Here is a 72,089-nt window from a genome sequence, read left to right on the forward strand (position 1 = left end):
CCAATACGGATTGATATCTCGGTTTGTACAATAAAGACTGCACAAATTACCGTACAAGTGTGATTCTTTGCACAAGAATACTGAGCCACCAACAATTTCATTAATCTAATACGAACTCAACACGCCTATTCACAGACCCATCACTGACTGCATGACAATATCACATAATATTAGAGATGTTTCTTTTGGATTATTTGCATTTAATGGGTTAAAACCAAGGCATAGGGTTGTGTCTAGATCCCTGGTGAATTAATGAACATATTGTGCACATTTGAATTTTCCATGCTAGTTGTAAATAGTAGCACCCACCTGATACCTCAGGAAGCTAAGCAGTGTCTACAAATAGGAAGTAGTCTGTATAGGCCAATCAATTCCAGTGGCCCATATGGGCTCTGACAGTGATATGACATGTACTCTGTACTGATCATGCAAGCTGATTGCAGGCACATCAGATGTACCATGGGCACGTATGTTTGCTTTCATCATCCCAGATAGGTGGTGCTGTTGTGCAACAGGGGAAAAACATTTGACATATTTCAAATATGTCTAGTCGGCCGTATTCACACAAACAGTAGCGGAAAGTATATTGCACAAATCCAGAAACAGTCCAACTCAAGATCACAACACGACCGTCCAACCAGTGTCACATTAAATGTACGTGTGATGCAGTAAAGACTCATCAATATAAGAGTAATAAAATGACAATACACATATAAAATATAAGGATGTACTGAAGTAATGTAGTAGACTTAAAACCCAAACGAACAGAAAAAGGGCATAGAATACAGCACAGGCCCCTGGAAATAATATATCACTTCTTTTTCCATGTCTCAGGTTGAGATATATTGGGTTTGCACACAAGAACACCAAATCTATTTATAACCCTGATGTTAAAAAGCAATACCTTTCAGTGCTCTAACACCGACATGCTGAGGACTAAGGCTGAGCTTTTAAGCCCAAGGGGGAGTCTTGCTGCATCCAGACGCAGAGAACTCGGCTGCGAAGCATATTTTTGGATTTCTTTATTCTTTATTATCTGTTCCTCAGCAATACAGGGCCTCTGTTCAATGGAAATAAAGACAGAAGGAGTAGAAACATGAAACCAAAGGATGTAGTCCTGGTTTCTTTCTTCTCCTTTGTGCTTCTTTTTTGGAAATAATTATTAATCACAATCACAACATGACAATTATACATTAAGTGTCACAGAAAGGTGATGATATATCAGCATGATGTTATACTATAAGGAAATCTAATGATAGTCATACTATACTGCTGATAGTACTGACAATGATGTCACAAAATATATTATTTCCAGGTCTAGTACTTGATCATTTCTATTTCATTCATGTGCAAATCTTTAATAGGCATTAACAATGTGGGAACCGTACATTTTGATTTATGTGTCATGACTGAAGAAGAAGAAGCCTTTATTTGTCACATGTACACAAGCACAGTGAAATTCATCTTCTGCATTTGACCCATCATAAGAAGTGAACACACACACATGCATACCCAGAGCAGCTATGCTACAGCACCCAGGGTTAGATACCTTGCTCAAGGGCACTTCAGCCACGATACAGAGGAAGAAGAAAGTGCTATTCATGCATGCAACTTCCCTTAACATTTTTCCTGCTGGTCCCAGGAATTGAACCAGTAACCGTTTGGGCCCAAGGCTGCTTCTCTAACCTTCAGGCCATGGCTACGCCCATGAAACAGTTCTCAGCACTGATATCACGTAAATGAAAAATATCAGGGCCAGTCAAATGACTGAAAATGAAAATGCAACATACTGTAAATTCGAAGACAAATGTTCAATTTGTAGTGGCAAAAGGACAAACGTAGGCCTACCGCTGCTCAAGTGTTTTCAGTAGCCCCTTCTACTGCTACCTTAAAAATGACACACTTCTGTAACACTGATTTCAACTTTAAAAAAAAAAAAAAAATCTTCATTTTCCCCACCCTCATATTTTTGTTTCTATACTTATTGAAATGAAATAACTAAATGAAAGCAGACTAGCATTTTCAGAGCTCCTTCTTTGTCAGTTAACAATTGCCCTGAGTGGACGAATACAATTCACAATTTTGTAATGGAAGATTTTCCATAAAGCCATGCAAAACCCACTTCTGTCAAATTACAGTCCCAAATTTCAGCTCTGCATGCTGTTCACAGAAAAGACCCTGACTGTGTGTACACGCACAAATGTTTGACGTTTTGTTTTCATTTTCCCAAATCAGGTCTGACTCTTATAACGGCTCAGGGTATGCGCTTGCAAAAAAAAAAAAAAATTCCTTTCTCTGGAATCTCAATTCCTGTCAGTGAAACTGGCCTTGCAGTGTTTGGTCTGTAACATTCAGGCCTTGAGAATAATAAAATGAACTGATGGAGCAGAGCACAGGATGAACAGAACACCCTGACATGTATTGAGTCTAACAGAACTCACTGTCATTACATTACACACAAAAAAAGGGTGAAAATGGATGATGGTGGAGAGAGAGAGAGAGACCTAAATGAGTAAGAACGAGAAGGAAAACTTGAGAGAAGAAAGAACAGGGAAAGAAAATGAAAGACATGCTAACTATTTATTAATTATCCTCGCAATGCCTGAAAACTTGAAAATCTTCTGCCGAGAAATAAAAGGAAAAGTGAATTATTTTTTTTGGAAGGAAGTGCAGTTCTTTATGTTCCTTTCCTCTCTAAAACCTAACCTGGATCAGGAGTGACTGATTGTGAGGAGCGTCTGACTTGCCAGTTCACTCGTATGAACACCTGCAGCTGCTGCAGCTGCAAGGAACACTCAGGGAAAAAAAATGGAGGAATAAACCTCAGTTAATTTGCTTTGATATGGAAGGAGATTGGGTTACACTGCATTCCTCAGGACTGAAATTGCACCCCCTTTGTTTTAGTCTATCCTAATTATCCTTTTGCCCACCTCTCTGTTTTCAGCACTAGTGCCCCCTGGTGGCTTCTGTTATTAACCCTCTGTTCTGATTTTTTTTATTTTTTATTGGGGGTGGGGTGTTGTTTTGAGTGGAATGATGCTAAAATTGTTTATCCAACACAAAGCTATGGACTTGTCTCAGTGTATGTCATTAATATTATGCAATTTATGCGGAGGTCGTCTCGGCCTAAGAACAGCAACATGAAATAAAAATGACTGGTGTTTGGAAATATATACTGTATATATTAAAAAGGCAATTTCATTTTAGTCACGGTTACTTTTTCTACATCACTTATTTACAAAGAAACAGAGATACATCTGCAATCAGGAGAATTCACAAGCAAGAGAAAGACTTTTGGGTCTCGTTTTCCATCAATATTGAGATAATGAGTCTTTCTATAATACATAAAAAATACATTCTGCAATTGTAAAATACTTTGAACTTGAGGGTTAAAGGGATACGTGGAGGAGTGTGTGTGCGTGTGAGAGAGAGAGAGAGAGAGAGAGAGAGAGAGACTGAACATTGAGCAGATGGTACAGTGGTTAGTACAGGTGCTTCTTGGAAAGAAACACACACAAATATGTAGCCAGAGTTCAAGCACAGGTCAAACATCTCATTGGAATATTTTGTACAAAAAACAACAACAGCAAAAAGAAAAGCAGAAAAAGGAACATAATGTATGATTGGGTGAAACTAATGTGTTATTATGAGGGACTGCAGCTGAGAATGAAAAGGAGCTTAGCAAGATATTTCAGATGTTTAGTCATAATCTGGTGTCAACGCATTCCAGTGCCATGCCAAAATATCCTACTGACTTCCTGAGCTAAGTTGTCATGTGAATGCATTCTTAATGGGGATTATGTGTAATAATATCACATGTAATAAAATAATCACATTTTCAAGTCCAAGAGGGGGGCGGCACGGTGGTGTAGTGGTTAACGCTGTTGCTTCACAGCAAGAAGGTCCTGGGTTCGAGCCCCGTGGCGGGCGAGGGCCTTTTTGTGTGGAGTTTGCATGTTCTCCCCGTGTCCGCGTGGGTTTCCTCCGGGTGCTCCAGTTTCCCCCACAGTCCAAAGACATGCAGGTTAGGTTAACTGGTGACTCTAAATTGAGCGTAGGTGTGAATGTGAGTGTGGGTGGTTGTCTGTGTCTATGTGTCAGCCCTGTGATGACCTGGCGACTTGTCCAGGGTGTACCCCGCCTTTCGCCCGTAGTCAGCTGGGATAGGCTCCAGTTTGCCTGCGACCCTGTAGAAGGATAAAGCAGCTAGAGATAATGAGATAAGATGAGAAGTCCAAGAGAAAATGCTAATTGCTATCTCTCTGTTTGTTTCTTTGTTTTTTCGAAAGAGGAGCAAGAGGACATCGTCAAAAGAGAAACATGTGGTCATGGGAAGACACGAACACACACTTGGTATATCATAATTTAATTCAAAAATCAGTTTTTATACCAAAGGAAATACATTTACACATACCGTTTTCACACCTCACGCATACATTTAGGGGACCAAGCACTGCTCAGAACCCTCTCATTAATTTAGCTTTTATTTGTTTGTTTGCATTTTCAAGTGTCTATTTTTTTTCCCAATTTCAAATTTCTTATTTTGCAAATGAAAAAACTTAATATCTTTAGTTTGACACAGAAACATGGTAAAAATGAAAATTATCATTTTCCCCTTCTCCAAAATGTAGTCAATCAACTAAAACGTGTTCGATGTCTGAAGATCATGTCTTTATTTTTTCCCAATATAATGTCCAGGGGGCGGCATGGTGGTGTAGTGGTTAGCACTGTTGCCTCACAGCAAGAAGGTCCGGGTTCGAGCCCCGTGGCTGGCGAGGGCCTTTCTGTGTGGAGTTTGCATGTTCTCCCCGTGTCCGCGTGGGTTTCCTCCGGGTGCTCCAGTTTCCCCCACAGTCCAAAGACATGCAGGTTAGGTTAACTGGTGACTCTAAATTGACCGTAGGTGTGAATGTGAGTGTGAATGGTTGTCTGTGTCTATGTGTCAGCCCTGTGATGACCTGGCAACTTGTCCAGGGTGTACCCCGCCTTTCGCCCATAGTCAGCTTGGATAGGCTCCAGCTTGCCTGGGACCCTGTAGAACAGGATAAAGTGGCTACAGATAATGAGATGAGATGAGATAATCTCCAGGGTAATGGAAGTAACAAGTAAGAAAAACTTATAAACTCCAGATTAGCCGGGTTTCCATTAACCTGCTTAATGTGCACTTTGAAATTGAACTAAAAAAGAGTGAATTTCAAAAAAATATTGCAAAAATGTTTATACACTCAAATGAGGCGGCTTTTCAGATGATTTGACCAAAGCAATCAATCCATCCATCCATCCATCCATCCATTATCTGTAGCCGCTTATCCTGTTCTACAGGGTCGCACGCAAGCTGGAGCCTATCCCAGCTGACTACGGGCGAAAGGCGGGGTACACCCTGGACAAGTCACCAGGTTATCGCAGGGCTGACACATAGACACAGACAACCATTCACACTCACATTCACATCTACGGTCAGTTTAGAGCCACCAATTAACCTAACCTGCATGTCTTTGGACTGTGGGGGAAACCGGAGCACCCGGAGGAAACCCACGCAGACACGGGGAGAACATGCAAACTCCACACAGAAAGGCCCTCGCCAGCCACGAACCCGGACCTTCTTGCTGTGAGGCAACAGTGCTAACCACTACACCACCATGCTGCCCTTGACCAAAGCAATATTTCACAAAATTGAAAAGGAAACACTTTTTTCACATTTGATTAAACACTACCACGGCTATTGTGGTGGATGCAATTGAAATCCTGTCTCAAATATCAGTTCTTGAAGATCTGAATGACTATCACAAGAGGAGAAAACGCAGCTTTAATGGCACAACATCACTCGGTAGAAAAACAGATCATTCACAATTGTGTTTTGTTGAAATTGCTTTTATTTTCACAATCTATCTGGCATATCACTACAGTGACAAGGCCACTCTGACAGCTTCAGTCATCAAAGTCTCTCGGGAAGAATTACAGTAGTGGTTTCCTGTTGCCTTCTACTGGATTATTATAGAGGTTTTCTCCTCTCATTCACACACACACCTATGGACAATTTAAAGTAGCCAGTTAACCTAAGCATATGTCTTTGGACTGTGGGGGAAACCAGACCACCCAGATGAAATCCACACAGACGCAGGGAGAACATGCAAACTGCACACAGAAAGGCCCCCGTTGGCCACTGGGCTCAAACCCCAAACCGTCTTGCCGTGAGACGACAATGCTAACCAACTGCACCACCGTACTGCCATTTTCACAACAGAACAGTAAAAGTATCCAAGTTCAAGGTTTTTAATTTGTCATTTCAACTATATAGAGTTGGTACAGTACACAGTTAAAATGAAACAGCATTTCTCCAGGACCATGATGCTACATTAAACATCACAGTTTAACGTGCACCAAGTGCACCGAGTGCAAATATTGCAGACAATAAACTACACACAATATAAAGTGCAAACATCGACAACATAAAGTACAGACAACAAGGATAGTGCAAAAACGACAACTAGCGCAAACAGACAGTACATTGCCAACCAGTACGTGTTACTGTTAATGTGCAGAAAGTTGAGTGTGCGTTTTGAGGTAGTATATGTAAAAAGAAATAAATAGATGTGAACATTGTGTACGTGAGAAGTGTTATAAACATTGTAAAAAAGTGATAGTGCATTACTGTTTATTGTACAAAGACTGCAGTTGGAGTGGTGTGATCAACAGTCCATCAGTCCAGGTTCTCAAAGTTGAGGAGTCTGATGGCATGTAGAAAGAAACTGTTACAAAGCCTGGCTGTGAAGGCTTGGATGCTTTGACACCTTTTTCCAGATGGCAGGAGGGTGAAGAGATTGTGTGAGAGGTGCGTGGGGTCATCCACCGCAATGGAAACCTGGTTACGGTCATTGTGCAAACTGTATAGTTAAATTTCACACTCATCTGTAAAACTATGCTAACTGGTAAGTAGTCTATGTAAACCAGCTTTGTATACGTGGTTTCTGACACTACCACACAACCATGACAGAAGGATGTGGCATTGTTAGAAGTAGCTGGGCTCCTGAGTGGCCTCCTAATGTTGCATAAGTTTGAAAAGATGAGGTCGGCTTTACCCTTCCTGGTTGGAGGCTGTCGTTTGAGAGTTGGTGGGTAGCTGGTGGGTAGGAATTGGCCATATTAGCCAGATCCCTGATCAAATTGGGGAAAAATCCACCCCCCCCCAAAAAAAACACAAAAAACCCAGACATAGTAGCCGACATCTTGCCAATATCAGACTTAAGTAAGAGGTGGGGCAAAAAGATTGACAACGGAGTCATACACTATGTAAGAAAAATTAATGAGGCAAACTTGACACAGGTGGCACTGTGGTGTAGTGGTTAGCGCTGTCGCCTCACAGCAAGAAGGTCCGGGTTTGAGCCCCGTGGCCAGCGAGGGCCTTTCTGTGCGGAGTTTGCATGTTCTCCCCGTGTCCGTGTGGGTTTCCTCCGGGTGCTCCGGTTTCCCCCACAGTCCAAAGACATGCAGATTAGGTTAACTGGTGACTCTAAATTGACCGTTGGTGTGAATATGAGTGTGAATGGTTGTCTGTATATATGTGTCAGCCCTGTGATGACCTGGCGACTTGTCCAGGGTGTACCCCGCCTTTCACCCGTAGTCAGCTGGGAGAGGCTCCAGCTTGCCTGCGACCCTGTAGAACAGGATAAAGCGGCTAGAGATAATGAGATGAGATGTTAGGGGAGACCTGTATACCGACAGTTGCGGTCAGAAGTTTACATACAGTGATATGAATGTCATCTTGGATATGAATGTCATGGCAATATTTGGGCTTTCAGTAATTTCTTTGAACTGTTCTTTTTCTGCGGCAGAATGATTGTACAGCATACATCTTTAATTAAAAAAAGCACTAGCATTTGGTGCACAAGTTTTAATTTTCTTTGGGTTTTCTGAAATAAACACAGGATCAAAATTATACACACAGAGTCAAAATTATACATACAGCACACCTAATATTTGGGTGAAAGGTCTCTTCGCAAGATTCACCTTGACTAAACATTTTTGTTTGCTATAAACAAGCTTCTGGCAGGATTCATGACTCTTCATGGTAGAATTGGTAGAGTTCAATTACTTTTTTTTTCTTGGCATGGACTCGACTTATAAGCACGGGCCATATATTTTTAATAGGGTTGAAGTCAGGATTTGTTTTAAGCTTAATGTTAGCCTGCTTTATCCTTCACAACCAGCTCTGATGCGTGTTTGGGTTCATTGTCCTGTTGTAACTCCCAAGTCGTGCTCAAGTTTCTGATGGTTTATGCTGAAGAATTCTGAGGTCGTCCTCCTTCCTCATTATTCCATCCACTTTGTGCAATGAACCAGTTCTACTGGCAGCAAAACATCCCCAGAGCATGATGATCCTACCACCACCACCAGCTGGTACAGTGTCTCTCTGTACATGGTGGTTATAGTGGCCAAACAACTCAATCTTTGTCTCATCTGACCATACAGTTATCCTCCAGAAGGCTTTTTCTTTGTGCGTGTGGTCAGCTTCAAACTTTAGTTAAGCTTGAAGGTGTCAATTTTGGAGCAGGGGGTTATTTCTTGGATAGCAGCCTCTTAGTCCATAGTGATCTGAACTGCAGACAGTGATCCATCAGCTTCCAGTTCATGGCAGGGCTGTGCCATGGTGATTCCCAGGTTGTTCCTGACCATCCAAACCAATTTCCTTTCAGCTGAGGGTGACAGTTTGGGTTTTCTTGAAGCAAAGTGGCTTGGCAAAGTGACTACACCTCACAATAACTTGCATACAATTGTTTGAACTGATCTTGGGATTTGCAGTTGTTTAGAAATGGCTCTAAGAGACATTCCAGAGTTGTGTATATCTGCGATCCTCTTTCTCAGATCTGCACTGGGCTCCTTGGACTTTCCCATTTTACTGTGTGTTGGTCAATCCAATGAGTGCTGTAAACAAACCTTTTTTATGAAGGCACAGGGAAGCTACCAGCTGTAGTCAATCATGAACACTAACAGGAAGTTAAGAGACCTTGGCCTTGGCAAGATAAAATACATTTTGGAAGTTTCAGCACCTCTGTATTAAAAATCTAAGTGAGCTTGTGTAAATTGTATGGTGTATGTATAATTTTGACCCTGTGTTGGTTTCAGAAAACCCAAAGAAAATTAAAACTTGTGCACCAAATTCTAGTGTTTTTTTTTAATTAAAGATGGATGCTGTACAATCATTCTGCCACAGGAAAAGAACAGTTCAAAGAAATTTCTGAGAGTCCAAATATTGCCATGACATTCATATCCAAGATGACATTCATGTCACTGTATCTAAACTTCTGACCAAAACTGTAGGTACCTCGGTAAGTTTAATTCATGGGTAAGGTTCATTTATAAACAGTGACAATGTTTTAAATTGAAACATGTGCACATGTTCACCACATAATTTCAGCACCTGAAGCATTTTACCTGTAAAACCAGAATCTCTCCAATGACCTGCTGCTTTCAGATAGAGGGGGAAGGAAAAAAAAACAGAGAGAAATGTTTTTGGAAAGTGCCGCTCTCTGGATTTGGATAGAAGAATGGCACGTCTACACATGTTCACCTGCATCGCTCACTCTGCTTGAGGAAGTGAATCAAAAGTGCTCATCTTGGCCTCAAAGATACAGCTTAATTTCCTCCAACCTTTGAGGAAATGAAGCTGACACCCTCTCCCTCTGTGCCTCTTTATATAGCTATAATATCTCCCAAAATGCATAACCATAACTGCTTACTGTAACTGTATTTAAAGCAACAGGATGTCTGATTTTTGAATTTCCCTTCTTCACAGTGTGGATAAAACTGAAGGCAAAAAATGTTCCAAACCACGCTCAATAGTAAAGACATCACTGATATACTGGCATACAACTTAGTTTGGTAGTATGCAGTTTGGGATGAAGCCCAAAGCAGAAGAGATCATTATATGTGCCACTGTTATAGAGGTCTTCCAAGTATTACAGAACACACAAACATGAGCCCATTAGCTGTCTAATATGTTCTGTTTTGCGCTTTATTGTGATCCCTTAGCAGTGTTTCTGAATCAGTGATGCAACTGGCCAGTTCAAGTTTGTGAAATCAGAACACACTACAAACACAATAGGAAGAGAGCTAGCTTATGTGCTAGCTTGACACTTATGAGCTTGTTATGATCTATCAAGTCTATAGAGTGAGTGGAGTGGCAAAAAGATAATTTAAGTATAAAGGCTTCTCAGTTATATTATGATACCGACGGCTCTGTTAAGTAGTACCATAATTTTCGGAGTGGGTCATTACTTGTACTACTGATGTGATGTATAAAATTTCCAGCCAATTTGAACAGCTCTTACTGAGAGTTGTTTTCTCCCTTTAACTCAATAATGCATTTTTTTTAAATTTCCATTTTTAAGCAGGGCGGCACGGTGACGTAGTGGTTAGCACTGTCGCCTCACAGCAAGAAGGTTCTGGGTTCGAGCCCAGTGGCCGACAGGGGCCTTTCTGTGTGGGTTTGCTCCGGTTTCCCCCACAATCCAAAGACATGCAGATTAGGCTAATTGGTGGCTCGAAATTGACCGTGAGTGTGAATTGTTGTTTGTCTCTATGTGTCAGCCCTGTGATGACCTGGCAACTTGTCCAGGATGTATCCTGCCTCTCACCCATAGTCAGCTGGGATAGGCTCCAGCTTGCCTGCAACCCTGTAGAACAGGATAAAGCGGCTAGAGATAATGAGAATGAGATGAGATGAGGATAAATAGAAAACATACAAAACTGCTCTAATTTAAATTTCACACAAATTCGAATGAGCAAGAGTAATGTCGTTGAATTTTTTTTTAAAATTAAGCTGCAAAAGAAAGAATAACTTCACTACACACCTTCACTTCAGCCTTTCCAACTATTCATCTCATTTAATCTCATCTCATTATCTGTAGCTGCTTTATCCTGTTCTACAGGGTCGCAGGCAAGCTGGAGCCTATCCCAGCTGACTACGGGCGAAAGGCAGGGTACACCCTGGACAAGTCGCCAGGTCATCACAGGGCTGACACATAGACACACACAACCATTCACACTCACATTCACACCTACGGTCAATTTAGAGTCACCAGTTAACCTAACCTGCATGTCTTTGGACTGTGGGGGAAACCGGAGCACCCGGAGGAAACCCATGCGGACACGGGGAGAACATGCAAACTCCACACAGAAAGGCCCTCGCCGGCCACGGGGCTCGAACCCGGACCTCCTTGCTGTGAGGTGACAGCACTAACCACCACACCACTGTGCCGCCCTATTCATATCAACTGAGTTAAAAAAATGCAAAAAGAAAAAAGAAAAAAAAAATGCAATTGTGAGGCCATATTGGAAATTACACAAACATACAAATCTACAAATAGCATATATGCATTCATTTCATGTACATATTTATCTGACAATGAGTGACCTTTTAATATGCTTCAGCAATATTCTAACATTTTCTCATATGAATTAAAGACAGATGAAATGTTAAAAAATATTGCACATACATCTTAAATATTAAAAATCAGGAATAAATTGGAGATACTTGCCACTCTTGGAGTAGGACTTCTCTCAAGTTGTGACAAATCGTGAGATATTGTGTTTAAGTCCATCCACTGATCTGTTTATATGGTGTTTGAAATCTGAACCGATAAACATTGATGCCAGGAGGAGAAATTTTGAAATAAATTGTGACATAGTAAACATGTTCCATTTTCTACATAAATGCATGTTTCATGGATATTGAATATCACTACAGAAAATGTCAGTGAATAAATAAATAAATTCAAATACAAAGTAGAAGGGCACTTGGTAGAATGCGTACTTCTGCCAAGCCGCATACAGTTAGGTCCATATATATTTGGACACTGACACAAATTTTGTTTTTTACCTGTTTACTAAAACATATTCAAGTTATAGTTATGTAATGGACATGGACATAAAGTCCAGACTTTCAGCTTTCATTTGAGGGTATCCACATTGAAATTGGATGAAGGGTTTAGGAGTTTCAGCTCCTTAACATGTGCCACCCTGTTTTTAAAGGGACCAAAAGTAATTGGACAATTGACTCAAAGGCTATTTAATGGGCAGGTGTGGGAAATTCCTTCGTTATGTCATTCTCAATTAAGCAGATAAAAGGCCTGGAGTTGATTTGAGGTGTGGTGCTTGCATTTGGAAGATTTTGCTGTGAAGAAAACATGCAGTCAAAGGAGCTCTCCATGCAGGTGAAACAAGCCATCCTTAAGCTGCGAAAACAGAAAAAACCCATCCGAGAAATTGCTACAATATTAGGAGTGGCAAAATCTACAGTTTGGTACATCCTGAGAAAGAAAGAAAGCACTGGTGAACTCATCAATGCAAAAAGACCTGGACACTCACAGAAGACAACAGTAGTGAATGATAGCAGAATAATTTCCATGGTGAAGAGAAACCCCTTCACAACAGCCAACCAAGTGAACAACACTCTCCAGGAGGTAGACGTAACAATATCCAAATCTACCATAAAGAGAAGACTGCATGAAAGTAAATACATAGGGTTCACTGCACGGTGCAAGCCACTCATAAGCCTCAAGAATAAAAAGGCTAGATTGGACTTTGCTAAAAAACATCTAAAAAAGCCAGCACAGTTCTGGAAGAACATTCTTTGGACAGATGAAACTAAGATGAACCTCTACAAGAATGATGGAAAGAAAAAAGTATGGCGAAGGCGTGGTACAGCTCATGATCCAAAGCATACCACATCATCTGTAAAACATGGCGGAGGCAGTGTGATGGCTTGGGCATGCATGGCTGCCAGTGGCACTGGGTCACTAGTGTTTATTGATGATGTGACACAGGACAGAAGCAGCCGGATGAATTCTGAGGTATTCAGAGACGTACTGTGTGCTCAAATCCAGCCAAACTGATTGGTCAGCGTTTCATAATACAGATGGACAATGACCCAAAACATAAAGCCAAAGCAACCCAAGAGTTTATTAAAGCAAATAAGTGGAATATTCTTGAATGGCCAAGTCAGTCACCTGATCTCAACCCAATTGAGCATGCATTTCACTTGTTAAAGACTAAACTTCAGACAGAAAGGCCCACAAACAAACAGCAACTGAAAACCGCTACAGTAAAGGCCTGGCAGAGCATTAAAAAGGAGGAAACACAGCATCTGGTGATGTCCATGAGTTCAAGACTTCAGGCAGCCATTGCCAACAAAGGGTTTTCAACCAAGTATTAGAAATGAACATTTCATTTACAATTATTTAATTTGTCCAATTACTTTTGAGCCCCTGAAATGAAGGGATTGTGTTTTAAAAAAATGCTTTAGTTCCTCACATTTTTATGCAATCATTTTGTTCAACCCACTGAATTAAAGCTGAAAGTCTGAACTTCAACTGCATCTGAATTGTTTTGTTCACAATTCATTGTGGTAATGTACAGAACCAAAATTAGAAAAATGCTGACTCTGTCCAAATATTTATGGACCTAACTGTATTTGGATTTGCATCAAAATCCAATCAATTTTTCCTAGGCCAATGGCTCACCTTTCCTCAAACTTGTATCAAAATCTGTTGACTACTTTTTGAGTTACACTGGGAACAAGCAAACAAAAAAAAGGCAAAAAACATAACCTCCTTCAACAAAGTCAGGATTACATGACTGGCATTTAATCCAGGGAATCAAACTGGCAACCTTTTGGTCCCAAAGCTGCTTCTCTAACCATTAGGCCATGGATTCCCCCTACATTACAATTACAATTGTCATTATAATTGTCATATTAATTGGAGCATAGTTTTACACCGGATGCCTGACCTTGGCGAAGTTAATAAATTACAGATATTCTCATGTTGCATAATGAAAAACCATAACCTTGTTCCTATCAACTGATGGCTCAGTATCAAGTAAGTACTTTACTGTCCATTGTGGGTTGTGAATTGCATGTACTGAATGTTATGCTATTGTAACACATTATACTGTATATGGTTGATTGATTGAGTCTCTTGATTGAGTAACGCCATGAACAAATCAGGAAAAGGAATTAAATGCCAAATATGCCTTAACTATTCATTCAACACTCACTCATTTACTTCTTACAGCTTGTCCCACTTATGTGTATGGGGTCGCTGCCATATCATATTAATTGGAGAATAGTTTTACACCGGATGCCCTTCTGGGCTTGGGAACCAACCAACCAACCCACCCACCCACTCACTCACCCACCCACCCACTCACTCACTCACTCACTCACTCAGACAGTTTAGAGTATCCAGTTAGCCTAACTGCATGTCTTTGGACTGTGGGGGAAACTGGAGCACCCAGAAGAAACACACAGACACGGGGAGAACATACAAACTCCACACAGAAAGGCCCCCGTTGGTCACTGTGCTTGAACCCAGAACCTTCTTGTTGTGAGGCAACAGTGCTAATCACTACACCAGTAAAGACACTATACAAATTAAACTTAAAGGAGAACTGAAGGAAAATTTGTTATTATCAAAATTCTATTTATCTAATTTTATTAAATAGAGGAATGCATTTTTGATAGCTATTTTGTCACTGCTATAGCAAGTTATGAGTCCATATATCAAAGCAATAGCCTTAAACGAGATGCGTTGAGACCTGTGCGAGACATCGTAGGACGGAAGTAAAACGTACAGTGGAAATCAAAGTGACCAACATCCGCCAACATTGTCAAAAGACACGCGCGTCCTCTTTCGAAGGCTGATGTAATCAAGCTGGAAGTTTTGCTTGTTTTGATAGCAATCAGGAACGTTTGAAAAAAAGTAGGCAGTAATTGTCATTTAAACTCGTTTTTGTGTAATATTTCATTTGGAAAACAGTTTTCAAAATGGCTTCACTGACACCTGGCTGACACTTCACGTTTCGAAGTCTCGCACAAGTCTTGTGAAGATCGCGCGGATAAGCGACGCCTCCCGTGGACCAAATGAACTAAATTCAACATGGCTAAAAACCGAATAGGCCGATAAGTATAATATTTAATTGCAATTAGTTGCCAATACGAGTCACAATATAAGGTTACTAAAACCGAAAATGTAATTGAATAACATGTTAATTAAGAAATAAAGCAAGTTTAAAAATGACTTCAGTTCCCCTTTACGTTTATCTCAGGCAGCACAGTGGTGCAGTGATTTAATAGAGGGGACTGAATGTAGTGTAGACTTCATGCTTTAACACAATACAGTATGATGTTGATTCTTCAGGCAACAATTTGACATTGAACAATACCACTTAATCTGCTACGATATGGTCCGACATGATGCAATTTCAATTCAACATTTAACCAAACCACTGAATCTGCCATGATATAATAAGACATGATTTCTATTAGGGTGGCACGGTGGTGCAGTGGTTAGCGCTGTCGCCTCACAGCAAGAAGGTCCTGGGTTCGAGCCCCGGGGCCGGCGAGGGCCTTTCTGTGTGCGGAGTTTGCATGTTCTCCCCGTGTCCGCGTGGGTTTCCTCCGGGTGCTCCGGTTTCCCCCACAGTCCAAAGACATGCAGGTTAGGTTAACTGGTGACTCTAAATTGACCGTAGGTGTGAATGTGAGTGTGAATGGTTGTCTGTGTCTATGTGTCAGCCCTGTGATGACCTGGCGACTTGTCCAGGGTGTACCCCGCCTTTCGCCCGTAGTCAGCTGGGATAGGCTCCAGCTTGCCTGCGACCCTGTAGAAGGATAAAGCGGCTAGAGATAATGAGATGAGATGAGATGAGATGATTTCTATTAATAAGGCAACGATTCAGTATTTGACGATAACAATGAACTTGCTATGGCGCAACATGATTTAATTCGGTTCTGGTATTTCCAATGAACTTTGACCAAGTTTGCTGAAAGACTGAGATTGTTTTGGAAATGCACACAAAAATTGTACTAACACCAATGGTGTATATGATGATAGGCCTACTTTTTGGATACAAATGAGATGGAAGCCACTGTAGGATACTTTAAAATATTCACAGAAGTTCATGTACACACACACACACACACACACACACAATCAAAACACATAGACATATGGAGACATACAGTACATTCACACCCACATACACATGCAAGCCTGCACAAGAATTCACACACTTTAAAGACACACAAGTCCACACTTCTTGCGACAGTCCAGGTGTACCTCACACACACACACACACACACACACACACACACACACACACGAAAGGGAAGAGAAAGTTACTAATAGAAACACAGAGAAAGAGACAGTGCGAAAAGGCAATTTAATCAATCACTGAATGACAGACTTCAACAAGTGTGTATACTTGTTCCATGTTTCCACGGTGAAAAATACAGAACGATGACTTTTGAAGTCCAGCTGAGAGAAAACGACACACACACACATAGCCTCAAACAGCAAAGCGTTCCCACATCAGTCGTTCGGTGCCTGGCACGCCTGCCAAAAATATCTTCAAATCGCTCGTAATCAAAACAAACTGTTCCGCTTAATGTGCACCGCAAACAAACATACTGACTTAATTAAAAAAGACAGAGCTTCGACGTTTACATCAAAGAGAGACCTCCTTGTGAGAGAGTGTGTGTGTGCATGTGCGTGTGTGTGTGTCCTGTATGCTTTTAATTCCTATACTGCAGTGAGGAATTCTTTGGTTCATTTGCTCCAGGCTGTATCTCCCAGATGTTGTGATCCTGACAAATAGGCAGTCCATTAGCAACACATCAAGATGACAACAGGAGAAAGACACTTCCGTGCAGCTTCCTAGCAAAAACACAAAGTATATATCTATGTGTTTGAGAGAGTGAGAAGGGAGAAAAAAACCCTCTCTTTCAAACTCTTTCAAGCTACATCTTAAGTTGACGTTTCAACAAACCACAGTGGCTCCAAGTAATAAAAACTTGGCAAGGAAAAACCTCAGAATGTTATTCAGGGCACCTTTGATGGCGACCTAGTACTTTCCACAACCAGTAGCAACTTTTTTTCATCTCTTTTAAACATTATTTAAAACTGAAACCAATCCATTTTTGCTGTTTGAGAAATCCTTGTACTAAAATAGATCTCTTTGATTCCATTTTAGTATTGTGATGCCATAGATTTCATTCAAATCCTAACACATCTTTATCCTTTCAGGTAACGGATATACAGTACTGTGCAAAAGTCTTAGGCACATGGAAAGAAATGCTGTAGACCAAAAATGGCTTAAAAATAATGAAAGGAAATGTTTCAATGTTAAAAAAAAAATACTACAATGGTGCTAGAAAGTTTGTGAACCCTTTAGAATTTTCTATATTTCTGAATAAATATGACCTAAAACATCATCAGATTTTCACACAAGTCCTAAAAGTAGATAAAGAGAACCCAGTTAAACAAATGAGACAAAAATATTATACTTGGTCATTTATTTATTGAGGAAAATGATCCAATATTACATATTTGTGAGTGGCAAAAGTATGTGAACCTCTAGGATTAGTAGTTCATTTGAAGGTGAAATTACTGTAGAGTCAGGTGTTTTCAATCAATGGGATGACAATCAGGTGTGAGTGGGCACCCTGTTTTATTTAAAGAACAGAGATCTATCAAAGTCTGATCTTCACAACACATGTTTGTGGAAGTGTATCATGGCACGAACAAAGGAGATTTCTGAGGACCTCAGAAAAAGCGTTGTTGATGCTCATCAGGTGGGAAAAGGTTACAAAACCATCTCGAAAGAGTTTGGACTCCACCAATCCACAGTCAGACAGATTGTGTACAAATGGAGGAAATTCAAGACCATTGTTACCCTCCCCAGGAGTGGTCGACCAACAAAGATCACTCCAAGAGCAAGGCGTGTAATAGTCGGCGAGGTCACAAAGGACCCCAGGATAACTTCTAAGCAACTGAAGGCCTCTCTCACATTGGCTAATGTTAATGTTCATGAGTCTGCCATCAGGAGAACACTGAATAGCAATGGTGTGCATGGCAGGGTTGCAAGGAGAAAACCACTGCTCTTCAAAAAGAACATTGCTGCTTGTTTGCAGTTTGCTAAAGATCACGTGGATAAGCCAGAAGGCTATTGGAAAAATGTTTTGTGGATGGATGAGAGCAAAATAGAACTTTTTGGTTTAAATAAGAAGCATTATGTTTGGAGAAAGGAAAACATTGCAGTCCAGCACAAGAACCTTATCCCATCTGTGAAACATGGTGGTGGTAGTATCATGGTTTGGGCCTGTTTTGCTGCATCTGGGCCAGAACAGCTTGCCATCATTGATGGAACAATGGATTCTGAATTATACCAGTGAATTCTAAAGGAAAATGTCAGGACATCTGTCCATGAACTGAATCTCAAGAGAAGGTGGGTCATGCAGCAAGACAACGACCCTAAGCAAACAAGTCGTTCTACCAAAGAATGGTTAAAGAAGAATAAAGTTAATGTTTTGGAATGGCCAAGTCAAAATCCTGACCTTAATCCAATTGAAATTATGTGGAAGGACCTGAAGCAAGCAGTTCATGTGAGGAAACCCACTAACATCCCAAACTTGAAGCTGTTCTGCATGTAGGAATGGGCTAAAATTCCTCCAAGCCGGTGTGCAGAACTGATCAACAGTTACCGGAAATATTTAGTTGCAGTTATTGCTGCACAAGGGGGTCACACCAGATACTGAAAGCAAAGGTTCACATACTTTTGCCACTCATAGATATGTAATATTGGATCATTTTTCTCAATAAATAAATGACCGAGTATAATATTTTTGTCTCATTTGTTTAACTGGGTTCTTTTTATCTACTTTTAGGACTTGTGTGAAAATCTGATGATGTTTTAGGTCATATTTATGCAGAAATATAGAAAATTCTAAAGGGTTCACAAACTTTCAAGCATCACTGTATAAACAGTAATCAGTAAGCCATAATAAATGAAACAAAGTCAATATTTAGTGTAAGACGACCCTTTGCTTTAAAAAAAAATAGTAGTCTCAGGTACAATGAGTGCAATTTTATAATGAAATGAGCTGTAGGTTTTACTGAGCATCTTGCAGAACCAGCCACAGTTCTTCTGGACACTTTGACTGTCACACTCGCTTCTTCATTTTACACCAAAACCCAGTAGCCTTCATTATTATGACTTGATAATGTAGAAGTCATAAAATAGAAATCTATAACAAAGTTTGTATGAAAAAAATATGGTGCCTAAGACTTTTCAATAAATAATACCCCATTTAAAAAAAATTATATATATATATATATATATATATATATATATATATATATATATATATATATATATAAACACTACCGTTCAAAAGTTTGGGGTCACCCAGACAATTTTTGTATTTTCCATGAAAAGTCACACTTTTATTTACCACCATAAGTTGTAAAATGAATAGAAAATATAGTCAAGACATTTTTCTGGCCATTTTGAGCATTTAATCGACCCCACAAATGTGATGCTCCAGAAACTCAATCTGCTCAAAGGAAGGTCAGTTTTATAGCTTCTCTAAAGAGCTAAACTGTTTTCAGCTGTGCTAACATTATTGTACAAGGGTTTTCTAATCATCCATTAGCCTTCTGAGGCAATGAGCAAACACATTGTACCATTAGAACACCGGAGTGATAGTTGCTGGAAATGGGCCTCTATACACCTATGGAGATATTGCACCAAAAACCAGACATTTGCAGCTAGAATAGTCATTTACCACATTAGCAATGTATAGAGTGTATTTCTGATTAGTTTAAAGTGATCTTCATTGAAAAGAACAGTGCTTTTCTTTCAAAAATAAGGAAATTTCAAAGTGACCCCAAACTTTTGAACAGTAATGTGTGTGTGTGTGTGTATGTATATATATATATATATATATATATATATATATATATATATATATATATATATATATATATATATATATATATATATATATATATATATATATATATATAGGGCGGCACGGTGGTGTAGTGGTTAGCGCTGTCGCCTCACAGCAAGAAGGTCCTGGGTTCGAGCCCCGGGGCCGGCGAGGGCCTTTCTGTGCGGAGTTTGCATGTTCTCCCCGTGTCCGCGTGGGTTTCCTCCGGGTGCTCCGGTTTCCCCCACAGTCCAAAGACATGCAGGTTAGGTTAACTGGTGACTCTAAATTGACCGTAGGTGTGAATGGTTGTCTGTGTCTATGTGTCAGCCCTGTGATGACCTGGCGACTTGTCCAGGGTGTACCCCGCCTTTCGCCCATAGTCAGCTGGGATAGGCTCCAGCTTGCCTGCGACCCTGTAGAAGGATAAAGCGGCTAGAGATAATGAGATGAGATGATATATATATATATATATATACACAGTTAGGTCCATAAATATTTGGACAGAGGCATTCTAATTTTGGTTCTGTACATTACCACAATAAATTGTGAACAAAACAATTCAGATGCAGTTGAAGTTCAGGCTTTCAGCTTTAATTCAGTGGGTTGAACAAAATGATTGCATAAAAATGTGAGGAACTAAAGCATTTTTTTAAACACAATCCCTTCATTTCAGGGGCTCAAAAGTAATTGGACAAATTAAATAATTGTAAATAAAATGTTCATTTCTAATACTTGGTTGAAAACCCTTTGTTGGCAATGACTGCCTGAAGTCTTGAACTCATGGACATCACCAGATGCTGTGTTTCCTCCTTTTTAATGCTCTGTCAGGCCTTTACTGCAGCGGTTTTCAGTTGCTGTTTGTTTGTGGGCCTTTCTGTCTGAAGTTTAGTCTTTAACAAGTGAAATGCATGCTCAATTGGGTTGAGATCAGGTGACTGACTTGGCCATTCAAGAATATTCCACTTCTTTGCTTTAATAAAATCCTGGGTTGCTTTGGCTTTATGTTTTGGGTCATTGTCCATCTGTATTATGAAACGCCAACCAATCAGTTTGGCTGGATTTGGCTGGATTTGAGCACACAGTACGTCTCTGAATACCTCAGAATTCATCCAGCTGCTTCTGTCCTGTGTCACATCATCAATAAACACTAGTGACCCAGTGCCACTGGCAGCCATGCATGCCCAAGCCATCACACTGTCTCCGCCGTGTTTTACAGATGATGTGGTACGCTTTGGATTGTGAGCTGTACCACACCTTCGCCATACTTTTTTCTTTCCATCGTTCTGGTAGAGGTTGATCTTGGTTTCATCTGTCCAAAGAATGTTCTTCCAGAACTGTGCTGGCTTTTTTAGATGTTTTTTAGTAAAGTCCAATCTAGCCTTTTTATTCTTGAGGCTTATGAGTGGCTTGCACCGTGCAGTGAACCCTCTGTATTTACTTTCATGCAGTCTTCTCTTTATGGTAGATTTGGATATTGATATGCCTACCTCCTGGAGAGTGTTGTTCACTTGGTTGGCTGTTGTGAAGGGGTTTCTCTTCACCATGGAAATTATTCTGCGATCATCCACTACTGTTGTCTTCTGTGAGTGTCCAGGTCTTTTTGCATTGATGAGTTCACCAGTGCTTTCTTTCTTTCTTTCTTTCTTTCTTTCTCAGGATGTACCAAACTGTAGATTTTGCCACTCCTAATATTGTAGCAATTTCTCGGATGGGTTTTTTCTGTTTTCGCAGCTTAAGGATGGCTTGTTTCACCTGCATGGAGAGCTCCTTTGACCGCATGTTTTCTTCACAGCAAAATCTTCCAAATGCAAGCACCACACCTCAAATCAACTCCTGGCCTTTTATCTGCTTAATTGAGAATGGCATAATGAAGGAATTTCCCACACCTGCCCATGAAATAGCCTTTGAGTCAATTGTCCAATTACTTTTGGTCCCTTTAAAAACAGGTTGGCACATGTTATGGAGTTGAAAGTCCTAAACCCTTCATCCAGTTTTAATGTGGATACCCTCAAATGAAAGCTGAAAGTCTGGACTTTATGTCCATGTCCATTATATAACTATAACTTGAATATGTTTCAGTAAACAGGTAAAAAAAACAAAATTTGTGTCTGTGTCCAAATATATATGGACCTAACTGTGTGTGTGTGTATATATATATATATATATATATATATTATTCATGAAATTAATTTGGGCGGCACGGTGGTGTAGTGGTTAGCGCTGTTGCCTCACAGCAAGAAGGTCCTGGGTTCGAGCCCCGGGGCCGGCGAGGGCCTTTCTGTGCGGAGTTTGCATGTTCTCCCCGTGTCCGCGTGGGTTTCCTCCGGGTGCTCCGGTTTCCCCCACAGTCCAAAGACATGCAGGTTAGGTTAACTGGTGACTCTAAATTGACCGTAGGTGTGAATGTGAGTGTGAATGGTTGTCTGTGTCTATGTGTCAGCCCTGTGATGACCTGGCGACTTGTCCAGGGTGTACCCCGCCTTTCGCCCATAGTCAGCTGGGATAGGCTCCAGCTTGCCTGCGACCCTGTAGAAGGATAAAGCGGCTAGAGATAATGAGATGAGATGAGATGAAATTAATTTACCATTACTTGAAGCTGATTTGAGAAATGCAATTTGATCAAGAAATACTAACGGCATGTTCATGTGATTCTTTTTGGACCTTTACTGACATCACTATAAAATCAATATGTTTCATAATGTTCATATATTTCATAAAATAGTGGAATACCCCCACCCCACACCCCATTTATAGGACTGATGTGTTTAGGTGGAGACTCAGACAAACAAATGACTGAATAAACAAATACATTCACAATTATACACTCACTGGCCACTTTAATAGGAACTTGTTCTTGATTCTGTTCTTGGCTGGCAGGAGTTTAACCCAGTGTGGTCTTCTGCTCTTGCATGCTGAGATGCTTTTCTGCTCACCACAGTTGTAAGGAGTTGCTATGAGTTACTATATCCTTCTGGCAACCCCCCCCCCCCGAACCAATCTGACCATTTTCCTCTGACCTCTCTTATCAACAAGACGTTTCCACCCCCAGAACTGTCACTCACTCAGTGTTTTTTGTTTTTCACACCATTCTGTCTGTATAAACTCTAGAGACTGTTGTGTGTGAAAACACCAGGAGATCAGCCATTTCTGAAATACTCCAACCAGTCCATCTGGCTCAAACCAACACCCATGCCACAGTGAAAGTCACACTTTGAGATCACAATTTTTCCCATTTTGATGTTTGAAGTAAACATTATCTGAAGCTCTTGATTTGTATCTGCATGATTTTATGCATTGTGCTGCTGTCAAGGGATTGGCTGATTAGAGAACTGCATAAAACAGTAGGTGTATGGGTGTACCTAATAAAGTGGCCGGTGAGTATGAATATATGCTCTCTAGCATATATAAAACTTCTATCCTTATGGGGTAAAATGCATATAGAATAAAAAGTACAAGTCCTAATATTAATCCCTGAGGGACACATAGATGGTGGAAGTAGGGTTGCAGGGGTGGTAGCAACCCCCTCCCCAAGACAGCTCCCATAATCAACAGCTTCCCTTTACTGCACCAAGCTGTTTTTTTTAAATAACAATTGGTGCTTTGGTGTTTACAATTAGTGTTTAGTAACAACATAAAGAATATGCTTTCGTAGCCTCGTGATGTGATTGCCAAAAATGATAAACCTTATGTAGATGCATTGGATGGATGAGACCAAAATAGAACTTTTTGGTTTAAATGAGAAGTGTTATGTTTGGAGAAAGGAAAACACTGCATTCCAGCACAAGAACCTTATCCCATCTGTGAAACATGGTGGTGGTAGTATCATGGCTTGGGCCTGTTTTGCTGCATCTGGGCCAGGACGGCTTGCCATCAGGGCCGTCGTAAGGGGTTGGTGAAATGAGCGGTCACCCATGGCCTCGCACTCTGATGGGCCTCCTGCCTGACCAATGAGATTGCAGATTTTGATTATCTATAGTTATTTAATGCGGTCCTTTGTAGGCTATAACATGTCTCTAAAATAAAACGACTGCATTTCATTTCAGTATGCATAAACATTGTTTCTTAGATTAAAAAATAAAGTAAATAAAAATATTCCTTAAATCTTGTTTCATGACGTCGTTACGTAGGCCTACGCTTGTAGCGGGAAATTCAGCCGCCAGAACAGAGTGAAAATGTCGGCAGCAGCCCGTAAGCGTGACTGCTTTCGTAAATTTCAGTCAGGTGCTGAGAAACAAAAGAAACTAAAAAAGAAAGAGCCTCTACTAATTAATTCCGACAGTAAGTGTAAAATAGGTTATCCTGAAAAGGGCCTCACATCTGTCAAGTTTGCTCAGGGCCCCGCCCTCCTCTTGTGACAGCGCTGCTTGCCATCATTGATGTCAATGACCAATCCCTTGACAGTGTTAGAACGTTTGATATGCGTGCATGCACATGTTGACCTGCTTAGCTAACAAGTGGGGTCAAATTAGGCTCGTGGCTTGAACTACAACGTCACAAAAGTGTATATTTGATTACTTTTCAAAACCGTTACCACCCTCTGAGTCATCTAAGCACCCGAGAGAGAGTGAGAGAGAGTGACAGAGAGCAGCCCACACTACTCTTCTTTCTACTACTCTTCCTTCACCAGATCCTGAGACTACTCAAAAGGCAGGTGCACTGTTTTTCAGACCACCAGAGAGTTATACATTTCCAACTGGAAATTCACTAGGGAGATTCTCACTCAATCCTGCATGGCCGCCTGGTTCCAAGAGTGGTAGTGGCTAGAATACATTGCAGACACTGACAGCAGTGTGTGCCTTGTGTGCAGGTCAGTGGTGGAATGTAATTTACTCAAGTACTCTACTTAAAGTACAAATTTGAGGTTTTTGTACTTTACTTGCGTGTTTCTATTTTATGCAACTTTATACTTCTACTCCATGAGGCTATACCACAAAGCCAAATATTCCACTATGTTTGTCCAACAGTTTTAGCTCCTAGTTAGTTTTCAGATTAGTTTTTTTTACCAGCTGGAAAATTCATCATCATCACAAAGATGAAAACAGGGTCATGTTTCTGAGCTCAACAAAAGCTGACATTTTAGACATACGGTACGTGGTTCCCACATGTATATAAATGAAATTACTGTATATAATATGTAATTGAAATTAGCTCAACCTTAAACATCTACAGCAGTACGATGTAACATATACATCAATGTAGCAGTTATATTAATCCAAAAAACATCATATTTAACAGTAAAACACTGACTGTGCTATTGTCCTGCACAGTGAGTACTTTTACTTTTGATACTTTAAGTAAAAAGTTTGCTGATAATACTCATATCCTTTTACAGTACTCTCCAAAAGTCTTAGGTGCATGTAAAGAAATGCTGTAGACCAACAATGGCTTAAAAAATAATAAATTGAAATGTTTCAACATGAGTCGTGTAGTGTTTAGCACTGTTGCCTCACAGCAAGAAGGTCCTGGGTTTGAACCCAGTGGCTGGCAAGGGCCTTTCTGTGTGGAGTTTCCTCCAGGTGCTCCGGTTTCCCCCACAGTCCAAAGACATGCAGGTTAGGCTAATTGGTGGCTCTAAATTGACCGTAGGTGTGAATGTGAGTGTGAATGGTTGTTTGTCTCTATGTGTCAGCCCTGTGATGACCTGGCGACTTGTCCAGGGTGTACCCCGCCTCTTGCCCATAGTCAGCTGGGATAGGCTCCAGCTTGCCTGCGACCCTGTAGAACAGGATAAAGCGGCTAGAGATAATGGATGGATGTAATCAGTAAGCCATAATAAATGAAACAAGTCAGTACTTGGTGGGAGATGACACTTTGCTTAAAAAAAAATAAATAGTAGTCTCAGGTACAATGAGGGGGTGGCACGGTGGTGTAGTGGTTAGCGCTGTTGCCTCACAGCAAGAAGGTCCTGGGTTCGAGCCCCATGGCCGGCGAGGGCCTTTCTGTGCGGAGTTTGCATGTTCTCCCCATGTCGGCGTGGGTTTCCTCCGGGTGCTCCGGTTTCCCCCACAGTCCAAAGACATGCAGGTTAGGTTAACTGGTGACTCTAAATTGACTGTAGGTATGAATGGTTGTCTGTGTGTCAGCCCTGTGATGACCTGGCGACTTGTCCGGGGTGTGCCCCGCCTTCCGCCCGTGGTCAGCTGGGATGGGCTCCAGCTTGCCTGCGACCCTGTAGAAGGATAAAGCGGCTAGAGATGAGATGAGGTACAATGAGTGCAGTTTTATCAGGAAATGAGCTGTAGGTTTTACCGAGCGTCTCGCAGAACCAGCCACAGTTCTTCTGGACACTTTGACTGTCACACTCGCTTCTTCATTTTGCACCAAAACCCAGTAGCCTTCATTATGCTTTCTTTTTCAATCTGAAAAATGCTCTCTTATGTAATATGCTGCTCAGATACAAACTTTTTTTTTTCCTGTAACATTTAATTTTGTGCTGGAAAACAAACGTTTGGACTCTGAAATGTTTTTTATACTGACTCGATAATGTAGAAGTCATAAAATAAAAATCTATAGCACAGTTTGAATGAAAAAAAAAATAGGGTGCCTAAGAGTTTTGCTTAGTACTGTAGTTCAGTAAGGTTTTGAATGTAGGACTTTTACTTGTAGTGGAATATTTTCAGAATGTAGTATTACTACTTTTATTTAAAGATTTTTTTTGGGCTTTTTTTCACCTTTATTGGATAGGACAGTGTAGAGACAGGAAATGAGCGGGAGAGAGAGATGGGGAGGGATCGGGAAATGACCTCGGGTTGGAATCGAACCCGGGTCCCCGGATTTATGGTATGGCAAGGATTTGAAAACTTTTTCCACCACTAGTTCAGGTCAGCTGTCAAGAGCAAGCTGGTGTCAGAAACCGAGAGTCTGTTCTTGAAAGAGAAAAGGTTTATACTTTTCAAATCATTTGGTATTTGGAATTAAAGCCTTGGGTCACGGTCATTAATAGCTCAGTCTAATCAGTACTGCTGTGTTGGACAGCGCTGTTCAGGGTGGGGTCCATGCCCCAAGCATGCCTTCCCCCACCACCCTACCCTGCCCATTTACAGCACCCCCTGCCAAAAAAAGTTACAACGTGCGTGGATGGATCCTTTGTGTTAGTAGGGCAAGGGCAGAGTGGGAGGCACCCACACTGCTGGGTCTTATACATCTTTGAAGGGATCAGTTGGGGTCATTTGAAAAAGAAGCATCTCCCTTTAGGAGCCTAAGCTGTGAAAACAGGGAGAGTCAATCAAACAGCATGTCCAAGCATCACTGGGACACTCTTGCTGAGTGAAAACGTGCTTTGGTTTTCTCAAATAATAACTGCACGTGTTAAAATATCAGTTTTACTCGAGCGAGGAAAAAAGATATTGCTGTTGTACAACCCCGATTCCAAAAAAGTTGGGACAAAGTACAAATTGTAAATAAAAACGGAATGCAATGATGTGGAAGTTTCAAAATTCCGTATTTTATTCAGAATAGAACATAGATGACATATCAAATGTTTAAACTGAGAAAATGTATCATTTAAAGAGAAAAATTAGGTGATTTTAAATTTCATGACAACAACACATCTCAAAAAAGTTGGGACAAGGCCATGTTTACCACTGTGACACATCCCCTTTTCCCTTTACAACAGTCTGTAAGCGTCTGGGGACTGAGGAGACAAGTTGCTCAAGTTTAGGGATAGGAATGTTAACCCATTCTTGTCTAATGTAGGATTCTAGTTGCTCAACTGTCTTAGGTCTTTTTTGTCGTATCTTCCGTTTTATGATGCGCCAAATGTTTTCTATGGGTGAAAGATCTGGACTGCAGGCTGGCCAGTTCAGTACCCGGACCCTTCTTCTACGCAGCCATGATGCTGTAATTGATGCAGTATGTGGTTTGGCATTGTCATGTTGGAAAATGCAAGGTCTTCCCTGAAAGAGACGTCGTCTGGATGGGAGCATATGTTGCTCTAGAACCTGGATATACCTTTCAGCATTGATGGTGTCTTTCCAGATGTGTAAGCTGCCCATGCCACACGTACTAATGCAACCCCATACCATCAGAGATGCAGGCTTCTGAACTGAGCGCCGATAACAACTTGGGTCGTCCTTCTCCTCTTTAGTCCGAATGACACGGCGTCCCTGATTTCCATAAAGAACTTCAAATTTTGATTCGTCTGACCACAGAACAGTTTTCCACTTTGCCACAGTCCATTTTAAATGAGCCTTGGCCCAGAGAAGACATCTGCACTTCTGGATCATGTTTAGATACGGCTTCTTCTTTGAACTATAGAGTTTTAGCTGGCAATGGCAGATGGCACGGTGAATTGTGTTCACAGATAATGTTCTCTGGAAATATTCCTGAGCCCATTTTGTGATTTCCAATACAGAAGCATGCCTGTATGTGATGCAGTGCCGTCTAAGGGCCCAAAGATCACGGGCACCCAGTATGGTTTTCTGGCCTTGACCCTTACGCACAGAGATTCTTCCAGATTCTCTGAATCTTTTGATGATATTATGCACTGTAGATGATGATATGTTCAAACTCTTTGCAATTTTACACTGTCGAACTCCTTTCTGATATTGCTCCACTATTTGTCGGCGCAGAATTAGGGGGATTGGTGATCCTCTTCCCATCTTTACTTCTGAGAGCCGCTGCCACTCCAAGATGCTCTTTTTATACCCAGTCATGTTAATGACCTATTGCCAATTGACCTAATGAGTTGCAAGTTGGTCCTCCAGCTGTTCCTTTTTCGTACCTTTAACTTTTTCAGCCTCTTATTGCCCCTGTCCCAACTTTTTTGAGATGTGTTGCTGTCATGAAATTTCAAATGAGCCAATATTTGGCACGAAATTTCAAAATGTCTCACTTTCGACATTTGATATGTTGTCTATGTTCTATTGTGAATACAATATCAGTTTTTGAGATTTGTAAATTATTGCATTCCGTTTTTATTTACAATTTGTACTTTGTCCCAACTTTTTTGGAATTGGGGTTGTACTTGCTTCTTGGCGAAGACTCCTTAAGTAGCTAAGGATTCTGTCCAAATGACCAGTTTTACATTGTGAATAAAATCAATACAAAAAACAGTTCTTCCAAAATTGAAGTTTACGTTCTTTGATACTGTATGTCTAACCTACATTTTAATTATTTTTAAAACTCATATACTGGCGGCACGGTGGTGTAGTGGTTGGCACTGTCGCCTCACAGCAAGAAGGTTATGGGTTCGACCCCAGTGGCTGACAGGGGTCTTTCTGTGTGGAGTTTGCATGTTCTCCCCGTGTCTGCCTGGGTTTCCTTAGGGTGCTCCGGTTTCCCCCACAGTCCAAAGACATGCATGTTAAGTTAATTGGTGGCTCTAAATTGACCGTAGGTGTGAATGTGAGTGTGAATGGTTGTTTGTCTCTATGGCCCTGTCCACACGGCAACGGATTCAGGTGACTCCGATACAATTGCTTATCGTTTAGGCCTGGCGTCCACACGGCACCGGCGTTTTGGGTGCCCAAAACGCAATCTTTTTGAGAACGGGTTCCAGAGTGGAAAGATCTGGCAACGTTGCCGTTGTGAAGTCGTCTGGATGAGTAGAACGGATTTGTTTACGATGACGTCACAACCACATGACTGTGAGTGCTTCACGCCGGGTAGAAGTGTAACGAATATCACCAGGATATCACCAGGAAAAAGCCTTACAGAGCACTAGTGAGAGTGAAACACGAGCTTGGATATTATTATTATTATTATTATTATTATTATTATTATTATTATGTTCAGTGTTAGTTCACAGTAGTAATGCAAGAAGCAGAATAGTGACAGTAATAGTGAAGCAAAAACATGCAATTGTACAAACACTGCAGCTCTACAGCAAAATATTCATTTATGAAATGGTCTGATTCTTAACACCAGTAGTGCCAATGATCTTCTCATTGCGATGCGATGCGAGTTGTCAACAAATCCTATAACTTGGTTCATGAAACGCGCTTACAAAATATTTTCACTGTGAATATTTATTGTGTAATGGTGCAAAGTGAGAGAGAGAGAGAGACTCTGCCCTTAGGGCAGAGTCAATCCCGCCAGCAAAAATAAGGGAAAAAAGGAGCGATCTCACCTCTTCAGATGTTGGTTTTAGTCCTACAGTACATTCCTCAAAAAGGGCATAGAGGAGCAAATTAATCCATCAACGTGCAGTATTCAATTTATTCCGGACCATTAAAGACGCCGCCTTCCGTGCAGAATCATACGTCATCCTCGCCGCCATATTGGATAGGTCAAAGCGGAGAATAAAGATTCATGCGCTGCCTTTAACTGTACCAACAGGTTTACCGTCCAAACGAGATCACATGGGATTACCTTTCACAGGTGAGAAACAACAAATTAATCCATCAACGTGTAGTATTCAATTTATTCCGGACCATTAAAGACGCAGCCTTCCGCGTAGAATCATACGTCATCCTCGCCGCCATATTGGAAAGGTCAAAGCAGAGAATAAAGATTAGCTGTGTTTAACTGTACCAACAGGTTTGCCGTCCAAACGAGATCACATGGGATTACCTTTCACAGGTGAGACTGGAAAAATACTTTTCATTGTATTTGGTCATTATAATGTAATTTTACAAACAGATTTTCCTGACTTTGTGGCTAATATGAAGTCTCGCGCATAATAGTTTATGCGCATGCGTCCTTACTTCTTCTATTGTTCTGGTGTCTCCGAAGGGACCATCTTACAGCGCCCCTAGAGGTGTGGCATGTGTATTGCATCGTTTTCAGCAAGCGTTGCGTTGCCATATGGACCTGATATTTTACTGATCGTTGCCCATTTGGACGCGATATATTTTTAAATAACATCTCGTTGCCGTTGTCGTGTGGATGTAGCCTATGTGTCAGCCCTGTGATGACCTGGCGACTTGTCCAGGGTGTACCCCACCTCTTGCCCATAGTCAGCTAGGATACTGTAGGCTCCAGCTTGCCTGCGACACTGCACAGGATAAGCAGTTACAGATAATGGATGGATATTTGTACTACAACAAATATGTTTGGATTCTGAAACAAAAACTGGTTTTAGTGTCTGTCACAATCCCAAAATAAACTTTTGTCAGACATTTTGATTAAAAATGAGGTTCATGTATTAGTAATCAAATATACCATGCACTGAGAGGCTCTGGTTGAAATTATGGATTCTCTGAGGTATAGTACTATTTTGTAAGGGGTGCAGCCCTGAAGAAAATAGTACTATGCTAGTCATCTCAGAGAATCCATAATTATCGGTGCTTCTCAGTGCATGGTATATTAGCTTTATATCCCTCATCAAAAAATTCCAAACTAAAAGTGTTAAGATTGAATCTTGGCATAAACTCACTGGAGGCAGCCATGTTTGTTGTTTACATCTGCACATGTGCAGTGCACCATACCATGCTACTGCCTGCCTCGCTAGGCATGATCATGGTCTGTAGATCTACACACAGAGAAATGCTCGCAGAGCCACAGCTGTGACTCGAGTCGGCTGTATAGCTTGAAATTATGACATCAGTTCATGATATATCCAGGATACACCATGACTGACTCACACCATATCCTTCCCATCCATTATCTGTAGCCACCTATCCTGTTCTACAGGGTCACAGACAAGCTGGAGCCTATCCCAGCTGACTATGGGTGAGAGGCAGGGTACACCCTGGACAAGTCACCAGATCATCACAGGGCTGACACAGAACCAAACAACCATTCACACCTATGGTCAATTTAGAGCCACCAATTAGCCTAACTGTGGGGGAAACCAGAGCACCCGAAGGAAACCCACACAGACATGAGGAGAACATGCAAACTCCACACAGAAAGGCCCTTGCCAGCAGCTGGGCTTGAACCCAGGACCTTCTTGCTGTGAGGCGACAGTGCTAACCACTACACCACCGTGCTGGCTCACACCATATCCATTTTTTTAAATTTTTGACGTCACAAGATACGTTGCTTAATCAATGGTGGAACTATTTTATGTCACGTGAGCCATCCTTGGCCAATCCCTACACAGGAATTTTTTCACCAATACGATGATGGCACAGGATTACACCAAACTCATGGGACAGTTACAAATATGGTAGTAATAGTGAAACATCAAAGAAACATGCTAACATCCTGTACCTCAATTTGAAGACTGTTTCCGTTATATCAACGCTGTTTTCTATAAAAGTCCGGCTCATGCTGTTTGATAATGTAAGCAGAGCTTAGTAATTTTCTATAATCAAAGCCCAGTCTATCATTAGAGGATCTGATGTGGTGAACACGTCATCACACAATCTGTTAAAGAATTCAGCCAAAATATTATTATGATCTTCTTGTATAATGTGATAAGGAATAATCTTAAAAGGCCACTGTAGTCACAGAGTCTAAAATCAGCTTTACACATGTTCAAGCACAGGAAGTTCTGTTAGGGCTCAGTTTCTATCAATAATGTTTGCTTTTCAGTTTAAAAACTGGATGTAATTGGATATTTTAAAATGAATTTAGCAATTGTATTGCCTTAGGGCAATCAGATGGAAGACAGGAGTTCATATTTAATGTAAGAACTTCCTGTAGCATGTGCATGATTACCTTTCTGTACAGCAAGTTAGGGACAAAAATCTCAGCAATTACTCAAACTGACACTAAAGCCTACAGGCCACAGTTAATTATACACACACTGTGGTATTTGGTGTTGTGTATTTTATGTTGTATGTGTTTGGGCAGGTCTTTACATAGGATCTGGTGTGGGTTGGAGCCCTGTCCAGGGTGTGTGTGTGGATGGGTGGGTGGGTGGGTGGGTGGGGGGGTTAAGTAGGTCACAGGGGCCCTTTAATTACATCAGCAGGATGCTTTTTCTCTCTCTGAACTTTGGGTTTATTCTCCGGTGCATGAACACAACGTCTACATGTACACACACTTTTCCGGCATGCATTCGTTTTTTCTGTGTCATCATCATCTGTAAGTCATCACCATCACACACACACACACACACACACACACACACACACACACACACACACACACACACCTTTGAGAGACGTGGTAGCAATTCTCTCTCTCTCTCTCCTCTCTCTCTCCCCCCCCAACCTGCTATAAGGACACATCTGTTTAAAGGCCCCCTCTTTTAAACTCTCTCAAGTCCAAAGAGCACTGGTACTTTTGCTGAGATCCAAACCAGCTGTTAGGGAAATACCTTCATCCTCGTAAACATTATTAAAACCATTAGTCTGCTTAAAAGAAACTACAGAGCACACACACACACACACACACACACACACACACACACACACACACACACACACACACACACAGCACCACTAACAGCATAGGCTTTTTAGTAGCCCTAATCCCAAAGTGACTGTAGCTTTGAGCTAATATTCCAAAAGTTTAACGGCAAACATAAATCTGCTGTTTCTCTTTGCACAAATGACCCTGTTTCACTTAAAGTGTTCACTACAATTACATCTGGTGCACCACGTGCTTTAGATGTATAGAGTACAAAAGAAGTAATTTTAGACCTAGCAACTGGTTTTAGCATGAGAAACCCATAATCCAGTGTTTGACAAATCAGCCGTTTATCATAGCTTTGCAACATTATTGCTCATGCAGTGGATAGTTAACATGCATTGGCTGTTAGCTGCTACTTAGCTGATTACTGTTTAGCATGAAAGAGTTCTCTGCGTAAATCCCCACATGACTAAAAAAAAAAAAGACCAAATGCATTTTTATATTAAGCAATCATTTAAATCCTACACTTTCTTTAAGCATCTTGTGTAAGTATACAACGTTTTTACTTTCGACTCCAAACAAGCAAGGTTGTTGCCAGCTCTTTTCAGGGGAAAGTAGTTACTGCATACTCAGAGAGTCACTAGAAGTTTCTAGTTGATGTCATAGACTAATCTACATATTCATTGAATTGTCATGATCATCTGCATATCAAAACGTTTTACTTGAAGACATGAAGATCTGAAGACAATTATTGAGTAGTATTGTTTTTTTTATCACAATAGAAAATAATAGATTGTAATGTTTCGCATAGAAAGAAGAAATCTTTGGTCACGCAATTACAAACTATTCTCTGTGAAGAACACAGATAAAATACAGCGGTGGTAATGAGGAGTTGGGAAATAGGCGCAAATATTTTTAATTGTAAATATCACCAAGAAGAGAGTTTAAAACAAAGAAGAAAGAAGTGCATGGGTGGAACAAACAATGATCATTGGGAAGAATGGTGATTAGTGATTGGTCATTTGGAAGAATGGTGGTTTGGGATTACAGTCATCAGTGATTTCTCATTGGAACCATGGTGATTAGTCATTGGTCACTGGGAAGAATGATGATTTGTCATTGGGAAGCATTGTGATCAGTGATTGGTCAATAGGAAAAATACAGGTTAATGATAGATCATTGTGAATAATGGTGATTAGTGATTTATCATTGGGAGCAATTGTGATTATTGATTACGGTGATCAGTGATTTGTCATCAGAACAACTGTGATTAGTGAATTGTCGTTGAGAATGGTTGTGATTAGTGACCAGTCATCGGGAACAATAATCTTCAATGATTGGTCATTGAGAAAAATGGTGATTAGTGATTTGTCATTTGGAAGAATTGTGATTAATGATTGGTCATTGGGAAGCATTGCGATTAGTTATTTGTCATTGGGAAGAATAGCGATCAGTGATTGTCATCAGGAACGACGATCTTCAGTGATTGGTCATTGAGAAAATGGTGATTAGTGAGTTGTCATGTGGAAGAATTGTGATTAATGAGTGGCCATTGGGAATCATTGTGGTTAGTAATTTGTCATTGGGAAGAATAATGATCAGTGATTGGTCATTGGGAGCAATAATGATTAATGATTGGTCATTGGGAAGAAAGGCAGTTAGTGATTTGTCATTGGGAATGGTGATTACAGTGATCAGTGATTGGTCATTGGAACAATGGTGATTAGTGATTTGCTATTGGGAAGAACTGTGATTAGTGATTGGTCATTGGGAACAATGGTGAGTAGTGATTGGTCATTGGAAAGAATAGTGATCAGTGATTGGTCATCAGGAACAATGATGATCAGTGATTGGCCATGGGGGAAAATGGTGATTAGTCTTTGGTCATTGGGAAGAATGCAGGTCAATGATTGGTCATTGGGAAAAATGGTGATTTTGGGAAGCCATGGTCTAATGGTTAGAGAAGCAGCTTTGGGACCAAATGGTCGCTGGTTTTATTCCCTGGACCAGCAGGAATGGCTGAAGTGCTCTTGAGTTAGGCACCTAACCCCCAACTGCTCTCCAGGCTGCACTGGGTATGTAGTATGTCGCTCTGGATAAGAGCATCAATGCCAGTAATGCAATGTAAGCTAATGTGATTGGTCATTGGGTACAATTGTTAGGACTAGGACTGTTTTGGCCTCTAGAGGCCGCTGTTATTTCCTTTTCATGTCGTGTTTATTTTGGCCTCTAGAGGCCGCCACTGTTCCTGTGTTTTGTGTTTGTGTTAATTGCCTAATTATCTTCACCTGTGTCCTTAATTAGTTTGTCTATTTATACCCCTGAGTTCAGTCCTCTTGTCACGGAGTCTTTGTGCTGTTATGTTTATCTCCAGTTTCCTTTGTACTGTGTTTTTTGATCTTCTTAGCTTTTGAATTTTTGCACTTTGCTTTTCTTTTGGATTATACTCTTTGGTTTTTTTTGTCTTTTGTTTTGCCCTGTATATAGTGTATATAGTTTAAATAAACCTTTTGATTCTTTTTCTACTTCCGCCTCACGCCTCTGCATTTGAGTCATCCCCCTGGTGGCCTAGTGGGGGTTTGCTGGATTATCACACCAACGAACCAGGTTCGAATCCCAGCAAAACCCTAACAGAAAGACTCCGTCATGACCGACTCAGCAGAGGCTGCTTCAACTGTCTACCCGGCCAACCTTCAGGGAATTATGGCAGCTTTGACACGCTTCGGAGCGACCATGGACGCTCATGGACGTACGCTCACCAGCCAACGTGAGGCCCTCGCTCGCCACGAGGAACTGCTTCAGCAAATTGGGAAAACCCTGGCACAGCTGACATCTCTGCCTGCATCTCCTGCTCCTGATCCAGTTCCTGCTCCTGATCCAGCTCCCACTCCTGCTCCAGTGCCTCCTGCAATGCTGCCTTCTTCACCTCGCGAACCCAGCCTTCCTGCACCACAGAGGTATGACGGCAAGCACAGTGAGTGCCGAGAGTTCCTTACCCAGTGTCAACTCACCTTTGAGCTTCAGCCTACCACCTACACTACGGATCGCCGCAAGATTGCCTTTGTGATCACCTTATTAGCTGGTAAGGCGCGAGCCTGGGCTACTGCTATCTGGCAAAGACAGGGACCTGAGTGCTTTGATTTCCAGCTGTTTTCTGAAGAGATGCTTCGGGTCTTCGATCAGGCAGACATCAGTACCGACGCAGCCCGAAAGCTCATGTCCATCCGGCAAGGAGGAAGCGTCGCAGATTACGCCATCTCGTTCCGAACACTCGCAGCAGTAAGTGGATGGAACGAGACTGCCCTGGTGTCAGCCTTCCACCATGGTCTGTCTGACCCCATCAAGGACGGTCTGGCCTCTATTGGATGCCCAAGTGACCTCGAAACCCTCATCTCACATGCTATTCGTCTGGACAACAGGATGAGAGAACGCCACCAAGCCTTGAGCCCCCCCAGCCTCCCTACCTCTACCTGGAGACCGTCTACCTCCTTCAGTGACTGTCCAGAACCCATGCAAGTGGGTCGTACTCGCCTCTCCGCATCTGAGAGGGAGCGCAGAAGGAGGGACAAGTGCTGCATCTACTGTGGCAAGCCTGGTCACTTCCGAGCATCATGTCCCGAACTCTTGGGAAAAGGACCGCCCCGTCCAGCCGAGGGAGGGTTGTGACGGGGCCTACCCTCTCTCCCGGACTCCCTGGCCAAGGAATCTACATCCCGGTCTCCATCTCCTGGGGTGAGTCTGTCCACTCTTGTCAAGCTTTGATAGACTCAGGGGCGGCTGGGAACTTTATGGATATTCACTTCGCCCAAAGCATCAATATTCCGACTGCACCTCTTGAAGTCCCACTGTCTGTGTCTGCCCTCGATGGCCAAGCGTTAGGTGATGGAAGAGTCACCCAAGTTACTTCTCCAGTTTTCCTCCAGTCTCAAGGTCACAAGGAAGAAATATCCCTGCACCTGATTCCTTCACCTGAGTTCCCAGTTATTCTAGGCCTTCCTTGGCTTACTCGCCACAACCCTCGCATAGACTGGGTAACAAGCCAGGTTGTGGAATGGGGCCCTGCATGCCATGCCTCTTGTCTGCTCTCTAGCTCTCCTGTGTCTCCTGCCGAGCCCCCTGATCTCACCGAGTTATCTCAAGTTCCCACAGAGTACTGGGATCTCAAGGAGGTATTCAGCAAGAGCAGGGCCGCCGTTCTTCCTCCGCACCGGGCCTACGACTGTGCCATCGACTTGCTCCCTGGGACTACCCCTCCTCGTGGCAGACTGTTTTCACTCTCTCAGCCAGAACGCAAGGCCATGGAGGAATACCTCAAAGATGCCCTGGTCTCTGGGTTTATTCGACCCTCCACTTCACCTGCTGGAGCCGGCTTCTTCTTTGTCGGCAAGAAGGATGGGGGGCTCCGACCATGTATTGATTACAGGGGCCTGAATAAGATCACTGTGCGCAACCGATATCCCCTTCCGCTGATGTCCACAGCTTTCGACCTGCTCCAAGGCGCCACCGTCTTCACCAAGTTGGACCTACGGAACGCATACCACCTCATCCGTATCCGACAGGGAGACGAGTGGAAGACTGCCTTTAACACCCCGTCTGGGCACTACGAATACCAGGTGATGCCCTTCGGACTCACCAACGCACCAGCTGTTTTTCAGGCCCTAATCAACGACGTCTTAAGGGACATGATTAACCTATACGTTTTTGTCTACCTCGACGACATCCTTATCTTTTCCAAGACCGTGCAGGAGCACCGCCACCATGTCCGCCAGGTTCTCCAGAGGCTGCTACAGAACAATCTGTTCGCCAAGGCCCAGAAATGCGAATTTCATGTTCCCGAGGTCTCCTTTCTGGGATTTATTGTACGGACAGGCCAACTCCAAATGGACCCTGCCAAGACCCTGGCCGTCCGGGATTGGCCTACTCCCAAGTCCGTTAAGGAGGTTCAGCGGTTCTTAGGATTCGCTAACTTCTACCGCAAGTTCATCAGGAACTTCAGTTCTGTGGCAGCACCCATGTCAGACCTCACCAAAGGGACAGGTGGATCTTATGGCTGGTCTCCTCAGGCAGAAAAAGCGTTCAAAGACCTCAAGGACCGCTTCTGCACGGCACCCATTCTGGTTCTCCCGGACACCTCCCAACCATTCATCGTGGAGGTGGACGCCTCGGACAGTGGTGTCGGCGCGGTGCTCTCTCAACGTTCGGAAGGAAAGCTGCACCCCTGCGCTTACTTCTCCCACCGCCTGAGTCCTGCTGAGTCCCGGTACGATGTGGGGGATCGAGAACTGCTAGCGGTCAAACTGGCCCTTGAGGAGTGGAGGCACTGGCTGGAGGGAGCACAACATCCATTCCTGGTTTGGACTGACCACAAGAACCTGGAGTACCTCCAGCAAGCCAAGAGACTGAACCCTCGACAGGCTAGGTGGGCCCTGTTTTTCAGTCGGTTTGACTTCACCCTCTCATACCGCCCCGGCTCCAAGAACACCAAACCTGACGCACTGTCCAGACTGTTCTCTGCCACTAACAGGGAGAATGAAGTCGGGCCTATTATCCCTGTGTCCCGGATTGTGGCCCCTGTCCGCTGGGGTATTGAGGAGGCTGTCCGACGAGCCCAACGCCAGGACCCCGGTCCTGGGACGGGGCCACCAGGCCTCTTGTACGTCCCACATCAAGCCCGGGCCAAGGTTCTCCAGTGGGGTCACTCTTCCCCTCTCACCGCCCACCCAGGAGCTCGGAGGACCCTGGACTTCCTGAAAAGACGCTTCTGGTGGCCTAACATGGAGAAGGAAGTAAGGTCATTTGTCCTGTCCTGTGAGGTTTGCACCAGAACCAAGAACCCACGACAGCGTCCCCAGGGTCTCCTGCATCCTCTGACCATTCCCCGGCGTCCCTGGTCCCACGTGGCAGTCGACTTTATCACGGGTCTCCCTGAGTCACAAGGTAACACGGTCATTTTGGTCTTAGTTGACAGATTCTCCAAGGCCTGCCGCTTCATACCACTGTGCAAACTCCCCTCTGCTCTTGAAACTGCGAAACTTTTGTTTAATCATGTCTTCCGAGTCTTTGGTCTTCCACAGGACATCGTCTCAGACCGAGGGCCCCAGTTCTCCTCCCGAGTGTGGCACGGGTTCTGCAAGGTCATCGGAGCCACTGCCAGCCTCTCCTCTGGGTTTCACCCACAGTCCAATGGTCAGACGGAGAGGCTCAACCAGGACCTGGAAACCACCCTGCGAGGCCTGGCTATGGATAACCCGACATCGTGGAGCACCTGGCTGCCATGGGCGGAGTACGCCCACAACACCCTGCAGTCATCGGCCACCAAGCTGTCGCCATTCCAGTGCCAATTCGGGTTCCAGCCACCTCTGTTCCCGGACCAGGAGGAGGACGCGGGGGTGCCCTCGGTCAACCAATATGTGAGACGGTGTCGCAAGACCTGGAGCAAGGTCAGGAAGACCCTCATACAGACCTCCAGAACCAACCAGACTCAGGCCAACCACCATAGAAGACCTGCACACGCTTTCCGCCCTGGGCAGCGGGTTTGGCTGTCCACTAAGGACCTTCCACTGCGGGTGGAGAACCGCAAGCTTGCTCCTCGCTACATTGGCCCCTTCAAGGTGGTGCGCAGGGTGAACCCTGTCTCCTACCGGCTCCAGTTGCCCCGGACTCTGAGGATCAACCCCACTTTCCATGTTTCCCTGTTACGGCCCGTACTGACGTCTACGTATGCCCCTGCCCCTAGGAACCCCCCACCCCCCCGCATCTTCCAGGGGCAGACTGTGTTCACTGTGAATCGCCTGCTTGACTCCCGCCGGGTCCGCGGCGGGTTGCAATATCTGGTGGACTGGGAGGGCTATGGTCCTGAGGAGCGCTGCTGGGTTCCTGCTCGGGATGTCCTTGATAAAGAACTATGTCGGGACTTCCATTCGGCCCATCCGGATCGCCCTGGGAACGTCAGGAGACGCTCCTAGAGGGGGGGGTCCTGTTAGGACTAGGACTGTTTTGGCCTCTAGAGGCCGCTGTTATTTCCTTTTCATGTCGTGTTTATTTTGGCCTCTAGAGGCCGCCACTGTTCCTGTGTTTTGTGTTTGTGTTAATTGCCTAATTATCTTCACCTGTGTCCTTAATTAGTTTGTCTATTTATACCCCTGAGTTCAGTCCTCTTGTCACGGAGTCTTTGTGCTGTTATGTTTATCTCCAGTTTCCTTTGTACTGTGTTTTTTGATCTTCTTAGCTTTTGAATTTTTGCACTTTGCTTTTCTTTTGGATTATACTCTTTGGTTTTTTTTGTCTTTTGTTTTGCCCTGTATATAGTGTATATAGTTTAAATAAACCTTTTGATTCTTTTTCTACTTCCGCCTCACGCCTCTGCATTTGAGTCATCCCCCTGGTGGCCTAGTGGGGGTTTGCTGGATTATCACACCAACGAACCAGGTTCGAATCCCAGCAAAACCCTAACAACAATGATGATCAGTGATTGGTCCAACAGCTGTGATGTGAGCTTTAGTGCCGTATTGAATGCAGAACAAACACTAATATTTTCTCAAAAAGCCACTTGGCCCTTTTTGAAATAAAGTTATTCAGTTGGGAACACTGTGAACAAGACCTTTAACTGTCACATGCTTGGATTCCCAGATAGTGGAGGAGTGAGGGCCCACACCTTACCTGTCCCACACAACACCATGGAATGACAGTAATTAACTCATCTAAATCTGGCTGGCAGTACACTGCCACAATTCACTGATCAGCCATCAGCCCACATGTCAGACATGATGTGGACCAAAGCATTGTCAGCCATCCCACACATGCATTAGCTGTTGGTTTTTCAACATTTTTGACTTTGTGATGAAATCTTACCTGAGGAACTAAATTTGACAAATAAATATACAAATTTTTGATAAGTAAGTAATGAAATAAAACAATTTTTACGAGATGTATTAGAATGCCTTTTGTGATTTAATGAAATTTCTGCTCTTTCCATGCATTAATCCTCAGAGATTCTTTTTGTGAGTGTTTTACAAATGACTGTTTAACATTAATTCAGCCTATGTGCAGTTGCAAACACCATTAATGACTTAAAAGCTACTCTAATTTATTCTGTGTTTATCTGTAGGGCTCAGTGTGTAGTGTATAAACGTTTATGTTAATCTCTCTCTCTGACGCTTTCCTTCCCTGTTCAGTGCTCTAAAAGCATGAGTAAAACACATTTTTGACAGTGCAATAAAAATAACATTAACGGGAAACAAGTAGAAATGAATTAGACATGACAAATAAATAGGGTGAAATAGTGATCGTGGTTCATTATTTATAGGTATATTGTAATATGTAAAAAGTTTTTTTTCCTTAGACTGTTTTAGATCACAGTGATACATCTAAATATTATGCATCCAAACTGGAGCTGTAGAATAAAAATAAAAGGTAAAAAGGTTTAATATGAGGAAATGTTAAATAAAATCTGACTACAATTCAGCTGAACATACATTTGATAACATCGCTCATCATCATCATCATCATCATTACATCTATCTATCTATCTATCTATCTATCTATCTATCTATCTATCTATCTATCTATCTATCTATCTATCTATCATTGTTGATCTCCTTTCTCTCTCTTGGCCCTCTTTCTTTCCTTTATTGGTGAATCGGATGCTTGGTAAATCGGGCCAAAGTTCAATAGGGTTGCTAGGCAACAGACTTGTCACTGCCTGGAGCTGCCTGTCATTGGCCTGAAGTTGTGCCAAGAGCGGTTGGCGTGCCAACAGGCCGCCAATCATGGTGCCAACTGGCCGCCATCTTGAACCATTCAATTCACTAGAACACGGCACGCACTTTCAACCCTGTTGTTATATCCAAGGCATTTATTATTTTAACACACATCCTCAATTATATCCCAAATGTAATTCCCATTAATATTAACTTCAAATACATTATAATTTATACTAATTTAAAGCTAATGAGCTCAGCTTAGATGTTATGATGTAAACATTTAAAACTCAGTCAGGACTAAAAATGAATTGGTAAATAATTTAAAGGCAAATATAATTTAAATTATTTAGAGTTCTGGGAGTTGAAATGCAGTATGGGAAATTATATATATATATATATATATATATATATATATATATATATATATATATATATATATGGCATCTTCAAGCATGTCATAATGTTTCGATTGGAGTTAATTAATAAAAAAAGATATCGAATACAAGAACCATGATTAAATAAATGAAAATAATTAATGAACTGATTTGTCTCCTTAGATATGTGAACCTATACACAGCTTGAGGAAGCATGAATGGTGCTAAGACAGTCATGGAAAAGACAGTAATGAGGGGTGTGTGTGTGTGTGTGTGTGTGTGTGTGTGTGTGTGTGAGAGAGAGAGAGAGAGAGACCTGGGAAAACCATACGGGGAAAGAATGCTAAGCACGTAATGCTTAGGGTTTATGTGTCTGTAGGGGATACAGATGGAAACACACGTGTGTGTGTGTGTGTGTGTGTGTGTGTGTGTGTGTGTGTGTCTTGAAATGAGTTCTGACCTTCCTCAAATAAACTCATGAGAGGGCAGCTCAGGGCACATGGAAAGAAACACACACTAGTCTATTAGACTGAGAAAGAAAGAGAGAGAGAGAGAGAGAGAGAGAGAGAGAGATATCCTCCTAAACTGCCTCTCTTGCTTCCTAATCTCCTGTCAGTGCTGTGTCATCCCTCGCTCCCTCTTTCTCCACGGAGGCTTGTGAGAGACATGATAGTTCCTCTCACATCCTGCAAGTAAGGGAGTGATGGAGGGAGGAGGAAGAGAGGAACAGGAGGATGAGAGGAAACAGGGGAAGGAGCTTTGACAATCAGCAAAGGATGTGAGGGAGCGAGTGATCCCCTACACATCCATCACAAGGGGAAAATGAAAACGAGAAAGACTTATCAGATCTTCAGGCTTCTCTCTCTCCCTCCCTCTCTCTCTGTCATCATCACCCTCTCTTTCTCTTTTATTTCCTTGTCTGTTTTACTTTGCTCTCAGTTCAACAATCTCTCCCACTCTCTTAGTTTCTCTTCTTTTTTTTTAAAAAAAGGGCAAAACGTTCATGTGTGCATTTGTGCATTTTTGCACGCATCAGTCATTACTATTATACTATTATACTATTACAAACTCGTTTTCTGTCTCTCTTTCCATCATGTCTCACTCCCCCTGTATTCTTTCTTCTCTTCATCTCTCCTCCTCTCTCCGTTTAAGAATTTCACCACTACTGTGTTTCATATACAAACCCCCGAAATAAAAATGAAGGGAACAAAAGATCACAATGTGAGCCCTCTCTCTGCAAATCACCACAAGCTGCTTTGTTAATTTGGTCGTTATGCAAGGCAAATAAATTGTTGCAACATCAAAGGAACTGAAGTGTTCAAAATCCCATAAACACAAACTAAAAGAGAAATTTTCACACTTTGCCGAGACTCATAAAGTTTGCTAATGATTATACAGCTTTGATGGTTTTTGTCCCACTTAATCAACGTTCCTTTTGAATTTAAAGGCTCTTAAAAAAATAGCTTTTTACCTGCAGCTATAAAAAAGTAAATGAGATGTATTAATTTTGTTATTATTATTAAAATAAAAGCAGATGGGCAGCCGAAAGTCAGAGTGCTGGATTGTGAGATTTCATGTGGAAGAACAGGAGTAGCAGAACTCATGAGCATAAGGGAAAGAAGAGGAACGTAATACAGCTTGATTTTAATTAGGACTGTGATGATTGTGATGTATGGTGACATATGATGACAATCTGATTTTGTTTCTTGAACCCGAGTTCCAAGCTATATAGAAAATGGCACAAAACCTCTACTTTTGCCTAAATGCATCTGTGATTAAACTAAAATTATAAAAAAAATAAATCAAATTCAAATCCAATACAATAATAAAATTCTCTTTTTAAATTATATATATATATATATATATATATATATATATATATATATATATATATATATATATATATATATGAGATCTTGTAAACGGATGTAAAACGCATGATAACGGCTTGAACATTAATCCTATTAAGGATTTATCATCCTGTTACACACCTAACCAGAAGGAATCCAAATTACTGTCATTTATATTTTCCTCTCAATTGAACATTGTTGATTAATTATCACAATACACACACTGATCAGTTTTCATGGCATGGACTTGATATTAATTGTCCAATTAGAGACGTGACAGGTCATTAACTCACTGAAGGTCATGTGTTAAACGCTGCTGATCCACATTCTTCTCTACCTATCCAACAGGCCACAGGATCATGACCCTATGATGCACAAAAGCTGATCCTGGATCAGCACTCTTTAAGAACCCAAGTAACCATCCCTCATTTGAAAGAGTTGCCGCAAAAATCCAAAAAAGGTTCAGTAAAAATCAATAATCTGTGGTTATTAAAGGATCATGAATATTTAGCTTGGGATTTATTTATTATATGTAATTTATTTAAAAAAACAGTAGAATACTGACAATAACAGAAAAACAATAACCATCCCTGTGTCCGAAATCACTCACTACTCACTATATAGTGGACTATATAGTGAGCTCACCATTTTGTAGTGCTCTCTGAATGTGTAGTGAGAATTATTACACCCTATATAGTGGACTCATGATATCCCACAATGCACCGTGAAAAGTAGTGTACAACCGATGGTCACTAACCAAGCAATATACAGTTAGGTCCATATATATTTGGACACTGACACAAATTTTTTTTTTTTACCTGTTTACTGAAACATATTCAAGTTATAGTTATATAATGGACATGGACATAAAGTCCAGACTTTCAGCTTTCATTTGAGGGTATCCACATTAAAATTGGATGAAGGGTTTAGGAGTTTCAGCTCCTTAACATGTGCCACCCTGTTTTTAAAGGGACCAAAAGTAATTGGACAATTGACTCAAAGGCTATTTCATGGGCAGGTGTGGGAAATTCCTTCGTTATGTCATTCTCAATTAAGCAGATAAAAGGCCTGGAGTTGATTTGAGGTGTGGTGCTTGCATTTGGAAGATTCTGCTGTGAAGAAAACATGCGGTCAAAGGAGCTCTCCATACAGGTGAAACAAACCATCCTTAAGCTGCGAAAACAGAAAAAAAAACATCCGAGAAATTGCTACAATATTAGGAGTGGCAAAATCTACAGTTTGGTACATCCTGAGAAAGAAAGAAAGAAAGAAAGAAAGAAAGAAAGCACTGGTGAACTCATCTCATCTCATTATCTCTAGCCGCTTTATCCTTCTACAGGGTCGCAGGCAAGCTGGAGCCTATCCCAGCTGACTACGGGCGAAAGGCGGGGTACACCCTGGACAAGTCGCCAGGTCATCACAGGGCTGACACATAGACACAGACAACCATTCACACTCACATTCACACCTACGGTCAATTTAGAGTCACCAGTTAACCTAACCTGCATGTCTTTGGACTGTGGGGGAAACCGGAGCACCCGGAGGAAACCCACGCGGACACGGGGAGAACATGCAAACTCCACACAGAAAGGCCCTTGCCGGCCCCGGGGCTCGAACCCAGGACCTTCTTGCTGTGAGGCGACAGCGCTAACCACTACACCACCGTGCCACCACTGGTGAACTCATCAATGCAAAAAGACCTGGACGCCCACAGAAGACAACAGTGGTGGATGATCGCAGAATAATTTCCATGGTGAAGAGAAACCCCTTCACAACAGCCAACCAAGTGAACAACACTCTCCAGGAGGTAGGCGTATCAATATCCAAATCTACCATAAAGAGAAGACTGCATGAAAGTAAATACAGAGGGTTCACTGCACGGTGCAAGCCACTCATAAGCCTCAAGAATAAAAAGGCTAGATTGGACTTTGCTAAAAAAACATCTAAAAAAGCCAGCACAGTTCTGGAAGAACATTCTTTGGACAGATGAAACCAAGATCAACCTCTACCAGAATGATGGAAAGAAAAAAGTATGGCGAAGGTGTGGTACAGCTCACGATCCAAAGCGTACCACATCATCTGTAAAACACGACGGAGGCAGTGTGATGGCTTGGGCATGCATGGCTGCCAGTGGCACTGGGTCACTAGTGTTTATTGATGATGTGACACAGGACAGAAGCAGCCGGATGAATTCTGAGGTATTCAGAGACATACTGTGTGCTCAAATCTAGCCAAATGCAGCCAAACTGATTGGTCGGCGTTTCATAATACAGATGGACAATGACCCAAAACATAAAGCCAAAGCAACCCAGGAGTTTATTAAAGCAAAGAAGTGGAATATTCTTGAATGGCCAAGTCAGTCACCTGATCTCAACCCAATTGAGCATGCATTTCACTTGTTAAAGACTAAACTTCAGACAGAAAGGTCCACAAACAAACAGCAACTGAAAACCGCTGCAGTAAAGGCCTGGCAGAGCATTAAAAAGGAGGAAACACAGCATCTGGTGATGTCCATGAGTTCAAGACTTCAGGCAGTCATTGCGAACAAAGGGTTTTCAACCAAGTATTAGAAATGAACATTTAATTTACAATTATTTAATTTGTCCAATTACTTTTGAGCCCCTGAAATGAAGGGATTGTGTTTAAAAAATGCTTTAGTTCCTTACATTTGTATGCAATCATTTTGTTCAACCCACTGAATTAAAGCTGAAAGTCTGAACTTCAACTGCATCTGAATTGTTTTGTTCAAAATTCATTGTGGCAATGTACAGAACCAAAATTAGAAAAATGTTGTCTCTGTCCAAATATTTATGGACCTAACTGTATACCATCATGCATTGCAGTCATTCTGAAAGAAAAAAAAGTGTGTTGGGGTGAATGGATGGAGGAAGAAACACATTATTCAGGTGCAATTAGTATAGGTAATCGTATGGGGCTGAGTAAAATTAAGGATTAATTTCATGAGTGATTTCGAAGTTTTGAAACTTTGAAATCACGAGTAAAATCGATCCTTAATTTTACGAGGAACCATACGGTTACTTGTTTATAATATATAGGGCCAAATTCATACTTCAGAAGCCAAATAAGTTCACAACATTTGTCATTCATGTTTTCTGAACCAATCAGGGCGCAAGACTATCTTGCATGTTTGAATCAGTTTCTAAAGCATCTTTCATCATGACACGGCGACACGACACGAGGATTTTGAAAGTGGTTTACACAATTTTATTGGAACTTCTTTACAAAAGTTGATTGCTAAATGCAAGAAAACTCTGTGCTTGATCTAAAAGGAGAATTTGCTAATTTTTGTAACCGTAACCAAGCAACGAACTAGCCAATAGCATTTCAGAAATACGGCCCCGTGTTAAGGAAAAAAGCCCTCCTTGATTGACCAATCAGAATTGAGTAATTTGGCCCTATGTATTATAAAAAATAGTAAGAGAATAGAAAAAAGCTAAAATAGAACAAGACAGATCAAATACAAGAATAAAAGTTAGTGCAGAGCGAGGAATTAATCAAAAGCCTCAAATTTGATTTAATAAAAGGCAGCGGCAAAGAAGAAAGTATTCAGCCTTGATTTAGAAAAACTGAAAGATGCAGCAGACACAAAGTACTTTGTATTTATTACTGTGGGAAATATGCTCAGTATAATATGTGTTTATCACAAAAATGCATGTATGTATTTATTATTTGTGCGACGGTAATGACGTAAATAACGACGTGGTGGAGTAGTGTCCGAAAGTGTTTTTTTTTCCATTTTACCAATGAGCTCACTATATAGTTGTCTATATAGAATTCCCTAGATAGTGAGTAGGGAGTAGTGAATGAGTGAGTGATTTCAGACACAGCCCATATCATTTCAGAAAGAAAGAAAGAAAGAAAGAAAGAAAGAAAGAAAGAAAGAAAAACAGTTTTTCCAGTCTTCACCAGTCCAGTTTCGGTGAGTCTGCCCACTGTAGCCTCAGGTTCTTGTTCTTGGCTGGCAGGAGAGGAACCTGATGTGGTCTTCTGTTCTTGTAGGCCATCTGCCACAAAGTCCAACATGTTGTGTGTTTTGTGATGCCTTTCTGGTCATCACAGCTATAAAAAGTGTTTTTTTTTTGTTTTGTTTTTTTTTTCCTCCCCAGCTCCAACCAGCCTGGTCATTCTCTGACCTCTCTCATCAACAAAACATATCCATCTGCAGCAATCCTGCTCACTGGATGTTCTAAAATACTCAAACCGGACCGTCTTGCACTAACAACCATGCCACGTTCAAAATCAATGTGGTCATTAGGACTTCTTTCCCTGATTAATTCTATTGTTTGATTTGAACCTGCATGATTTTATGCATCGTACTGCAGCTACATGACTGGCTGACTGGATAACAGCATGCATGAGCAGCTGGGCAGGTGTTCCTCTCAATAAACTTAAAAAAACCCAACAACTTTATGACAATAAAATCACCTCAGAAAAAATATATATATTGATATAACCATAAATTTTGAAGGCAAAAACAACTCTGTTCATGTAATAGACAGAAAAAAAATTCTATTAAGTATTTGGGTGTTTTCATCGATAGCTCCCTCTTACGGAAAAAAAACCCCATATATCTTTTATCTATTCACAAATTGCAATAAAAAAACCCCTGAGATTATATCCAAACTGCGTTATTATTATTTTTTATCACTGCAGCAATTTAAAGATATTTATTATTCATTCATCTACCCTTATATTTCTTATGCAATAGTGGCTTGGGTAAGTTCTTATAAATCTCATCTTCAAAGCTTACAAGTCAAACAAAACCATATAGCCAGATTATTATTTTTTTTTGCCAAACTCTGTGGTAAAGAAACAGATAGCGCTCTCCCTTTTCTCAACCTGATGGAAATTTTAACAGTTGAAATTGTCTTAATCTTATCAAATTCTTCTATCAATGGAAAACAGGCCAACTACCAGAGCAATTTGATAATTGGTTCCATTTTGTCAATAGTGTCCACTCCTATAATTAACAGTTATTCCACAAAATCGAGTCGTACATGAGCCGATAGCCGATGAGGCACGTAGCACCTATAAGCCATGTACGACGAGATTGAGTGGAATAACTGTTTTATTCTATCCACATTCACTGGCTTTTCAGAAACAGAGCATTTTTATTGTTATTTTTTGCAAATTTGATCAATAAAAACTTTATCCAAAATGTCCGACAAATTCATTTCCGCTTAGAATGTAAACAAACTAGCGAAATGACAGTAGCAATTTGTGAAAAATGCTATAATATTAATAATTCTTGAAAAATAAAAAAGACATGTTTTTACCATCAAATACTTTCATTCTATATTTTGTTGCTTTTTTGTATTTTTGGGAGTTTTGTTTTCAAGTAGAGTTTTTATTTCGTCCTCGGTTGGTTCATTAACACACTCCGCCATTTTGTTTGCTTCCTTTTTTGGTGGTTGGCAAACCAACTTAAAGGTGTATTACTGCCACTGACAAGGCTGGAGTGTGGAACAGGAGATATTGGGGGGGGGGGGGGGGACTATATTATTTTAGCTATTTCTGTTTCTTTTAAATATTGATAAAGTGATATATCTGACTTGATGGGCTCCACCATTTTGTTTTTCTCTACTCACGGTATATCAGCTGATATCCTAGTAGTAGAGTAGCCAATCAAAGCGTACGATTGCTCATATCCAGGGAATGTGGATAGAATAATACCAGATATTCCTCCCACAGTAATCTTTACATGCCACCCTCAAGGACTAATGTAGGTAAATAAAACTATTTCCTTCATTACCGCCCAAATTTGGGGAAAAGTAATTCATCAGGCCATCAAATTGTCAAACAATTTCTCTTTTTCTAAAAAAGTTAAACTTTATCTTTTAGAAGAACAAATTAAAAACTAAATCTTAATTCTTCAAAATGAACTTTGAATAAATTCAAAATTCTGGCTTTTGTTAAAATCATATAATTTCTATTTCACCATATATCAATTATTTTTGTTAACAAAAATGAATTAGAGGTTAACGAGACAACTTTCAGTTCACTTAGTCCTTGGGGGCACAAAATGTTAAAACACCCTTTTTTTCTTCCTCTTTTTCATAATCATTGTATGTTTTTATATCTCTATTGTAAACTGTGTTTCTATTGTGTAAATAAAATCGTTGTTGTTTCAACCCCAATAAATTTTCACAAATTTGTACAAAATCCTAATAAAGTGGCCAGTGAGTGTACATCTAATATTTTGAATAAAACTAAAAGTTATAGTTGCTTGGCTTGTGTAATGTACTGTGTGTGTGTGTGTGTGTGTGCAGTTACAGTACTGCCAGTAATATCAGTAAGGAAAACATCAACATCGAAAAAAAAGATAAAATTGTCATAATTTCAAATAAAAAACTTTTAATCTACTCAATAAAACAAAACAAAATGAATTGAATTCCATTTATGATTCAAAAGAGATAAACAGATGTCTTAGTAGAAGGCTCAGATGCTCTGTTACACTTTTCTGAGGCATACAGTACCACACACACACACACACACACACACACACACACACACACACACACACACACACATTTTGTAATGAATTTCAAGATTCTGACACGTTGTAAAAGTTCACCTTATGTAAGCATGCGAGACTTTCTTTAAACTAAATAATACACACACACCCACTCTCTCTCACACACACACACTAGGCCACGCTCCACCGCTTGCATTACTGTTACTGATGTCTCCCCGTGTCTCTAGGCTGGTGCACAGGTGTGTGACTGGACTTACTGCAAAGGTTTATTATAGAGCCTGTCATACACACACACACACACACACACACACACACACACACACACACACACACACACACACACACACACACACACACGCTCCCACGCCATCATGAGGCTTCCAGCACCTGTGGCCAGCATTAAGGAGCTTCGAAAGTTCACAAAGACACACAACCTGAACCTCACAATCCACAGCATCAAATCTGTGTGAGGATACTCACTAGTGCATGCACATTCTCTCTCTCCTCTCTCTCTCTCTGTATATGTGTGTGTCTGTAAGCATTTATTAACCACTTTGCATGTTGCAAATGTCCCCATAATGATGGAAATGCATGATCTTGGTAGAACAATCACCTTTTTTTTTTTTTTTTAACAAAAAGAGCCCAAAGGTTTCCTTTTCGTTATTGAGGTTAAGGGTAATATTAGGCATAGAATTATTTATTATTTAGCGACTGTAATACACACGTAATTGCAAATACCTCACCTTCATACAAAAAGGTAATACAGTACTGTGCATGTCACATTGGTGTTGCTAAAGGTGGCTTTTGTGCTGCAGTAATAATATGAAAAAAACTAATTGTCTGTCACCATTATTCCAGCACAGCTGTCCTTATATATATATATATATATATATATATATATATATATATATGTGTGTGTGTGTGTGTGTGTGTGTGTGTGTGTGCGTGCGCGCACGAGAGGGTGGAGGGGGGAGTGTGTGTGTGTGTGGGGGGGCACATGGTGGAAGCTGTTGAAGTGGAGGACTTACAGTGCCCCCTGGGGATGAATAACTTACCATCTCTCTCTCTCTCTCTCTCTCTCTCTCTTTCTCTCTCCCCTCAGTTTCACACCTGCACAGTAGAACAGAGGGAGAGGAAACCCTGCTGTACTGTATGTATTAAGGCGCACACATCTCTCTTTCTTTTCTATAGAAAAATGTATAACACAAATCACACAACCCAGATAATGATTCACAGAGAGAGAGAGAGAGAGAGAGAGAGAGTTGAAGTTTTATATCATTATACATAACCATATAATAAAACTTTACGCTGGATATGCATTTCAGTAAACGAGAGAAATTTTGTCTGGTTTCTCAACAATGGCATTTTGAAATAGAAGTGTTCCCATTTTCATAACCGTTTCATACGAAACATTTCAACTGTTAGAAACTTGGATGTGTGACCATGATAGGAAAACCTTCATCCATGATCATAGCAGAGTTTGATGAAAAGAAATTAAATTATTAAAAAAAACCCAAAAACAAAACCCCTGACCAGAATAAAGTGCTTACTGTAGATGAATGAAAAAACATTCAACACTACACAGGATTTAAATTTCAACCCCAAAATATTCTCAAATGTCAGCACGTTGTTCATCATTTTGTTTCACACCTGTTCGACCTGGATTCATTCAATAAATGTGAAGAAATTTGTCGAATCTTTAATGCCGTTTTGACATACTATAGTCAAAATTGTGTGTGTGTTCATGTGTGCGTGTGTATCCTGTCATACTCTCACCTTATTCCCTCTTTCACTTTTCCTAGAAAAAAATTTAACCCACATTAGTAGAGCTGACCATAAAACAAAGAGATGGAAAGACTGAGAGGAGAGAGATATACTGTAAGGTGACAGACAAAAGGAAATAACGGCAAAATAACACAATAGCACAAGAAAGGCCTTCCTCCTTTTTTAAATAAATTCCACAGGAATCTTGTAAATGTGGATTTGGTGTGTTTTTGGCTTCAGGCCCCATCTGTGGGACAGCTGTGTGAGAGCACGAGAGAGACGGTGAAAGAGAGAGAGAGAGAGAGAGAGAGAGAGAGAGGAGGGATGGCCGGCGCGTAATTGCGGTTGGAGGAGATTAAATGTAGTCGATGAAAATGTTTACTGGCAATGAATATGCATAACGATGAGAAGGAAATGGCAGTGCGAGATTAAAAAAAAGAGCGAGGCTATTTACATGGAGGAGAGAGAGAGAGAGAGAGGAATGAGTGAAAAAGAGAAAAGAGGAGTGAGAAAGAGAATTGGAGTGTGTGTGGGGGGGAATGTTTGTTGGCTCAGTGCCTGTAAGAGGGGGAAGAAACCTTTGGGCAAGGCATTAGGGACTAAAACAGATGGTTTGTGAACCTTTTATTAGGCAGGAAAAAAACATTAATCAAAGCGAGGCAGAAAATGGCAGGATTTTTTTTTCTTGGAGTGCTTTTTTTCTTTTACCATTTTTTTTCTTTCTTTCTGTTTTAAAAAAAAATATTATTAAAGGTGTATAACATCAAGTATCTATGTGCAGAATGCAATGTAGGCATGTGCCAGCAATCAGTAATGCCATATACTCAATTTTATATTCAACATGCATAATATTATTACAGACACTTCAAAATATCGTCAGTAATTACGCCTCTGAGACAAAGTCTGTCCCATTCGAAGGGCACCATAAGGACAGCTGTCTTCTCAAATGTTCCTTATTTTGGACAAATCTGAAAACAACGTTCCATGTGTTCTGCTCAGAGGTGTTGGGTTTTCATGGATTGTTTATCCAAGTATGCTATAGTCTGTAGAAAAAACATGACAAGTCGAGGTTTTTGTGATGGATCAAGTCGAAGTGTCTTATTATCAGGCTTGTAGTACTCGAGTCCGACTCGTGCCCTAATTTTAAGGACTCGTGACTTGACTTGGACTTGAGCACTGATGACTCGGGCTTGGACTCAGACTCATGCATTAACTGCATTTGGACTCAGAAATTGGAGACGAGGACTCTGATTTTTTCTTTATTTTTTGTAACATGCCATAATAACTTGGCATAAGATATTTATATCTACATTAACTTTAATACTAATTTTGTGCAAGAGAATACACATTCAGCGGCACGGTGGTGTAGTGGTTAGCGCTGTCGCCTCACAGCAAGAAGGTCCGGGTTCGAGCCCCGTGGCCGGCGAGGGCCTTTCTGTACGGAGTTTGCATGTTCTCCCCGTGTCCGCGTGGGTTTCCTCCAGGTGCTCCGGTTTCCCCCACAGTCCAAAGACATGCAGGTTAGGTTAACTGGTGACTCTAAATTGACCGTGAATGTGAATGGTTGTCTGTGTCTATGTGTCAGCCCTGTGATGACCTGGCGACTTGTCCAGGGTGTACCCCGCCTTTTGCCCGTAGTCAGCTGGGATAGACTCCAGCTTGCCTGAGACCCTGTAGAACAGGATAAAGTGGGTAGAGATGATGAGATGAGATGTGAATGCACATTCACCTGTTCATACGTCATGTTCAGGAACAAACTAACATTAATGGTGCTAAAATGCCTGGAGAGAACGCCCCTAGGATTGTCCCCTTTGCTTATACAGACTTCTCGTGCAGTGGGAAAAAATGCACTGCTATGTGTTCCATATGTAGAAGAACTATCGAGGAGACGACGGGGACAACCTCGAACTTCAGTCGACATTTGGCAAAACTCCACCCAGAGAAGGAAGTGACACGCTGTGTTCATTGCTCTGTTGATAGCAGGGCTTGCTTGCTGAGCGATGAACTAGCTAGTGTTAACCCTCTCTCATGTTATTTGCCCTGTTGATAGTGGGCGGGGCTTGTGTTGGACTCAACTTGGATCAGTAGTAGACCCGACTTGGGACTCGACTCTAAATTTTCTTCAATGACTTGGACTTGACTCGGAGTTGAACACTGGGACTCAAGACTGGACTCGGACTTGAGGTTTAGTGACTCGACTACAACACTACTACTACTTATTATTATTATTATTATTATTATTATTATTATTATTATTATACTTTTCAAATCCTTTTATCAGCTTTTGTTACAATCCCACTGCTGGGCCACAACCAGAGGTCTAAGGCAGAGGGAAAGTTGTCACTTATATCTTTAGCCATAGATAAACATGTCAGCGTGAGAAGGCTTTTCTTAAGATATGAGCTGTAGTATTTAAAACTTTTTTTTTTATTTCTGTATCTTTGACTTCCCTGGAATTTTTTCAAGATGCTTCCCAGTATCTTTCTTTACCAGCCCTAAAGCTCACACAACTACTGGTACAACTGTGGTCTTAAAGCGATTAACCAGGAAATTTTTCAATTACGAGGTTATGAAATGTCATCATTATACATTAATACAAGATGCTCTAAACGAAAAAATTAAGTGGACTTCAGCTTAAAAACATGTTCAAGATGTAACATCAGTCTGTTGGGCCATTTCCCTGGGCACGACCATACTGGATTAACCAGATACATGAATGTATTAGGAGATGAAAACAAGGGTGGCATTGCATGAGGTAAGACGTCTGGCCAAGTGCCTTCATCAAGTAAAGCAAGAAAACTTTACTCCTGGAAAAAGCAGCAGACTGTACCATGAGCATTTTACAGAAGATTGTTTTGTGGAGGACTTGTATGAAAAAGTCACTGGGAAGAAGCGAGACACGATCCCGGCTTTGTTTCACTACAAAACACTGACACCAGCAACACAACTGCATACCGTGGCACGCATCAAACGGATGGAAGATAAGCAGGTAAATATTTTAACTAGCATTTCCTAATACTGCATTGCATATAATTTTTGTGGAGAAATGCAATATAGTCTACATGGGATTAAGACGCAATCAGCACGCCTAAATAAGGATTCAGAATGCAGACTGACTTTGCAAAGTTTTGTGTTGTTGTGACACAGTACCGAGCCTTGTTTCCTGACTGATTTCCTGGTTTCTGATTCCTGTCACCTGTTCCTTGTTTTTGATCCTGCTTCTGTCTATGATATTCTGTTTGTGCCTCGCTCGACCTATTGCCTGTTTTATTGTTCATGATATATGCCTGCCGATTTGGACTCTCTGCACTTTTCTTTATAATAAAGATCTTCTGCACTTCCATCCAGTGGCACAGTGGTGTAGTGGTTAACACTGTCGCCTCACAGCAAGAAGGTCCTGGGTTTGAGCCCAGCGGCCACCGAGGGCCTTTCTGTGTAGAGTTTGCATGCTGTCCACGTGGGTTTCCTCTGAGTGCTCCAGTTTCCCCCACAGTCCAAAGACATGCAGGTTAGGCTAATTGGTGACTCTAAATTGACCATAGGTGTGAATGGTTGTTTGTCTCTATGTGTCAGCCCTGCAATGATCTGGCGACTTGTCCAGGGTATATCCCACCTCTCGCCCATAGTCAGCTGGGATAGGCTCCAGCTTGCCTGCGACCCTGTAGAACAGGATAAGCGGCTACAGATAATGGATGGATGGATGCACTTCCACCCATCTCCAACCATCTCTGACAGAATACTTCGTCTCGCTGACAGAATACTTCGCCCTGCTGACACTAGTATAGCATGCACTTGTGCACCTCCACTGTGCTCACAGAAAATTTATGTCACGCATGATGGAGTTATGGCAGCCTTCATGACGAAAAATAGTCCCATCTATTTTCATCACCTTAGTGGTTATATCATTAAGAACAAATTCAACATGCAGCTTTTTTTTATTTATAAAGGACAGACAATAAGACCAACTTTTAGCTCAATTTATTTATTTGCGAGATATTTTCTTTCAGGTGCCACATTCTTTCTATTTCAATCTGTACATCTTTATACTTTGATAGTTTTTCAAATTCTTTCGCAGAAACATTTCAATCTCTTGGTACTGTCATACCATATAAATCAACAGGCAAGTTTTTCCTTTATGATCCTTAACTATTCCGTCTGCTCTATTTGCTTGTAGGGTTCTACTAGTGTTTATGTTAAAATCCCATAAAATAGTAGTTTGCTCATTTTCTGTGACTGGTGGGGATTTGTGCTCATACCATTTACCAGCTGATGGAAGGCGATACTGTTGGTGTATTTTCCAATGAAGGTATTGTCTGATTCTGCTATGTCTATTCATGTATTCATTGGGTGCGAGAACTGAGCAACCGGATACCAGGTGATCTATTGTTTCGTCAAACTTGTCACAGAAGCCACATATTATTATTATTATTATTATTATTATTATTATTATGCAAAGCTAGACAGAAATGGTGTCCCAGCACCAATACACAGTATATCAGGTGCAGAAAATAAGCAAAACAAGCAACAAGAGATTCTTAGCTAGAAAACGTTAGTGTTTGCAAGTTTATGCGTCATTAATGCTAGTTAGAGTAAACGCAAGTTTGATAACCAGTTAAATTGGAAGCTAGTTTCCGTTGCTGGTTAGTTCATTAACCATGTTGGTGGTCATTTAAAGTGAGACGGCCTTTCAATTTCATAAAATCGGTGAAATTTAGCTCCCTCTGAAATTTGGTCGTTGTGATATATGTTTATTTCTGTAATATCTCACAAAATATCAGGCCATTCTGTGGCTGAGAAGTTATTTAATTTGAGAGGATTCCTGAGCAAATAATGTGCATGAAATCATTCGCTTTGCACAGTCAAGCAGACAGAGGAAGTCCGTGTACGCATGTGCAGGTTATCTTCTTCTTCTTCTTCTTCTTTTGGGTTTTACAGCAGCTGGCATCCACAGTATTACATTACTGCCATCTACAGGTTTACCTTTGACCGTGCACTGACAGTTCCATCATTCTGTCGCTAAACGAACAGCTGATCACACCGAGGTGCTCGCTGACCACCGATATATATTAGTTTGGTCCTGTGTTTCCTTTCCTTCGCAACATAACATCTTTTCTTCTTGCTTTCCATGACTGTAGTTGGTCTTTCATGTTTCATTCACACACTCACGTCCTCTATTTTTCCCTCCTGTTTCAAATTTGTATCCCACAATGCCTTGCATGAATGGGGAAAGCCCACCATGTGATGCAAGATGTAGTATCTTGAATTGGGTCATGGTGAAGCAGGAAAAAAATAGTGGAGAATTTAGGGCCACATGGCGCTAAATTCATTAATTGTTCTATTAAAAAAATGAATAAAATTGGAAGTCTGTGATTCAAATTCAGTAGCTTTCAGTCCACTAAAAAAAATAATTGGGTGTTGGGAAAATTCTTTTTATGATCTACACTTGAAAAATCTGAAAGGCAGTCTAGCTTTAACCCATGATATCAATCACATTTATTAAAATTTCACATTGCTTCTGATTGCCTACCAAAGTGACTGGGGAAAGGATGGGGATGGGGAGGGGGTATTTGGAACAAAGGAACATACAAACAACAACAACAACAACAAACATATGAAACAATTATTTGTAATTAACCATCACAAAACATGCTGGCTTATATGCAAGGCAATTTAAACCTTGGCAATGATTTACAGTCTCTGTCAAATTAGGAGCCACATTTGAAGCCGACTAGTTGGACTGAAACATGATTTTTTTTTTCAATACGTTATTGAGTATGTTCTAGGTGTGCAAAATTCACAGCATGATAACAACAGAGTTAAATATTACACCCCTGTGTCTGTTTATGACTATTTCATACAAGTTGCAAAAATATTTCTTGACCAGACTCATCGGAAACACAACTCTTATCCTTCATTAATGCATCAAATATCAAAGTTCAAATATTATTTTCTCAGAGTTTCATATCTCTAACAAGTATCCTGGGGTTACGTAACACCCTTGAGGTTTTTGGATGGGGTAATATCCTGAAAAGCACAGATTTTGGTTTAATAGTCTGATGATTAAAGTGAATATTAAAGCTGAAATCATCAGTGTGTTTGTGAGATACTGTCAGGGTGAGTTCACGCCAGGGCTGGCCATTACACTGATGTAGTACATAAAGGACAGGATAGTTTGTACAAATCATTTGGTGTCTTTGACGCATTGTTTACCACCTAATATTGATTTTTAATTACATGCTGTTGAAAGATTCAGTAAAACATTACAAGTGACTGAAGCTGTAACCAAGCTGAAATGTTTTATTCTTCTTTTTGCCACGGGAATTCTCCTTCACGAACATAAAAAAAAAGTCCTATTTATCCATTTAGAGTTACATTTAGCATTTAGTCCATGCAACACATAAGGTTGTGGTATCATTTATGTTATAGGAGCATCATTCTTTTTTTTCCCCTCTCTTGAAGTTCATAAAAAATGCAGCTTTTCATATTACAAAGAAGCCTTTCTTGTGTCGATAAAGAAACAGCTTTATGTCGGACTGTAACTGACACTGGAGACTCCTTCCCAAAATACTAAATAATACTAAAATCTCCTTCCAGAAAACTTCACCATGTCAACAATTACACATGTAATTTTTTAAAAAATCAGTTTTTGTGGGCTGTCTTCCAAGTCCATATGTAAGTTGTGAATAGAAACAATAACATATTAGAATGAGTGCATCAATATAAACTTATATTAATATATATTAATAAAGCCAGAACCACACTCAGAGCTCCTGTTATAGAAAATTCATTAAAACCTTCTGACCAATCAGAACTGAACTTTCATTAGAGCTCTGGTATAAATGCTGTCAATGATTATTTCCCACTATATTTTATTCCTTACATATTATGGAGAGCATTATACTACAGGTTTATTATTAATAATAATAATAATAATAAGAGATATTGTCATTGCGGGCGGCACGGTGGTGTAGTGGTTAGCGCTGTCGCCTCACAGCAAGAAGGTCTGGGTTCGAGCCCCATGGCCGGCGAGGGCCTTTCTGTGTGGAGTTTGCATGTTCTCCCCGTGTCCGCGTGGGTTTCCTCCGGGTGCTCCGGTTTCCCCCACAGTCCAAAGACATGCAGGTTAGGTTAACTGGTGACTCTAAATTGACCGTAGGTGTGAATGTGAGTGTGAATGGTTGTCTGTGTCTATGTGTCAGCCCTGTGATGACCTGGCGACTTGTCCAGGGTGTACCCCGCCTTTCGCCCGTAGTCAGCTGGGATAGGCTCCAGCTTGCCTGCGACCCTGTAGAACAGGATAAAGCGGCTACAGATAATGAGATGAGATGAGATATTGTCATTGCTGTATATTTTCTGTTATATCCCTCATCCAAAAATTCCTGTGTAGGGATTGGCCAAGGATGGCTCACATGACATAAAATAGTTCCACCACTGATTAAGCAATGCATCATGAGTCAGTCATGGTATATCCTGGCTATACCATGAACTGATGTCACAACTTCAAGCTATAAGGCCGACTTGAGTCACAGCTATGGCTGTGTGAGCATTTCTACGGTATGTGTGTAGCTCATAAACAACAAACATGGCTGCCTCCAATGAGTTTATGCCGAGATTCTTAACACTTTTAGTTTGGAATTTTTTGATGAGGGATATAAATCTAACATACCATGCACTGAGAGGCACTGATAATTATGGATTCTCTGAGGTGACTGGCATAGTACTATTTTATAGTTCTATTTTTGCTCTGTAAAGTGCTTTGAGTTGCCGTAGTGCATGCAATGTGCTATACAAATAAAGCTGCCTTGCCTTATTTATGGCTGCACCCCTCACAAAATAGTATTATGCCAGTCACTTTAGATAATCCATAATTTCAGCCCCTCAGTGCATGGTATATTTGATTATTATTCTATCCACATTCACTGGATATGAGCAATCGTGCACTCTGATTGGTTACTCTACTACTAGGCTATCAGCTCATACTGTATACCGTGAGTAGACAAAAACAAAATGGTGGAGCATGTTGCTGAACCAACCAAGGACGGAATAAAAACTCTACTCGAAAACAAAACCCCCAAAAATACAAAAAAGCAACAAAATATGGAATGAAAGTATTTGATCGTAAGAACATACCTTTTTTATTTTTCAAGAATTATTATTATTATCACATTTTTCACAAATTGCTACTACTACGCATATGCAATTTTTCATGTGTCCACTAAGGGGAAATGATTTTGTCGGGTGTTTTGTATAAAAGTTTGTTTATTTATCGAATTTGCAAAGAATAAAAATAAAAATGCTCTGTTTATCAAAATCCAGTGAATGTGGATTGAATAAAACAGTTATTCCATTCAATCTCATTGTACTCGGTGCTGTGTGCCTCGTCAGCTATCAGCTCATGTATGACTCGATTTCGTGGAATAAATGTTAAATATTATATTAGTATATCATAAGGGGCGGCACGGTGGTGTAGTGGTTAGCGCTGTCACCTCACAGCAAGAAGGTCCGGGTTCGATCCCCGTGGCCGGCGAGGGCCTTTCTGTGCGGAGTTTGCATATTCTCCCCGTGTCTGCGTGGGTTCCCTCCGGGTGCTCCGGTTTCCCCCACAGTCCAAAGACATGCAGGTTAGGTTAACTGGTGACTCTAAATTGACCGTAGGTGTGAATGTGAGTGTGAATGGTTGTCTGTGTCTATGTGTCAGCCCTGTGATGGCCTGGCAACTTGTCCAGGGTGTACCCCGCCTTTCGCCCGTAGTCAGCTGGGATAGGCTCCAGCTTGCCTGCGACCCTGTAGAACAGGATAAAGCGGCTAGAGATAATGAGATGAGATGAGATGAGTATATCATAATGAGATGGTGAGATGATTTATAACATATGAAATAACATAAGGAATATTTACTTTAAAAACAAAACAAAACACGGCTATATGAAAATAATCCAAGCCAGCATACAGTAGTCCAATAGACCAAGCACATTCACATAAACCTGTCAATAATGTTACAGCCAGAAGTAGTGTCCAAGCTGTGCTGTTACAGAAATTAATCCACACATTCTGACCAATCAGGTTTGAGAATTCAACCATACTGTAGTATAAATACACATGAAGAAAATGTTATAGAGCTCAGTTAATCTTTCATATATGATTATTGTTCAGTGCTCAAGTGAAAGTCGGTTGAAGTTAAAATTTTATTAGCTTCGTCATAATGTAAATGAAATACAGTGAATTTATAATAATAAAAATAATATTAAAAAATAGATACCCTATGGGTACATGTGGCTACTGCTTATAAATAAAATTGTTTTCTGATACCATGTCCATACAGTATATATATATATATATATATATATATATATATATATATATATATATATATATATATATATACACACTCTATGAGGCGGTAGCCAAAGAAATGAAGCGTAATCCAAAAATGAACGATTTAAAAATCACAGAAGTAAAATATACCAAGTGTCTGTACTTTATATCATTCAACTCTTACCTCACAGTTTTTGAAACTGAAACCTCTGAACCAAGGCTGACATACACACGCTGTTGCCATGACCAAAACTCTTATTTCCCGGAAAAGGCCCGGCGCTAGAGCTCAGTGGTCTCAATACTCTTTTCAACAACTTCCTGTAACAACTCTGCATCACATCTACATCACACATAGGACCACTGGCTGAAGAACGCGAGGAAAAGGGGGACGACCTGGAGTATATTTTAAAATAAGAATGCACTTTACCTCTGTAATAAGCATAAACATGTCTGAAAGTGATTTCTTTAATCTAGTCCATTTATTTCGAATGGTGAACCAAATTGCATACACTCAATGGCCATTTTAATCAGAACACGTGTACCATATGTGCATGTGCAGTGCGCTATTGTTACACTCATTCTTACATTCTTACAACACGATGACATAGTGGCTACCACCTCTATATGAGGCAGTAGCCATAAAAACCTTGACCTTGACCGGATTACCCCCAAAATGTTGGAGGTTCTATTTGAGACTAATGCCCATCTATCCTGAAAGTTTCATGAAGATTGGTCCAGCCGTTTCCCTGTAATATCGTTTCCAAAAAAACAAAGAAACCCGACCGAAAACAATACCTCGCCCCCTGGTGGACTCCATCCCGGGTGAGGTAAAAATAACACAATAAAAGAAACTAGTCAACAATGAATGAAACAGTGTTCAACTGGTGAATTCTCACTGTAGACTTTCTAGAATAGCAGGCATGTAATGATTATATTATGTAGTGGTGAATAAAGGAGGAGAAGATACAAAGAAGAAGACCATCGATCTGTCTTTTTGTCACAAATGATACCCTAACAATGGCTACCACCTTGAATCATTTGGTAAGTGCTATTTTTTGGAGTGGTTTTGAGTGATTCAAGCAACTAAAGATACATTTTACAGATTATTAAATTAAAGTGAAGTGGGACAAAATCCATTGCTTTCAAAAAGAAACACAATTAGATTGCTTCAAATAGAAGCACTGATTTACAATATATTCAGAAGTGCTTCTCTTTGAGGCAATCTCATCTGTGTATTTCACCTTCCTATCTCCTTTGTGTACTGCAATGTATCTTTGGCTGTTACCCTGATGCTGTGTTCACACTTATACCGGTACGAAAGTTGTATAACTGTATCGATACAAAGTATACCGGTACAGTTTAGTGCATCTGTCCACACTAGCGAGAAATGTTTGCGGTTTTCTTTCACGTAAGTTGAAATGCGCGTGCGCGAAATGTTTCCGTTGTTACCGAGTAACTTCCTTCCGAGAATATGGCGGATGAAATAACGTGTGTGTGCTTTTTGTTGTCAGTGTACAGTCTGTATTTCTGGTGGTCATTTATTCAGTCGAATCATATAAAACGCGCGAGGCAGTTGAGAAATAAACAAAGAAAACGAATCTCCCTTTCTCCCCCCTCACTTTCTCCCTCTTCCCTTCTCTTCCCCTCCCTTTCTCTCCCTTTCCCTTCTTCCTCCTTTCTTCCTCCCTCTTTCCCCCTCACTCCTTCCCCCTCTCCCTTTCTCCCCCCTTTCTTTGCTCCATGTAGCTCCACGGTCGTTTTGAGCCATTTTGACGTTTTATTTACAGCTGGAAAGCACGGGCGTATCGTATTGTATGAATAACCCAGAAGACGTAGGAATGGTTCATTGTGCTTGCACATTATATTTGTATCGATACAAAGCCGCTTCATCTGTCCACACTACAGCGAAGCGCTACAGTACCGATACTGTACCTGTACGAAACCCATACATTTGTGGGTTTCGTACTGATACAGTTATACCGCTACAGTACCGGTATAGTTGCTAGTGTGGACAGGTGTTGCGGTACGAAAGTAGTTTCGTATCGGTACAAAATCCCTAGTGTGGACAGGGTATGATTGTAGCACAGTGACTGTAGATTTAACGTAAGTGCTAAGGCTACTATCACACTGTATCATATCTTGCCATGTAAGTGGTGTGTGGGTCAAACACCAAGAAATGAGGTGCATTTTATCCAAAATTAAAGTCCTGTGACATACACGGTGTATGTGTGGTGTACCTGGGGTTTGTATGGGGTTCGAGGGATGTAAAGTTATGGCGTACTGAGGCGTATGCCATGTCATAACCGTTTCACTGCTTTCGTTGGTGTGGCATTTCGTTTTTACGTGTGACATTGCTGCTGCGTACCTGCAGCGTATCTGCGGCAATCACAGGTGGGTATAAAAGGGGGCCCCACGCTGCATTTGTTGTCATTTGTCACAGTCAAGAAAGCATCATGCCAGCAAAGAAATCAGGACCCAAGAAGGGCAAGGGAAGAGGGAAGACATCAGCTGCATCCACCCAGCCAGCCCCGGCACCACCTTCATCAGAAACATGTCAACTAAAGCATTCGCACACCATAATAGGTGTTCGAGCAACGTTCCCGCTGCATCACTGCTGCATAGCTTTTGTTTTTATGGCGTACACGTGACGTATGTGTGTTGTATCAAAGCTGCTACATATGTGCTATGGATTTTTAAGTGCGGACTTGAAAATATGCCATACCCTGGCGTACAAGGAGATCGTGTTATGCATCCTAGAGTATTAGCTATGTAAGCTGGCGATGCTGTGACGTTCCTTTCTTACTGCCACGTATCCTGATACGCCGTACATATGCAAGGTTGAAACGCCAATGTGTGAACCAAGCATAAGTTCTTGTCTAGAAGTTCAGCACTTCTTATACAGTGGTGCTTGAAAGTTTGTGAACCTTTTAGAATTTTCTATATTTCTGCATAAATATGACCTAAAACATCATCAGATTTTCACACAAGTCCTAAAGGTAGATAAAGAGAACCCAGTTAAACAAATGAGACAAAAAATATTATACTTGATCATTTATTTATTGAGGAAAATGATCCAATATTACATATCTGTGAGTGGCAAAAGTATGTGAACCTCTAGGATTAGCAGTTAATTTGAAGGTGAAATTAGAGTCAGATGTTTTCAATCAATGGGATGACAATCAGGTGTGAGTGGGCACCCTGTTTTATTTAAAGAACAGGGATCTATCAAAGTCTGATCTTCACAACACATGTTTGTGGAAGTGTATCATGGCATGAACAAAGGAGATTTCTGAGGACCTCAGAGAAAGCATTGTTGATGCTCATCAGGCTGGAAAAGATTACAAAACCATCTCGAAAGAGTTTGGACTCCACCAATCCACAGTCAGACAGATTGTGTACAAATGGAGGAAATTCAAGACCATTGTTACCCTCCCCAGGAGTGGTCGACCAACAAACATCACTCCAAGAGCAAGGCGTGTAACAGTCGGCGAGGTCACAAAAGACCCCAGGGTAACTTCTAAGCAACTGAAGGCCTCTCTCACATTGGCTAATGTTAATGTTCATGAGTCCACCATCAGGAGAACACTGAACAACAATCGTGTGCATGGCAGGGTTGCAAAGAGAAAGCCACTGCTCTCCAAAAAGAACATTGCTGCTCATCTGCAGTTTGCTAAAGATCACGTGGACAGGCCAGAAGGCTATTGGAAAAATGTTTTGTGGATGGATGAGACCAAAATAGAACTTTTTGGTTTAAATGAGAAGCGTTATGTTTGGAGAAAGGAAAACACTGCATTCCAGCATAAGAACCTTATCCCATCTGTGAAACATGGTGGTGGTAGTATCATGGTTTGGACCTGTTTTGCTGCATCTGGACCAGGACGGCTTGCCATCATTGATGGAACAATGAATTCTGAATTATACCAGTGAATTCTAAAGGAAAATGTCAGGACATCTGTCCATTAACTGAATCTCAAGAGAAGGTGGGTCATGCAGCAAGACAACAACCCAAAGCACACAAGTCGTTCTACCAAAGAATGGTTAAAGAAGAATAAAGTTAATGTTTTGGAATGGCCAAGTCAAAGTCCTGACCTTAATCCAATCGTAATGTTGTGGAAGGACCTGAAGCGAGCAGTTCATGTGAGGAAACCCACCAACATCCCAGAGTTGAAGCTGTTCTGTACGGAGGAACGGGTTAAAATTCCTCCAAGCCGGTGTGCAGGACTGATCAACAGTTACCAGCAACGTTTAGTTGCAGTTATTGCTGCACAAGGGGATCACACCAGATACTGAAAGCAAAGGTTCACATACTTTTGCCACTCACAGATATGTAATATTGGATCATTTTCCTCAATAAATAAATGACCAAGTATAATATTTTTGTCTCATTTGTTTAACTGGGTTCTCTTTATCTACTTTTAGGACTTGTGTGAAAATCTGATGATGTTTTAGGTCATAATTATACAGAAATATAGAAAATTCTAAAGGGTTCACAAACTTTCAAGCACCAATGTACCTGACTTTTCCACTTGTTGTATGTTGCTCTGGGTAAGATTGTCTGCTAAATGCCTTTAATGTAATGACATTAACAATTGTAAGCATCTTAGTAGGCAGCAAGTTATTCAAAAAAGGTTAGTGTTCTTGATGTGTAAATCTAAAAACAACAAATGATAGGATAAATAAGACTGCGTGACAAATTACATTTCAAACTGATCCTAGTGGATAACATTAGACAACATTAGCAGATAACATCAGCACACTATAACACGGTAACATATTATACTGCGGAGCCTATTTTTGACTTGAACATGACGTTCATTGAAAAACAGCAATTTTAAAGTAATTCTCAGCTTGTTTAAATAAGCATTGCAGCCCCAGTATGTTTTTCCCCCTGAAATTACCATCAATTAGATCTTTTGTCATTATCATTTTGCAGTTCCTGTTGGTATTATGAAACTGGTGTGTTTTAAGAGAGCAAATGTAATTAATTATAATAAATTCAGCATTGCAAATGACACTGAGCTCATTGACATTTCTGAGTTATTTATGACATTTTTTAACGTTCGTGTTTTAAACTATATCATTGCAGCAATTCCCTCTGTAATGTTGGAATAAGTTCAGTTGTGCATGTAAGCACGACATGTTTAGTAATTTAATTTATTTCTTGCTGTGTGGGTAAAGCTGAATGTTAAAGTAGAAGAAAAAGCCTGTTTGCTGAATTATTTTAGCAAATTTTGAACAAAAAATATTATTGTAAATATCATGAAAAGATTCACCTTACCATTCTGCACCTGTCATATTGTATATGTGACCGTATAGTGTTATGTACTACAACAACGTGTATATACACACACGCACACACACACACACACACACACACACACACACACACACACACACACACACACACACACACACACACACAGGCTCAGGTTGGTTTTATGGGGCCTTTATGGTCCCTGGCCTGCTGTTGGATCCATAAAGAGTAGTCCCTGATTCACAATTAAAGAGAGAGAGATAGATAGAGATAGAGATTGAATCTTTCCTGGATGCATTATCACATCTTGTCATCTTGTCTCTCACAAACACACACACACACACACACACACACACATTGTGATGCAGGTTTGAAAATGCACAAGTCATCAAAAGCCATACTGCTCATAAATCATCCCTTCTTATTTCATTCTGAACTAAATGCAAAATCTATATTCCTGAGCAGTATATATGTATCTGTGTCGAAACATATGTGCATTAAGACTCTGTTTTTCTTTTTGAAATGAAACGAGATTCTTTCTCACAGGTGTACAAAGAATATAGGTGTGCTGTGCTATGATGTGAGACAAGTATAAAAACCTGCATGTTTTAAATGAGCAACTCAATATCAAGTGAGCTAAAGACAAAGGAAATTTACCCTTGTGTATTCCGCTTTGTGCAACATCAGGTTCCTGAAAATTTGTCGACTCAAAACGACAAGGGATTTATTTTCTTATTAGTTCTGTTTATCCTGCAAAATGCCAGTAAAACTCTGTGGATTTGAACACATGAAATATTGACAATAATGAAAACATTTTAAGGGGAACTGAAGCCATTTTAAACTTGCTTTATTTCTTAATTAACGTGTTATTTAATTATGTTTTTGGTTTTATTAACCTTATATCGTGACTCGTATTGGCATATTATATTACACATATTGGCCTTTTCGGTTTTTAGCCATGTTGAATGTAGTTCGTTTGGTCCACAGCAGGCGCCGCTTATCCGCGTGACCTTCACGAGACTTATGCGAGACTTCAACCGTGAAGTGTCAGCGCTGCCATTTTGAAAACTGTTTACACCGCGGCCAGATCGCCATATCATTCCAATTTAGATTCATTTTGAGATTTGCCAGCTTCATCAGTGATGGAGATTATTCCATACAACTTCGAACCAATGTGGAGTAGAGAAGAGGTGGAAAGATGACAGGATAAGGACTAGTCCGTCGTGCTGGTATTTACGTCATTACTGTCGGACAACTAAAACATGCCAGATCAGGCGGCTCGCGGGTTTTCAAAATAATAAATAGATGCATGTATTTTTGTAATAAATGCATATTATACTGAGTGCATTTCCCACATAATCCTCACTAAGGTTTCGGACAGCACTACAAAATGGCGTCCTCACTACATAGTGCCCTATATAGTGAGTAGGGAGCAATTTCGGACACGGAAAACTTCTGGCTTGATTACGCCAGCATTCGAAGGAGGGCGCATGTGTCTTTTGACAATGTTGGCAGATGTCGGTCACTTTGATTTCCGCTGTACGTTTTACTTCCGTCCTACGATGTTTTGCACAGGTCTCAGCGAATCTCGTTTACGGCCATTGCTTTGGCATATGGACCGATATATTACATAGCACATTTCAAACACTCATAACTTGCTATAGCAGCGACAAAATAACTATCATAAAGGCATTCCTGCATTTTATAAAATGAGAAAAATAGAATTTTGATGATAAATTTGCCTTCAGTTCTCTTTTAACACAATTTCTAGGAGGAATAGATTGCATGATGTTCTTTTTTTAATCATCAGTGACATGGATAGTCAGTCCATTCAAAACACTGTGCATTTCATGAAATATTATATGAACACAAGAACCAGTTGAGTAACACTGTTACAGTTTTAGTTATTTAGTAGTCCATTTGCACTAATGCACTTTGTTTCTGTATTGTGATTTTGCACATTTCAAGGTCATGTCAGGTTGTGTCATACATCTTCATTCTGTGAACTTTTATTGGACATTCCAGCACACACTGTACAGCTTGGTTATTGACTTAGCCCATTACACATATTCTCTTCCTCTCACACATTCATATCACGTCTCTTCTCCATCTTCTTTTTGCACTTTCTGGGACATACTGTACAGCTTGGACTTCAGCAACTCATGCACACACCCCTTAAATATGTCCACTTCTCAAATTTGCATATTTCAGATTCTTCTATTTTTTTATTCTATGTATATAGCTACTTTTGTCTTTGCCAAATTCTTCTATTTTATCTGTTCAAGCACCAATCACCAATCAGTTAACAAATCACCAATTATGATGCGTATTGTGGATCAAAAAATATCCTCAAAAGTGTAATAATCTATTACTGTTGCCAAATGATTTCAAACAGTAGTGAAAAATAAGTCTGCTTATAGAGTATTTCTGTGAATCGATACCAGGATATCTCTTTTTTGCCTGATTCTTTAACTCATCATTTCCACATATTTGCAAAATGGAAAAGTGATATTTGTGATTATTTTTTCTAAATATGATTTACTCATTAGCTAAATTTTTATGATTATTATTTGTACTCTTTAAAAATATTTAATGACTCAATAAATGGATTTTTGTAAAACAACAACAGCAAAAACAAACAAGAATAATCAGGAGATGAAATATCCCCCCAGACCCCACATGAAACCCCGCTCCAAATTTTCCTAAGTTGAATTGGTTGCTATGGAAATACGGGAAAAAAAAATAAAAATCACAGAAATCCCAAAATGTCAAAAGGCACAACTCCTCGAGGCACTTAACATAATTGTTAAGTTTCGTGAAAATATTCCTCATAATTTTTGAGTTATGCTCCAGAAACTAAAATGTTTACAGACAGATGGACAGAGCGATAGCTATACCCCCCCCACATTATATACTGAGGAGATAACTAGAAGAGCACTCAGTAGAGTGCATACCACCACCAAGCCACATATTATCAACATCAAAATCAAACCACTTGAACCTGGGATAATACTAAACCTGTACACCAAATTTCATCAAAATCTGTTCACTACTTTTTGAGTTAAATTGGGAACAGACAAAAAAAATCCTGGATCCACATACAGTACATATCCAGATTTGCATCAAAATCTAATTGATTGTTCCTTGTCCAATGGCCCACCTTTCCTCCAAATTTCATCTAAATCCGTTCACTACTTTTTAAGTTACATCAGGCTAACAAATTCTGGATCCGCATACATATCTGGATCCTGCATCCAGTTGGATCCCTACATTGGGAACAAACAAACAAACAAACAAATGGAGGCGAAAACATAACCTCGTCCAACAAAGTTGACGGAGATAAAAACATGCATCATGTGTTATGAGTGTAGCAAGTTATTAATTCTCTATATTGGAAAAATTTCCAAATCTAATACAGTTAGAATTTGTTACATTAGAAATGACATGCTCTATGGTTTGGCCAATTATCTGCTTTTCCCTACCAAATAAATAAGAATTATTTATTTACTGAAATTCATGAATTTATTAAATTATTTATTTTTTATATTTATTTGAAAGATGAACCTGGGAAAAAAAAAAACCCAAGCGTTGCAACATGTGAAAAGGAACTTTTACCTCAGGTCAACAACTTCAAAGCGCGAGCCCAGACTGTTTGGTCTACGCATCCTTCTGCAAAACCAAAACACTCCGGCTTATTAGCCGAGTTAAAATCCCCCCTGCATATGCTGTTGATTTTGGAAGCCATCCAAATCACCTTGTCAACATTGCCAATATTTTTTTGGCTCAGCACTTGTTTGTGAAGCAATTAAAAGTTTAGAATCAGATTTTTTTTTTTTTTGTCAAGGCCATCCACTTTTGGTTTGAGGGTATGTGATTCATGCTAACAGCATGCTAGAAGTATTTATGCAATAGAAAATACAGAAATTGTGAAATAAGTTATTGCTAATTAGCACTTCATTATTATGCTGCAAATTTTACGGTGCAGCACAAATCCTCATCTTGTGAGTGTGCACACACGCACGCACGCACGCACGCACACACACACCTGAATACTGTGAGGCCTGTTAATTAGCAAGGGTAGATGTGTCACTAGATACACCAAAAGCTTTAACTAAACTCGAGATAAACCAAGAAAAAAATTATAAGAATTAATGTGAATGAGTGATTTTTATCAGATTTAATATGAATTAAGTTGTACTTGTGCTTGTCTGTTTTGTGTACTCATTCTCATCTCATCTCATTATCTCTAGCCGCTTTATCCTGTTCTACAGGGTCGCAGGCAAGCTGGAGCCTATCCCAGCTGACTACAGGCGAAAGGCGGGGTACACCCTGGACAAGTCGCCAGGTCATCACAGGGCTGACACATAGACACAGACAACCATTCACACTCACATTCACACCTACGGTCAATTTAGAGTCACCAGTTAACCTAACCTGCATGTCTTTGGACTGTGGGGGAAACCGGAGCACCCGGAGGAAACCCACGCGGACACGGGGAGAACATGCAAACTCCACACAGAAAGGCCCTCGCCGGCCCCGGGGCTCGAACCCAGGACCTTCTTGCTGTGAGGCGACAGCGCTAACCACTACACCACCGTGCCGCCCTGTTTTGTGTACTGTATTGCCATTTTTTCAAAGAACAAGACTCAAATTTAGATTTAACTGTTGTAGCTTTCTATTGGGTGGCACAGTCGTGCAGTTGGTTAGCACTGTCGCCTCACAGCAAGAAGTGGGTTCTGGGTTCAAGCCCAGTGGTTGACGGGGGCCTTTCTGTGTAGAGTTTGCATGTTCTCCCTGTGTCTGTGTGGGTTTCCTCCAGGTGCTCTGGGTTCTTCCATGGTCCAAAGACATATGGTTAGGTTAACTGGCTACTCTAAATTGCCCATAGGTGTGAGTGTTTGTGTGAATGATTGAGAGGAGAAAACCTCTATAATAATCCAGTAGAAGGCAACGGGAAACCACTACTGTAATTCTTTCCTCGAGACTTTGATGACTGATGCCGTCAGATCGGCCATGTCGCTGCAGTGATATGCCAGATAGATAGTTTTCTATCACAACAAATTTTCACTTCTGTGGATTAGCACATCCTGACAATGACACAAAATAAAATAAGAAGACAATAAGAAAGGAAGTCAAACCAAGGACCAGTTCAAATGATTTAAACTTTGGAATTTCACATAATGGACAGGATGTTTTTGAGTATTTAATGTTCGAAACTTAATCTCATTCTCATTATCTGTAGCCGCTTGATCCTGTTCTACAGGGTCTCAGGCAAGCTGGAGCCTATCCCAGCTGACTACGGGCGAAAGGCGGGGTACACCCTGGACAAGTCGCCAGGTCATCACAGGGCTGACACATAGACACAGACGACCATTCAC

Source organism: Neoarius graeffei, chromosome 12 (assembly GCF_027579695.1).
Source record: "Neoarius graeffei isolate fNeoGra1 chromosome 12, fNeoGra1.pri, whole genome shotgun sequence".
Taxonomy (NCBI): Eukaryota; Metazoa; Chordata; class Actinopteri; order Siluriformes; family Ariidae; genus Neoarius; species Neoarius graeffei.